The sequence below is a fragment of the Primulina huaijiensis genome, chromosome 1 (genome assembly GCF_012295235.1).
Source record: "Primulina huaijiensis isolate GDHJ02 chromosome 1, ASM1229523v2, whole genome shotgun sequence".
NCBI lineage: Eukaryota > Viridiplantae > Streptophyta > Magnoliopsida > Lamiales > Gesneriaceae > Primulina > Primulina huaijiensis.
In genome coordinates, this window is record NC_133306.1 from 3837193 (window position 1) to 3906262 (window position 69070).

General features: G+C 34.4%; 10 protein-coding genes across 16 annotated transcripts in view; 8 read left to right on the forward strand and 2 right to left on the reverse strand.

The window, feature by feature from the left end:
- Nucleotides 1-2766: 2766 nt before the first annotated feature.
- On the reverse strand, nt 2767-4838 carry LOC140983358 (clathrin light chain 2-like). Its single transcript, XM_073450421.1, has 3 exons — nt 4449-4838; nt 3394-3547; nt 2767-3303 (listed from the first exon to the last, which is right to left on the reverse strand). The coding sequence occupies exons 1-3, from the start codon at nt 4739-4741 to the stop codon at nt 2767-2769; spliced, it is 984 nt and encodes a 327-aa protein (XP_073306522.1). The 5' UTR covers nt 4742-4838.
- Nucleotides 4839-11729: 6891 nt separating this feature from the next.
- LOC140983439 (cytochrome P450 CYP72A219-like) lies at nt 11730-13775 on the forward strand. The gene is made up of 5 exons (XM_073450526.1): nt 11730-12006; nt 12088-12308; nt 12426-12670; nt 12749-13133; nt 13294-13775. Exons 1-5 carry the CDS (start codon nt 11730-11732, stop codon nt 13717-13719), a joined length of 1554 nt encoding a protein of 517 aa, XP_073306627.1. The 3' UTR covers nt 13720-13775.
- Nucleotides 13776-15257: 1482 nt separating this feature from the next.
- LOC140983518 (cytochrome P450 CYP72A219-like) lies at nt 15258-18533 on the forward strand. Its single transcript, XM_073450638.1, has 5 exons — nt 15258-15534; nt 15909-16129; nt 17196-17440; nt 17525-17909; nt 18015-18533. Exons 1-5 carry the CDS (start codon nt 15258-15260, stop codon nt 18438-18440), a joined length of 1554 nt encoding a protein of 517 aa, XP_073306739.1. The 3' UTR covers nt 18441-18533.
- A 4489-nt stretch (nt 18534-23022) lies between these two features.
- LOC140978209 (cytochrome P450 CYP72A219-like) lies at nt 23023-25476 on the forward strand. Its single transcript, XM_073443071.1, has 5 exons — nt 23023-23341; nt 23421-23641; nt 23991-24235; nt 24336-24720; nt 24889-25476. Exons 1-5 carry the CDS (start codon nt 23068-23070, stop codon nt 25312-25314), a joined length of 1551 nt encoding a protein of 516 aa, XP_073299172.1. The 5' UTR covers nt 23023-23067; the 3' UTR covers nt 25315-25476.
- A 1510-nt stretch (nt 25477-26986) lies between these two features.
- LOC140978217 (uncharacterized) lies at nt 26987-29721 on the reverse strand. The gene is made up of 6 exons (XM_073443084.1): nt 28948-29721; nt 28613-28833; nt 28235-28460; nt 27929-28014; nt 27726-27817; nt 26987-27638 (listed from the first exon to the last, which is right to left on the reverse strand). The coding sequence occupies exons 1-6, from the start codon at nt 29041-29043 to the stop codon at nt 27394-27396; spliced, it is 966 nt and encodes a 321-aa protein (XP_073299185.1). The 5' UTR covers nt 29044-29721; the 3' UTR covers nt 26987-27393.
- An 11799-nt stretch (nt 29722-41520) lies between these two features.
- Nucleotides 41521-45448, forward strand: LOC140983607 (QWRF motif-containing protein 3). Its single transcript, XM_073450753.1, has 6 exons — nt 41521-42708; nt 43217-43336; nt 43433-43549; nt 43722-43811; nt 44171-44278; nt 45247-45448. Exons 1-6 carry the CDS (start codon nt 41521-41523, stop codon nt 45322-45324), a joined length of 1701 nt encoding a protein of 566 aa, XP_073306854.1. The 3' UTR covers nt 45325-45448.
- A 1589-nt stretch (nt 45449-47037) lies between these two features.
- LOC140978224 (external alternative NAD(P)H-ubiquinone oxidoreductase B1, mitochondrial-like) lies at nt 47038-52926 on the forward strand. Of its 3 annotated transcripts, none has more exons than XM_073443095.1 (10): nt 47038-47196; nt 47980-48253; nt 48469-48675; nt 48782-49032; nt 49121-49340; nt 49494-49598; nt 50211-50474; nt 50554-50675; nt 52483-52602; nt 52692-52926. In XM_073443095.1, exons 1-10 carry the CDS (start codon nt 47117-47119, stop codon nt 52777-52779), a joined length of 1731 nt encoding a protein of 576 aa, XP_073299196.1. In that variant the 5' UTR covers nt 47038-47116; the 3' UTR covers nt 52780-52926. The 3 variants fall into 3 exon arrangements, 2 of the variants coding, with proteins under 2 accessions (XP_073299196.1, XP_073299204.1); XM_073443103.1 differs by lacking the exon at nt 47038-47196 and having other exon boundaries at nt 47980-48095; nt 48190-48253; XR_012175540.1 differs by lacking the exon at nt 52692-52926 and having other exon boundaries at nt 50586-50675; nt 52483-52510.
- An 843-nt stretch (nt 52927-53769) lies between these two features.
- Nucleotides 53770-57285, forward strand: LOC140978242 (uncharacterized). Its single transcript, XM_073443114.1, has 8 exons — nt 53770-54351; nt 55445-55490; nt 55782-55831; nt 55961-56002; nt 56213-56326; nt 56695-56773; nt 56863-56934; nt 57016-57285. Exons 1-8 carry the CDS (start codon nt 53849-53851, stop codon nt 57061-57063), a joined length of 954 nt encoding a protein of 317 aa, XP_073299215.1. The 5' UTR covers nt 53770-53848; the 3' UTR covers nt 57064-57285.
- Nucleotides 57286-58262: 977 nt separating this feature from the next.
- LOC140978248 (protein STRUBBELIG-RECEPTOR FAMILY 3-like) lies at nt 58263-66740 on the forward strand. Of its 5 annotated transcripts, none has more exons than XM_073443144.1 (17): nt 58263-58411; nt 58831-59023; nt 59756-59891; nt 59975-60046; nt 60367-60432; nt 60589-60660; nt 60750-60821; nt 60905-60976; nt 61071-61136; nt 61220-61285; nt 61907-62337; nt 62668-63068; nt 64282-64553; nt 64862-65000; nt 65656-65792; nt 65872-66028; nt 66351-66740. In XM_073443144.1, the coding sequence occupies exons 2-17, from the start codon at nt 58915-58917 to the stop codon at nt 66447-66449; spliced, it is 2367 nt and encodes a 788-aa protein (XP_073299245.1). In that variant the 5' UTR covers nt 58263-58411; nt 58831-58914; the 3' UTR covers nt 66450-66740. The 5 variants fall into 5 exon arrangements, with proteins under 5 accessions (XP_073299245.1, XP_073299227.1, XP_073299236.1 ...); XM_073443126.1 differs by having other exon boundaries at nt 58264-58411; nt 62656-63068; XM_073443135.1 differs by lacking the exon at nt 58263-58411 and adding an exon at nt 58467-58605 and having other exon boundaries at nt 62656-63068.
- Nucleotides 66741-67480: 740 nt separating this feature from the next.
- Nucleotides 67481-69070, forward strand: part of LOC140971145 (choline transporter protein 1-like) — a gene marked incomplete at its 3' end in the record, with an annotated part of 1624 nt that continues 34 nt past the window's right edge. Inside the window, exons 1-3 of the mRNA XM_073433285.1 lie at nt 67481-67942; nt 68549-68915; nt 69057-69070. The exon at nt 69057-69070 is cut by the window's right edge and continues 34 nt beyond it. Of these exons, the coding sequence (XP_073289386.1) occupies nt 67791-67942; nt 68549-68915; nt 69057-69070 (533 nt within the window). The remainder of the gene's footprint in view (nt 67943-68548; nt 68916-69056) is intronic.

A 69070-nucleotide genomic window follows, 5' to 3' on the forward strand; every position in this document is an offset into this window, starting at 1 on the left:
TTACGGATGAATTCAACACAAATAAAGATTGTAACGATTATCTGGGAACAGTTGTAAATTCAAAATGTGAAGATAACTAAAATAAGAGTAATTGGTTGTTCCACGGTCTCTGTCGGCAGATGTGGATGCATAAAAAGCTGCTGAAGTTAAACTGAACCTGAGCCTACCAGCACATGAAATGGTTGATCAGTTCGAAACGGGCAAATTCTTTTTCTTCCTTTTTTGATTATCGAGAGAAATATTTGTTGTAATTGGATTTAAGAAATTATAATAAATTGCAAAAGACGCGGAAAATTGTATTATATTCACACTTGATCTTGTGTATAGTGTCATCCAACCAAATATCTACAGGTGTATTGAAGATACTATGGGCCGAGTCTACTGCACTAAGTGTTGAACCATACATTTATTTGACTTCCCCCTCAGACGATTGAACGAGAGAGCAGACAAGCTTGGTGAGAGCATATCTGCTATTTGATCAAAATTAAAGAGAGGGAACATATTTGTTAAGATTGGAACTTAGACCTAACTCAACCTCAAAAGCTGGCTCAAGTGGGGAGGATTGTCCAAGTTCATATATACAACTCCCAGGTAATTTATCCAACCGATGTAGGACAACTAACACACCCCCTCACTCCCAGGAATGAACATCTGGAGCGTGAAGTTTACAAATAACCCAACTATGGGCAGAACGGGTGGTCCAACACATAACGGTGGAACCTGAGTTCTGATACCATGTTAAGATTGAAACTTGGACCTAACTCAACCTCAAAAGCTAGCTCAAGGGGGGAGGATTGTCCAAGCCCATATATACAACTCTCAGGTATTTTATCCAACTGACGCCCAAGAATGAACATCTGGAGCATGAAGTTTACAAATGACCCAACTATGGACAGAACGGGTGGTCCAACACATAACGGTGGAACCTGAGTTCTGATACCATGTTAAGATTGAAACTTGGACCTAACTCAACCTCAAAAGCTAGCTCAAGGGGGGAGGATTGTTCAAGTCCATATATGCAACTTCCAGTTTATTTATCCAATCGATGTGGGATAACTAACACACCCCCTCACGCCCAGGAATGAACATCTGGAGCGTGAAGTTTATAAATGACCCAACTATGGGCAGAACGGGTGGCCTTATTATAAGCAGTCCAACACATAACAGTGGAACCTGAGCTCTGATATCATGTTAAGATTGAAACTTCCACCTAACTCAACCCCAAAAGCTAGCTCAAATGGGGAAGATTGTCCAAGTCCATATATGCAACTTCCAGGTTATTTATCCAACCGATGTGGGACAACTAACAATATTGATCGGCAACAGATTTGGAAATGACTTTTTCACTGACAAAGTGTAGATCAAACACGTGTGTGGTGCGTGGATGAAAACCCGGATCAGCACTTCCTGCAATTATGCTAAGATTGTCACACCATACAACTGGAACACCAGAGAGTTGAATGCATGTGAAGTTCCGGAAGAAGAGATTGAACCCAAATAAGCTACTCAGCTTCCATGCTTGAAACCACAGCTTCTTTCTTAGAGCTCCGTGAAATAGGAGAACCACCAAAAAACCAACAGAAACCAGCATCGGAATAATTTTATTTCGAGAACATGTTAAATTTTGAGAACTTATTTTAGTTACGTCTATTTTCATTTTATTTAAGTTATAAAACGCTTCCATAATTTTATTTCGTTTTCAGAATTTTTATTTTAAAGACAAGATTATTTTGAGTTAATTTTGAAATAGAACTACGTACGGAACTTGTTGTTTGACGATTATGTTATTTTTAAACAACGTCGGAGTTGACGCACCTGGATCACGAGGCGTGACACCTTGAGGAGGGAATTATTTGTAGTGAGATTATGTAACTTGGTAAGGTAAACAACAGTATGGAATGCGTCTTCAGAGAAGGATAAACGCAATGAGGCTTGCCAAAAGAGATACGTCGATGCTTTCGTTCCACAACACTATTTTAAATTTCTCAATGAATTATAAGTACAAAAGATATTATAATTTAGTAGGTTATAGAATTTTGAAATGTAAAATTTTTTGGTTGTGGTTATGTTTACTTAGACGAAATTCTGCAATAAATTAAATAAATCATCAAACTAACAAAATATATTACATAATTTATTATATCAATAACGATTGATTTGATTTATTTTTATCAAAAATTTGAACTAAATAAGTTTTTTCGATTAACTTAAAATTGATGCAAATCATACGATTTGTTTTGATTTTACGGCTAGATTTATTGACAAAAACTTGTGTGATACGGTCTCACGGGTCGTATTTGTGAGACGGATCTCTTATTTGGATCATCCATGAAAAAGTATTACTTTTTATGCTAAGAGTATTACTATTTATTGTGAATATGAGTAGGATTGACCCACTCAGATTTATTTTGGTCCTGCCTGAACTGTTGGGATTGTATTTTCTGATTTGATTTATCATAATCAAGTAACTGAACTGCTGGCTTGCTTTCTTCTATCAAGCATTCATCCTTACATTGAGAGGGCACCAAAACAAAATTCCAAGAAATTTTGCAATGTCAGTGAGGACAAGGAACTGGGAGAATGACCAAGTGATACTCATTTTATTACAGAAAAAAGAAACACAAAACAAGTTAGGACAATGCCCGTTCGCAGCCCCAACAAATTTGTCAAAACAGATTATTACTTCATAATGGTAACAACAAATAACATGAAATAAAGACTCAACCACAAAATCTTCTTATATATTGATATAAGATTCAATACTCATCAGGCATTAGCAAGGGTTTCTGTCTTCACGGACGTTGCATCAGGGGTCGTTATTTTAGGAGCAGCATCGGCTTTAGTGTCCAAATCAGGCTTGTCCGCTTCAGCAGGGGATGCAGTTTGTGTAGCGTCCTTTCCATCCTTAGAAGGGTTTGGCGTGGCAGAATTCCCGTCCTTTCCATCCTTAGACGGATTTGGCGTGGCAGAATTCCCATCCTTTCCATCCTTAGATGGATTTGGCGTGGCAGGATTCCCATCTTTCGCATCCTTACCTTCTTTGGCTTCGTCTTTTTTGGGTGGAATCATATGGGGTGGAGGAGTTTGCTTCAGCTTCTGGAGGACTTGTCGCATTCTCGACATGTCGGTAGGTTTCCCGGGCTTCGGCCCTTGAATAACCTCAACCGAAACTTTCTTTTCGTCTTCTTTTTTGCCTCTCCTCTTCTCGATTTTGGAAATTTCACGGGGTATGATCTCCGCTATCGCTTTCCAGTATTGCTTGTCAGCTTCTTTATGAAACTTCTCTTGGTTGGCTAGATAAAGCTGCATCAAAAAATTGCAAAAAAGGAATTCCTCATTCGTATGTCATAAATTTCTAAAAACTATATGTATCTAACATGAATTTGAATTTACTTTCTCTCTTTCCCTATTCTGGGCCATATTAGTCTCGCAATTCTGAGTCCTTTTCTCGTAAAATTGCCGCTTGTACTCCTCAGCTTCAGCAATTATCTGATCCCTCATCTCCTTCTCTTTCTTCTCTTTCTCCTCAAGATAAATGGCATTTTGGCTGCAAAGAAAATAAAAGAGGTGTTAGATTCATGCGTAGACTGACATGAAAACAAGAGAGATGTTAAATTCATGCCATAGAAATGTTTGTATTTTATACTCTTTTTCTGAAGAGGATCATACTACAACTGAAAAGAAGGATTAGACCAAATTTCAGATGCCAATTGCAAAAGCACAAATTGCCATTATAACACATTTAACCAATGTGTTAGCAATGCCTTTTCACTTAATTTCTTCAAAGTAATGATAAAAGCTGCGTAAAATCTCCTGAAGAGAAATGATCCTTAGATCCAACCACGACTCTCGATCATGAAACCTGTGCATCACCAGTTTGGTGTCAAGACACGTCGAGTTAGTTATAAATATTCAATATTCAGAGTAGTCACTCCAAATATCTAATGATCCAGGGCTGGAACCAATCTTTATAAGAAATAACCTGATCATTATTTATGCAACTTTTTGAAATGGGAAGACATTGAAGTGAGCTTCGAATCGCGTAGTGGTTCATGCCACCCTGGGCGAACAACCAAAATTGCTATGGGTGACATATGGATTGAGTTGGAAATATGCCCCCACCTAGAAAAACTCACTTCACTCAAATTTTGAACAAATATGAAAATTTACATGTAAGTTTCCCAAAATTATGTCTTTGGAGTGCTCCACGTAAATATGTTTCTGTGGAAGAGAATTGGCAAGCTTAAATGAAACCAGCTCGATGAAAATTCACGAATTTGATACCAAATAAAAAGCTGATTTAAAGCATTAATTAATACAATTCACAATCATCGAAGATTCATGCACCTCACGCACGTAGACTCGTCGGAATCTGTGCAATCATATGATCGAACAATAATAATGTTATTCGATGATAAGAGTATTCCAGGAAAAGGGTAATTAATTACCGACGCCATTCTCGAAAAGCGGAGCATTCCTCACGCATCTGACTGGGTTCCGGAAGCAGAGGTCCTCCGCCTCCTCCTTCAGGCGATGTGAAAATCCCTTCATTATCGTCATCCGCCACGCCGTACGGCTTCCCGTTCTCATAACCGCCATAGCCATAATCATCTGTTGAGTAATGCATGTTATTTTCGGGGCCCATTGGCGGTGGTTCGGCATCGTTGCCACCTTCGAAACCGTACTGCATGTCATCTTGGATCCCCTCAACGGCGAACCCTCCATCATCAAAAGAATCCATTTTCCTAAAACCAGATCTTCTTCGATGTGTATGTATTATAATGGAATGTATTTAACTAACAGTGTATGTGTGATGCCATCGGAAAGATTTAGGATCGATGGAGAAGAAAGCGGTGCATTTCTTTAAAAAATTATTTATTAATATTATAGTTGGAGAGGAATAATCAGGATTTGCGTAATTAGTTATAAGCATTGTTTTGACCCGTGATCGAACCCAACCGGTCAATTTTTAAAAAATGATTCAATTGATCNATATATAAAACCAAATTGAACTAAAAAAAATTGTGAACCGGTCCAACAAATTTTTGATCGATTTGATCGGTTCTGACCAATTTAATATTGATCTGATCAGTTTGACAAATAAAATGATTTTTTGTCGATGTCCAAACCGAACCCGTGACTGGTTTCCGATATGGTCCGATCCAATTATATAAACACTTGTTATAAGTACTTTGAGAAGTGGGATATACGATAAATGTTGCGCTCGATTTTTTATTTTATCAAAATGTTAGAGGAGACAAAAATTTTAGTAGTTCGGTTCCTTGTACGAACTCGAAGCTCTAGGATTGTCTGAAAACAGTCTTTCAGGGCCTATCCCTCCATCTGTTAGAAATCTATCGTCACTGATGTGATCTCACTGTAACGAATGAGCCGGGATAGGGGCTTCAACGAATCAAATCAGTAATTTTTTTAGTGTTTAGGAATTTGAGTGAAGATAATGGCTTCAATACTATCTGCAAACAAGAAAGGAACTCATGAATGGATGCCGGATGGGTATCCGGTGTAGTCACTCGGATGCTAAAGTCAGCAAGTTTGTCAAAGAAAATCACAAGCAATATATGTGGCAGTGTAACATGGCCATGTTTTCAAACCTGGCCAGGTGCTCCTCGGGGTCCGCAGTGCCATCATAATCTTTTACTTTGGCGGACTTGAAGTTCCTGGCAAGAGATTCCTAGACAATGATATCAGCAAATGGGCAACCCTTAGCAATTGCCCGAGAAATACTACGGCTTTCCAACTGCCCTTCTAGAATCTTCATTTTCTGCCTAAGTTCCAACAACTCCTCGGCCACGGTAGATGATTTGGATCCAGCACTAGATTCCTCATCTTATCCTCTCACCCCCTCCTCCATCAACTCTTGCTCTTGCTCTTGCTCATTCTTCTGCCTCCCTCCAGGTGATGTAACTTGATGAGAAGTTTCTCTTCTGGCCAAAGCCTTATCGACTGCTTCAGCTATAAGTCTGGCCAATTCTTCCTCGGTCAAAGTAATAAGATTGGGTCCCCTGGGAGGAACGCCACCTTGTTCGGAAGCATGCGGTGACCCCCAGGAGCCCGGAAATTGTCTTGGTTAGTTCTTCTAGTATGAGTCATATCAACGCCTTAATCTCAGTCACTTAGAGTTCTTTCCATAGTTATTTGTGGCCTGGTAGGAGAGATTCCCGAATCACTTACAAAACTTCGAAACCTGACATTTTTTCCAGGTATCTCCGTATATGTTAACAGTTTTACAGGTACTTTTCCTTCTAGTCTCTTCAACATATCATCCACGTCTTATTTCGATGTTAGCGATAATCAACTTCACGGAACCATAACAACTAGCATCGCCCTCATGCTTCCTAATTTGCAGAGTCTGTATCCGACGAACAACGGTTTTACTCGGGCAGTTCCAGCGTCCATCTCGAATATTTCATCCTCTAAAAAACAGTGATCATATTTCTTTAGAAATCAAAATTTAATTTTTTATTATACAATTGTTATTTAGATGTATCGCATGTGTGTTCATTCTAGTGTATATTATATATATGTGTGTGTGTGTGTGTGTCCCTTTTGTCTCTCGACGCAGATTCTATATAGAGCCAAAGGCTAAAAGCTATCTTGGCCAATTATTTGACAAGGATTATTCACCCCAAGCTCGGTGGCTCTACATGATCGATCATTGAGCGACAAAGGGAATGACATGCACATACGTACTGTGTCAAAATTTATTATAGAACATACATCATATTTTAGTATGACAAAATATATAAGGTGGAAATTATATAAAGTTTTAATAAAAATCATACCAGCCTGTTCTTGCCACGCGTTGTTTCACTATTCCTGTATTTATCACACAATATATATAATTTAATAAATAAATAAAATTCTAAAAACACGAACAAGATTCAAGGCATTCACATTAAATTGGATCGGTCCATAATAAATTTACAACCCATTTAATTCGTTTCAACTTTTGAAACTCGAAAAATATTAAATACATCGAATGACTGCTAATTTTAGGATTGGTCCACTTCACTCACGTGTATGTGGCTTAGAAGTAAATTCTTGATTATTATGATTATTATTTCTCCTAAACGTGTGACCCTTTCAAATGCACAATGGCTAAAAGGGTTAATAGCCTGTGACAATTGTTCCTTTTTCATGTGATCCATTATCACTTCTTTTACTGATTTTTCCTGTCACTTACTTCACTTCAATTTTCTTGTTTATAAATAATATGATATATACAAATTAATTGTTTGCATATTTTCTTTATCTCTTTCAACCTTTTCGTTCTTCAAAGGAAGAGGAAATAGAATACGAGAAGATGGGGAGTTTCAGAAGTGTTGTTATTGTTCTTGTTTTGCTTAGCGTGGTCGACGTACATGCGATGCATATCGATAACCTACGTTCGCGCATGATTCTTTTCCTTATTTTTTGTTACTTGTATTATATATGTTATTTTTAGTTACATGATGAAATTATATGGCTAACTCCAAATTTTTTTATCTTATATAACAGGCTCGTATCAAGCACAATATCATAAAAAGGAATTTATGGCGAAATCCGATCTCTACCGGGTCAAAAAGATGCATAAAAGAGCTGATCCGCTACAGATTGCCGGGTCCAGCTTGCCGGATTGTACTCACGCCTGTGGATCTTGTACGCCGTGTCGGTTGGTTATGGTTAGCTTCGTGTGCTCGTCACTTGAAGAGGCTGAGACGTGCCCAATGGCTTATAAATGCATGTGTAACAATAAATCTTATCCTGTTCCTTAGACAACCATCCATCTTCATTAATTTTACTTCTTTTGTTTTTTTCAATTTGTTATTTGTTCTTCTTTATTTTTGGACCTTGGAAAGGCTTCCGTGTAAGAAAAAGAGTTCATTGGTAGTTACATGTAGTTTTATTACATATAATATATATCGTATGGATATAGTTATTGATGTTTTAGCTCTTTTACAAGTTAATTCAGTTCACTCTTTTGCTCTTGAACCTTGAGGTGTCAAAAGTGAACCCGACCCGAGTCAACTCAAAAAAATTCGGGTTTGGGTTGGTGGTTTTCAGGTTCGGGTTAGATATGTTTTGAATTTTTATAATTTTATCTTATTATTTTGTTGAATAATAAAATAATAAATGACAATATCCATATCGGGTTGATCACGAGTTTGATCGAGCTGGTCCGTGTTCAGGTTGTTTCTGGTTCAAGTTGACGAGTTTGATCGAGCTGGTCCGTGTTCAGGTTGTTTATGGTTCAGGTTGAAGGTTTTTTTGTAGTGTCTTTGCTTGGATCTTATCCGAACCCATCCATGATTGACACACTTACTTAATCTAAATGGCTGCTATCACTTGATTAAATTATTTAAAAATATAACGAGAAGTTATCACCACGTGGATGGGGTGACATAAATATTTTGAATGGAAATATCAAAATTTTCAAGAAAACATATAGTGGTAAATGATGATAAAACAAATTAATTAATAACCAAGTTAATGGAAATATCAAGTCTAATTATTACTAATTAAACTCATACAACAATATTAAAAGAAAATAATCAAACTTAATTACTGATTAAAATCAATCAACATACTGCGTTAAACTGATTTATAATCGATTAAATGAATTATTCAACTTTAAATGTTATTATTAAATTAATCAAAAGAATTGATTTTTATTAGAAAAAGAAAAAAGAACTGATAAAAGCTCGTTTATCATGTTAATCAAGCCTAGCTCGAGCTTGATTCATTAATAGCTCGTTTATTATGTTAATCAAGTCTGGTTCGAGCTTGATTCATTAATAGCTCGTTTATCATGTTTAACAAACCTGAATTGAACTCGGCTCGTTTTCGAGCTCGTAAAACATAGAATGAAGCTCGGATTTGAGCTTGTTAAAAATTAAATATAACATCCAGATAACAAATATTCGTCATATATTGATATCACCATATAAATAACATTGCAATAACTTCACTCCTTTAATACTCAATTCGTTGTGTTTCAAATAAATTTTTATTTTCTAATCAATATAAATTCATTATATTCAATTTAATATAATATTTTAGGATAATAATTTGTAAAGTTACTCAACGTGTATATATTTGATTATGTAAATTTTTTGGGGAAAAAAAAATAAGTTTGTGTATTTCTTTTAATTTATTATATTTTAAAGAACATTTTAGTATAATGATATGGAAGATAAAAAAAATGTAATTGTGACTATGTGGTGTAAATTCATATTTTTTCAACTATGTTTTGTGTTCAATTCCTTCTATTGATATTAGTACTAATATTTTTATTTGTCATCTCAACAAATGAGCCAAATTCGAGCTGACGAGCCACCTAAACGAGTCGAGCTCGAGCTCGCGAGCCTATTATCGAACATATTTGCGAGTTTATTATCGAACATGTTTGCAAGCTCACACGCCTAATATCTTTAGGCTTGAACTTGGTTTGATTAAGCCTAAACAGATGGAGAAATTGTTGAGGCAGCAAGGCCTCAAAGGAAACTCCTATCGCTTCGTCTATGGAGACTTGAAAGAATTGGGGAAGGTGATTCAAGAAGCCAAATCCAATCCCATCAATCCTCGTGATGACATCAAGACCAGAGTCATAGCCTTCTACATCGAAACCATCTAGAAATAATGTACCAAATTTTGTGTGATATTTCTTGTTTCATCTAAAACAAGAAATTTCAAATCGTTTTGAGTGATTTTTATTAACACTCATGTTCTCATGATGTTTTTTCTGTGGGTGATTAGTGACTTTTTTTTAGATGAGTTATAGAAGTAACTATTTCGATTATTTTCAAAACCACGACCGCGACCACGACCACGTCCACGACCAAGACCTCGATTTCGACCTCGACCAAAATCTTGTCTTTGACTTTGATTTTGGTTTTGATGTTTAAATTCATTTTTACTTACAAAATTTACTTTTGCAAATGCTGTTGATCTATTGGATTGGGACTGATGATTTCTCATTAACAGCTTGTTGTTCTTTTTCGCCACAAGAAGACATGCGATAAGCACAGAATATCTAGCAAATCAACGTACTCTAAATTTTTGTTGTAGAGTTATATCTGATGCGTGAAAAGTGGAAAATATTTTTTCAAGCCTTTCCGATTTCTTAACCTCATGTCCACAAAAATGTAATTGTGATATTATTGGATACATCGATGAATTGTAATCCCTGACTTTCTTAAAATCTTGGAATCTTAACGTATTCCATTCATCACGGACGGTCGGAAATATAACTTTCCTTATATTTTCAAATCTTTCTTTTAATACTTTTCAAAAAGTCATGAGATCCTTTTCGATGAGATATTCACATTTTAATCCTTCATCAAGATGTCGACGCAAAAATATTATAGCTTTTCTTTTTTCTTGTGATGATGAGATATCATTTTCTTTAATGGTCTCACTTAGAACCAATAACTCAAGATGCATTTCTACATCGAAAGTCCATGCCATATAATTTTTTCTCGTAATGTCGAGCTCAACAAATTCGAGCTTTGTCAAATTTGACATGGTGGTACTAGAAAAATAACAATCCATTTTATTAGTTAAGTTCTAAATCTATTAATATGGCAATAAAAAATAACGGATAAATTATAGATACAAACATTCTTTAAAAAAAACGTGAGACGAATATTCTCCGATAAATATAAGACTAGTGAGTAGAATAACAAAAATAATTATACAAAATAACCTTGAAAAACATCTTTTTCTTCTTCTAAAATTTTGATTAAGAAAATTTTTAAGGAGGAAGAGTAAGTTTGGAGTGATTGAATATGTTTGTAAAATTATATTTATAGGGTAAAAACTAACANACAGTAAAATAAATATTCTTACTTTTGAATATTGTTACCTTTTTCTAGTGTTTTAGAGCTTAGAAAAATATAGAGAACCGAACCTTCGAGTATCGTGCTGATAACATGTTAAAAGTAAAAATTTCAAACTCACAAAATATATCAAACTACACACTTTTATAAAAAATTTTCCACTTAATTGTGTTTTTCTTCACAAATTTAGATGTCTATTTATAGAATTTCTTTGAAAATAATCCAAAAATAAATACATCATTACATACATCATCACACACTAATTTTCAATATTTACAACTTTTGTTTTCAACACTCAATCATTTATTTTCAACAGAATGGAAATATAAAATTTTCAAGAAAACATAGTGGTAAATGATGATAAAACAAATTAATTAATAACCAAGTTAAATGGAAACATCAAGTCTAATTATTACTAATTAAACTCATACAACCATATTAAAAGAAAATAATCAAAGTTCATTATTGATTAAAATCAGTCAACATACTGCGTTAAACTGATTTACAATCGATTAGATGAATCATTCAAATTTAAACATTATTATTAAATTAATCAAAAGATTTGGTTGAACTGATTTTTATAATTAAAATTCATGATTGATATTTCCATTGAAAAGGACTTAAGGCAAATGGTCCAGCAATTTAAGGAGTTGATTAATATAGAGGAAGCGGCCCAATTACAAATAGAATTCGAGCCCATTTCAAATACAGCTACCAAAAAAAGCAAGACCTTCTAGAATATGCAGCACACATTCACACAATCAATATATAATGTGTAATCTGATTCACCAAATTTACCCATGTGTAAATCGAACACATTCACACCGCGTGTTAAATTATGCTATAAAACGAGAAAGAGCACCGTTCAATCGATGAACACTACAAGACTAGATGGAGATTCTGCACTTGAACATTTCTGTTTGTTGTGCCTTACTGCTGCTTCTATTCTATGCATGGAGAATGGTGAAGGCAGCTTTGATTAGGCCTAAACGGCTGGAGAAATTGTTGAGGCAGCAAGGCCTCAAAGGAAACTCCTATCGCTTCGTCTATGGAGACTTGAAAGAATTGGGGAAGGTGATTCAAGAAGCCAAATCCAATCCCATCAATCCCCGTGATGACATCAAGCCCAGAGTCATAGCCTTCTACATCGAAACCATCAAGAAATACGGTACTAAATTTTGTGTGATTTGATTTTTTAATGTTTCGATACATAAATAATCATGTCCTGAATATAAATGGTAAACTGTAGGAAAAGGTTCATTCTTTTGGGATGGTCAAGTCCCCACAGTAATCGTCACAGAGCCTGAGCTCATAAAGGAGGTGATGACCAAGTATCATATCTACCAGAAGCAGAAAAGGCCGAATCCACTCACCAAACTGCTTACTCGGGGAGTGGTGAACTATGAAACAGATAAATGGGCTAAACACAGAAAAATCATCAACCCCGCTTTCCACCTCGACAAATTAAAGGTCATATTTCTTGCCATTATATATAGCTCCGACCAATCCATGAATTTGCGTTTTTGGTTATGTAAATTGTGATCCACTTGAAAATGTACAATAAAAATTCTAATATGGTTTGTGCAGATCATGATACCTGCTTTCATTTCAAGTTGTGAAGAAGTTATGGAAATATGGGAGAGCCGTGTCTCCCCAGAGCAGCCATGTGAGCTCGATGTGTGGCCTCATCTACAAAATTTATCAAGTGATGCAATATCGAAAACTGCATTTGGCAGCAACTATGAAGAAGGAAGAAGAGTATTCGAACTTCAGAGGGAGCTAGCAAAGCTTGTTGTCGAGGCTTCACAGTCAATATACATACCAGGATGGAGGTAATGAGAGCTATTGTACGGTGATACGATTTTTGGTTCTTTAGCAGCATTTTTTAGTTATGACTTGTTAATGTGCAGATTCGTGCCAACCAAAAGGAACAAAAGAATGAAGGAAATAGATAGAGAAGTTCAATCCTCAATAAAGGCTTTGATCAATAGAAGGGTTCATGCCATGAAATCCGGGGAAGTACATAGCGACGATTTATTAGGACTATTGTTGGAATCGAATCACCAAGAAATTGTACTTCAAGGGAACAAGAGTTGTGGTATGAACATAGACGAAGTCGTGGAAGAGTGCAAGCTGTTTTACTTTGCTGGACAAGAGACCACTTCTGTGTTGCTTGTGTGGACATTGTTTTTGTTGAGTATACATCCAGATTGGCAGAAAAAAGCCCGCGATGAGGTTTTGCAAGTTTTTGGGAGACGAGTACCAGATTTTGATGGGTTAAATCACCTAAAAACCGTAAGTAAATTGCTTGATTTATTAATCAATTGTCCAATCTTTCAAGTTTGATCGGTAACTAAAACTATTAATTATTAGCTTTTGACGAGTCTGTGTGTTTGAATTCAAAAAAAGAAATGATAAAAAAAAAATTGACTATATATATGAAATCCTTGCACAGGTGACTATGATTTTGCACGAGGTTTTGAGGCTGTATCCACCAGTAGTCGTTCTTAATCGTAAAGTGACTGAGGAAACCAAACTGGGAACACTAACATTGCCAAAAGGGACTCAAGTTTCACTTCCAACGGTTATATTACATCACAGTCGTGAAATCTGGGGGGACGACGCGATGGAGTTCAAGCCCGATAGGTTTAGTGAAGGCGTGTCAAAAGCCCAGAAAGGCCGAGGTTTATTTTTCCCATTTGGCTGGGGACCTCGAATATGCGTCGGACAAACATTTGCGATGATAGAAGCAAAAGTGGCACTCTCCATGATTCTGCAACGCTTCTCCTTCGAGCTTTCACCGTCTTATACGCATGCGCCTCATACTGTTCTAATTCTTCAACCTCAGCATGGTGCTCACTTGATATTAAGCAAAATTTAGTTGCATGATCATCTTTAGCGAGGCTCGGATCGGAGGGTTGTTTGTGTTCATCGATACTACTTTAATTTAATGTTGTATGTTCAATCGCTTTTAATACATAAATTAATGTTTGTCCATTTTTTGATTAAACTCGTGATCAAATACAATTAATTTATATCTATAAATTGAAATATCCAAATTTACATATTATTATTAAATCAAATCAAAATTATATATGCGTTATTCTGATTTTTGTAATAAAATTAAATCAATATCTTGTGTTAATCTGATTTGATTATGATTACGATTATAATATGTGCTGCGTCCCAGTGCATTATAGATATATATATCAAACAAGATTGTAAATGGATATATTGAACACGTGCAATATTACCAATATTTGTTCTCAATTCTTGTTGGTTTCTTTGTGTCATTTGTTAAAATACATAATAATAACAACAACATTTTGTGGACACTCTTTCAAAACGTTGAAAAACGTAATAATATATAAAAACTTTTATATTTTATTTAGTATGATAGAGAGCAGTAAATATAAAATATATAAGAGTAACAAACAATTTAAAACCATAATTGGAATTTAATAGAATGATATAATCAATGTGAATACTTCAATATAGTTCATATTTTCAATGAACGTTAATTTTTAATTTGAATTTTAAAAAAAGAATTGAAAAGAATTCACATTTAATTACAATATTTATTTCTTATGCAGGAATCAACGAACTAATCAGAGTTAAAACGTCAAATGTATTTTGAATGATTTACCTCAAAGGGATACTGAACATATATTGTACTCATGTTTTCATTTTTATTATGATTTAAAATTGATTGTCTGAACGTGATGCAGAAATCAGACTGAATTATCTATAGAGTTTATAATAACAACTAAATATATCATAATAATACAAGGTTATATCTCAAATTAAATGAATTGATATAATAAATGTAAAATTTTAAAAATAGTTTATGTTTTCGATGGAATTTTGTTTCAATTTGAATTAAAAAAACAAAAAAAACTTATAATTTATAATTACATTTGAATTGATATAAAAAATGGATTGAATTCAAATTTCAACAAATTGATATAATCAATACAAATAATAATCGAATTTTATGTTTTCACACGTCTTCAATTCACATTTGAATTTTTTTAAGGAAATAGAGAAATCTTTATTAAAAAAATATCAATAAAAATTGCATAAAATTAAATTTTTTTCAATCATTTATTACAATACACTTATTGCAATATTCATAATATATCTTTTTTTTTTTAAATTAATATCATTTTGACGGGAATTTATTATTTTACTAAATCAGATTACAAATTGTACTGATGATATGTGTATTACTAAAATGAAAATATCAATACATTTTTATAATCTGATTTAGTCAAATCAATATAATATCTTATTTAGTCATTCAATGTAATTATTATTATAATATCAAATCAATATATTGTGTGTACTTGAATATTAAAGAATGCTATAAAACGAGGAAGAGAACCCTTCCATTGATGATTAAGTCACTACACTGATTAAATGGCGGTTCTGTACTTGATCCTTTCTGTCTGTTGCGCCTTAGTATTGCTGTTATTCTATGTATGGAGAGTGGTGAATATAACTTGGATCAGACCTAAACGGCAAGAGAAATTGTTGAGGGAGCAAGGCCTCAAAGGAAACTCCTATCGCTTCATCTATGGAGACTTGAAAGCAATGGTGAAGGTCATTCAAGAAGCCAAATCCAAGCCTATCAATCTCCATGATGACATCAAACCCAGAGTCATAGCCTTCTACATCGAAACCATCAAGAAATATGGTACCAAATTTTGTGTGATTTGATTTTATTGTTTCATAGATATGGATTTTTGGTTCGTTCAATTTTGTGTTTTGGTCTATCAAAGGTAATTTTTAACTTTCGGTTAATTTGATCCAACTACTAATGTGGCATCGGAAAATAATGAAATGACACATGAAAATACTGACGTGATATTGAAAATACTTACGTGACATTGAAAAATATTAAGTTGTCGGATACCATATAAAAAATTAAATCAAAATAGCCGAAAATTAAAAGTTTGTATTTCAAAACCGAACTTTGAAAACTAAATAGACTAAAACTACAAGTTAATAGGAAAAACAAATCATTTTTCTTACATAAATCAGGTCCTGAATATATATGGTAAACTGTAGGAAAAAGTTCGTTCTTTTGGGCTGGTCCGATCCCCACAGTTATCGTCACTGAGCCTGAGCTCGCAAAGGAGGTGATGACCAAGTATCATATCTTCCAGAAGCAACAAAGCCCGAATCCACTCACCAAACTGCTTGCTCGGGGCTTGTTGAGCTATGAAACTGATAAATGGGCCAAACACAGAAAAATCATCAACCCGGCTTTCCATCTCGACAAATTAAAGGTTATATTTCTTGCCTTATATATAACTCCGACCGATCGAAAATCGAGTTGAGCCTAACATAATTCCATGCAGAGTTGAATTCATCTGTCATTTTTAATCGAATTCAATATGAATGGACCTTGAATTCGGACTAAATGGTTTAATTTCTCTACTTATATCGTGATGCTGTGTTATTGCTCGAGATAAAAGAGTAATAAAATAATAACAATGAGTAATATATACGACACGTACGTGTATTCGATGATTTCATTCTCATAGTTAAAGCGTCCTCTTTTGTCAAACATGCATGCATGCATGCATGCAGTCTCCTTAGCTTATCATATATTGAAATGGGGTAATTCAAAATTATCCAAATTAAGTAGTGAGAAGGGTTTGTCCAAATAATTAAAATATAGATTTTTATTTCACAACTTCAAATTAATCATTCCAAATTTATTGATCTTGAAATTAATTATATTGTCATGTATTGTTTTCATTATTGGTAAATTTGGATTTTGATCTCAAATATTTTTCTCTGTCATTTTGATAATATGGCCGACGTGACTTTTTTATTCGCAGCGTCACATCAACACTATCAATAAAAGATAATAAAATTGTCGAAAAGTAAAATATATATATGTGAGACTAAAAACCAATGTTAACAACACAAAAACTAAAATTACAAATAGACATGTCCTAATACCCTTTGCACTGTGTTTTTCCTAAGATCCCACCAAGAATATTTAAATATGATCTACGGGTGATCTCGAGCATGAGTCCCACGGTCCACTTGGAGGAGGGTCCATCCCAAGGTGCACAAGGTGACCTACAGACAATGCAGTGTGGAAAATCCTTCTCAATTGTTTGCTTGGGCAGTCCAAGAAGAAATTTTCTCTTGATATTAATTACAGTTAAAGCTTATAATTAAGTTGCTTAAATTTATTTCAAATTTCGATGTAGGAGAGGGTAAAGGTGCTTAAGTACCGCTAATACACATGTTTCACCATAAACATTCATCACATAATAAAGCTGCTAAAAGCACAGCTTTGAAAAAGTAGTATAAAAATTCGGGTTTGGTTTTGTGCAGATCATGATACCTGCTTTCATTTCAAGTTGTGAAGAAGTTATGGAAATATGGGAGAGCCATGTCTCCTTAGAGCAGCCATATGAGCTCGATGTGTGGCCTCATCTACAAAATTTATCTAGTGATGCAATCTCGAGAACTGCATTTGGCAGCAACTATGAAGAAGGAAGAAAAATATTCGAACTTCAGAGGGAGCTGGCACAGCTCGTTATCAAGGCTTCACAGTCAATATACATACCAGGATGGAGGTAATATGTAATACATCATACAGTGAAAGGATTTTTGGATCTTTAATTTGCAGCGTTTTTGAGTTGTGACTTTCTAATGTGCAGATTTGTGCCAACCCAAAGGAACAAGACAATGAAGGAAATAGATAGCGAAATTCGATCCTCGATAAAGGGTTTGATCAATAGAAGGGTTAATGCCATGAAATCTGGGGAAGCAAATAACGACGATCTATTAGGACTATTGTTGGAATCGAATTACCAAGAAATGATACTCAAAGGAAACAAGAGTTACGGTATGAACATAGACGAAGTCGTGGAAGAGTGCAAGCTGTTTTACTTTGCTGGACAGGAGACCACTTCTGCGTTGCTTGCGTGGACATTGTTTTTGTTGAGTATACATCCGGACTGGCAGAAAAAAGCCCGACATGAGGTTTTGCAAGTGTTTGGGAGTCGACTACCAGATTTTGATGGGTTAAATCATCTGAAAATCGTAAGTAGATAGTTTGAATATTTATTAATCAATAGTGTCAATCTTTCAAATTTGATTTCAAAACAAGAAATGATAAGAAAAGGACTATATGAAAACCTTGCACAGGTGACTATGATTTTTCACGAGGTTTTGAGGCTATATCCACCGTTACCCGTTCTTACTCGTAGAGCAATCGAGGATACCAAACTTGGAACAATAACATTGCCAAAAGGGACCCATGTCTCCCTTCCAACGGTTATATTACATCAAAGTCTTGAAATTTGGGGGGACGACGCAATGGAGTTCAAGCCGGATAGATTTATTGAAGGCGTATCGAAAGCTCAGAAATGCCAAGGTATATTTTTCCCATTTAGCTGGGGACCTCGAATATGTGTGGGACAAACATTTGCGATGATAGAAGCAAAAGTGGCACTCTCCATGATTCTGCAACGATTCTCCTTCGAGCTTTCACCATCTTATACGCATGCTCCTCATAAGGTTATAACACTTCAACCTCAACATGGTGCTCACTTGATTTTAAGCAAAATTTAGTGTATGATGGTTAGCGAGGCAGACCCGATCGATCAAGATTGTATGTGCAAGCTTTGAAAAATACACATGAATTTTTTGACCATTTAAACAGAATCATAAGTCTGTCCCTATAATGTATATATATATTAGCAAAAATCTTCTACTTGGAAAATGATACGTGGTGCAATTAATGAACGTAAATATACACAGGGATTCGTTTCTTCTTCTTCTTCTTTTTTTTTTAATTGGACAAATTATAATTTTGGCATGTATGTTTTTTGGGGTAATTAGTTTTGGTCCATTAATCTACACTTTTTCCATTTTTGGTTCTGTTAATGACGGTTTTGTATTTTTAATTATGTAACTTGTATGTTTTTTCATTTTTAGTATTATTAACGACGAAATTGCATTTTTACTTATTTAACTTGTATTTTTTTATTTTTTTGTCTTGTTAACATTGTATTTGTTTTTTAATCATGTAATTTGTATTTTTTTTTTCATTTTTGTTCTTTTTTCGAAAGTGAATGATGACATGGAATTTTTTGAAAGAAACTTGCATGTATATTATGATTTTAAAAAAATATTATTTGGAAAAAGATACGATAGACTTTAGTTAAAAAAATACTAAAAATGAAAAAAAAAACATGTAAAATATTGGACTACAATTTAAAATTGACTGTTAATATGATCAAAAATAAAATAAAAATGCAAGTTATAAGACTAAAAATCCAAATTTATTCTTAACATAATAAAAAAATATATGCAAGTTAGAAGAATACAAATATAAATTTATTGTAAAGTACTAAAAGAAAAAAAATATGTAAATTACAAGATAAAAATATATAAAAAAAAATTCCATTTTGATTCTCGTGCACACCTTCTACATCGATACTATTATATACTATATATAATAAAAAGAGTGAGTGCCTGATGGAAATTTTTTGATGTGTCAGTGGACAAATTTTTCAAATTTTATCCTCTTATCCCTTCACGTTTCAGAGAGGAAACCACCAACTTCAATTATTAATTAAATGCACGTGTAGCAATAATAATTATAAAATATTTATGTATTACATTAATAAATCAGAATAAATATATATTATATAATAATACATAAGATTCATATATTTATATTACACATGCGACGTATGAGCAGTGTCCTTTATTTTAAAATCGAGGGAAAAAATGGTTGTCATAATGATAGAAAAAATGGTGAAAACTCGGGATAAATTATTGGATTATACATTCACTACAATTATTTCTATTAATTTTTCCTAATTTTCTTATTTATTCAAAAACAATATTACTCATTAAACTTTTTAAAGTAAAAATCTATAATATACATATAATATATTTCCCCAAACTCTCTCTAAATCAATAATCGAGCATACATATAATAAACCAACCACTGAGCCATAGTTCTCCGGTTCTCCCGAAGACAAATTATCGATTATGGGCCTCACAAATTTTATCTTAACCATATAAGGTGATGCTGACATTTACTATTTCGAAATTTTTATTCATTTTTCGACCATTCACGTTCATGTTTGACATCCTGACTACGTGACTCTAACTAAGGATGGTATATCATGTCGTATCGTACCGAAAATCTTATATTATATATTGTATCGAAAATCACGGTATAATAAAATTCATGTCGATACCGTTGCGAAAATTTCAGTATATCGAAAATTTCGATACATATAACTAGCATACCGATTATACCAAATTTTTTTAAATTTTTGTATATTTTTTCGGTATTTCGGTATTCCGATATATACTGAAATTTTCAAATTGCATACCGTTATCATACCGAAAAATTCGGTATTGTTACCGTACCGTACCGAAAAAATTTCAAATTTACTTAATTTTTGGTATACAGAGATTACCGTACCAAAAAAATACCGAATTTACCGAATGCTCGGTATATCTCAGTACGGTAATCTCGGTGTCACATGATCATCATTTCTGATAAAATATTTAAAATTATAAAAAAAAATTGAAAAGTACGTTATTAAGATTGAAATTGGACAACATAGATGACAAAAGCGCAAAAAAAAACGTAGATGACCAAAATTGCATGTTTTCCTAATTGAAACTTTAATTTTTTATCATTATTATTATTTCAAAATGGGGAAATATTTTCCAACTATGGGTTTGTCCACTAAATTTTCAATGTTTGTTTTTTGCACAAACATTTTTTTTTGTTTCCACTCTTATTTCGTCGAAGTATTGATATGATACCGAAAAATATTGATGAGGTATCAGAAAATTGGTGACTTGTAAGTGGTTTCCAATAACACGTCAACAATTTGACCAAAATAGCTAAAAAGTAAAAATTAGTGTACCAAAACCAAACTTTGAAAAATTAATGAAGTAAAAATTAAAATATGACAAATTAGTGTTTAAAAAAAATTATTTTCCCTTTCACAACATATATAAAAGATATCTCATATAGGGGTGGGAAAAAATACCGGATTGTACATTATATCGAGATTACCGTACCGAAAAGATGTCAAATTTTCGGTATACCAAAGATTTAGGTACGGTACAGTAATAATATCGAATTTTTCGATACGGTACCGGTATGCAATTTGAAAATTTCAGTGTATACCGAAATACCGAAAAAATATACAAAAATTTTAAAATATATAATATTTTAAAACAATAAATTTATAAAAATTTAAAGTATAAGAATTTTTCATTATAAAACGGTATATACCGATACCGTACCGAAATCTCGGTATACCGTACAATTTTGGTATAATCGATATGCTAATTATATATACCGAAAATCGGTATATCGAAATTTTCGGTACGGTATCGATAAGAATTTTGTTATACCGTAATTTTGATACGGTATACGGTATAGGATTTTCGGTGCGGTTTACCACTTCTCACATACAACTATGATATAGTAGTATAAATTACATATGTGTGGGTGTGTAATGTTTTTACAATTAATTAAACACACAGTAAATGGTCGAACAATGATATCACAACAATTGTTATTTTTTCCGGACAAACTCGTGTTCTTGAACCTCAATTGCTGTTATCGAAGAGTTCGTCTATATTTCATTGGGTTTATTCTTCTCATATCTCAATAATATCATTGGATTATGTGATTTTTTAACTAAAATTTAACCACATAACAAGAAGAAAATTAGCCCAAGTGTAGCATATAAAAATCTTTCTGGATTATACATTATGGACGGCAAATCATAGAGGAATTTTATCGATCTTATAAACCTATTTTGTTCTTAGTTCTTGTCTTTCTTTCTTCTTTTTTTGTTTCACCAAATTCGCCTTATATTTGCTGACAGAGAGACATGTCGCCAATTAAGGTACGTTCCGGTAGTATGTCTTATTGTTGTAATTTTACGAGGTTGTCAAATTTAATTTTATGCACTCCGTTTACTTCAAGATACAATTATGTACTGATTAGACCATCTCCAACCCAAAACTCTATTTTAAAGCAACTCTACTCTAAAATAGTGCAGTTTATGCACCAAATATAATATTCATCTCCAACTCATCTACTTCAAATCTTACTCTAAAAAAGAATATTATCGGAATATTCTTTTTTATTTTATATAATATCTGATTATTAAATTAATATAATAATATCATATTTATAATGAAACAAAATATATCTAATTCTTTTATGCTATTATTTAAATATATCTAATTATTAAATTAATATAATAATATCATATTATTATATAAATAATATTTATAATTCTTAATATAAATATTTACTTTTATATTTTTGCAAATAGCGCAGTTCTATTGGAAAATAATAAATAATTTATATATAGGTTAGGATGTAAAATAGCATTGGATAAATAATAATAATAATAATAATAATATAAAAAAAATTATACATTTGGTTTGATTGAATAACATTAGAATTAAAAAAATCTATATGTTAACGTGTCAAATTTGATTTTCATTATTAACTTGAATCAATATATCATGTTAAATCAAATTAACCCACACGTAAAATAATAAGACCATAAGGCTGCGTTTGGTTGTAGGATAAAATAAACTAATGATTAGTACGTAAATGATAAAAAAAAATGATTGTCGTAGAAATATAATGTATGATAGTATGTTTGGTAAGATTTTTAAGTATAGGATAATTTTGAAATTTTTGATGAAAATAAAAAATTGCCCTTCCTCTTTTATTTTTCTTCTTCCACTCCGATGGCGGCGGTCCGACGGCGACGGCTGTGCGGTGGTCCGGCAGCGGCTGTGCGGTGGCGTCCGGCAAATTTCCGGCGAGGGCGACGGCAGCGAATTCCGGCGACGGCGACGGTCCGGCAAGGTTCGGCGAGGTCGGCGGTGGCGATCCGGCAACCGAGGTGGTTCAATAACGGTGAAGGAAGAAGGGTAAAATTGGAAAAAGAGTAGGGATAGAGGAGGGATTAATAATCCTTCGGAGGAATCGGAGGAAGGAGGTATTATTTAATCACACATAATATCACCTATTAACTTGTAGGAAGAATTGAGCTGGATAAATAAAAATCGTACCAAACACAAAATAAAATATGATAAATTAATCAATCCTACCATATCCTATCTACCAAAAGCAGCCAAGACTATAAAACGACGGAGAGCACCCTCCAATCGGTGGACGCAATCAACCATGGCGGCTATCTACTTCATCTTTTCTGTTTGCTGTGCCGTAGTGGTGCTATTCTACGCATGGAGGGTGGCGAATATAACTCTGATTAGGCCTAAACGGCTGGAGAAATTGTTGAGGCAGCAAGGTCTTAAAGGAAACTCCTATCGCTTCATCTATGGAGACTTGAAAGAATTGGTGAAGATGATTCGAGAGGCCAAATCCAAGCCCATCAATCTCCACGATGACATCAAGCCCAGGATCATAGCCTTCTTCATCGAAACCATCAAGAAATATGGTACCAAATTTTGTGTGATTTGATTTTAATGTTACAATACATAAATGATCATGTCCTGGATGTATATGGTAAACTGTAGGAAAAAGTTCATTCTTTTGGGTCGGTCCAATCCCCATAGTTATGATCACTGAGCCTGAACTCATAAAGGAGGTGATGACAAAGTATCATATCTACCAGAAGCCGCAAAGCCCGAATCCACTCACCAAACTGCTTGCTCAGGGAGTGGTGAGCTATGAAACAGAAAAATGGGCTAAACACAGAAAAATCATCAACCCGGCTTTCCATCTCGACAAATTAAAGGTTATATTTCTTGCCTTATATATAGCTCCGACCGATCGAAAATCGAGTTGAGCCGAACGTATTGTGATCTGAGTTAGATTTATGACTTGTGGTTGTTAATCGGATTCAATGTGAAAGGAGCTTGACATACAGTCTTACACATGTTTAGAGTCCTACTCCGATAAATAATAAATTCATTTTATGTGGGTTGAATTTTGTTGACCAAGTTATGACAGCATATAGTACACGTGAACCTTCTAGTCTGAATTCGGACTAAATGGTTTAATTTCTCAACTACGTATATCATGTAATACCAGGGCTTTACTTTCAAAAAAATACAGCTGGCCTATTCTGTTTTGGTTTTGTGCAGATGATGGTACCTGCTTTCATTTCAAGTTGTGAAGAAGTTATGGAAAAATGGGAGAGTCGTGTCCCTCCAGAACAGTCATGCGAGCTCGATGTGTGGCCTTATCTACAAAATTTATCAAGTGATGCAATATCGAGAACTGCATTTGGCAGCAACTATGAAGAAGGAAGAAGAGTATTCGAACTTCAGAAGGAGATGGCAGAGCTCATTATCAAGGCTTCACAGTCGATATATATTCCAGGATGGAGGTAGCATAATATGTGTGTGTGTGTGTGTGCGCGCGTTATACAAGAAATTTTTTTTTTTTGTTCTTTTGCAACATTTTTGAGTTATGACGTTTATGTGCAGATTTATGCCAACCAAAAGGAACAGGAGAATGATGGAAATAGATAGAGAAGTTCAATCCTCAATAAAAGGTTTGATCAATAGAAGGGTTAATGCAATGAAAGCCGGGGAAGCATGTAACGACGACTTATTAGGACTATTGTTGGAATCGAATCACCAAGAAATGGTACTCAAAGGTAACAAAAGTTACGGTATGAACATAGACGAAGTGGTGGAAGAGTGCAAGTTGTTTTACTTTGCTGGACAGGAGACCACTTCAGTATTGCTTGTGTGGACATTGTTTTTACTGAGTATACATCCAGACTGGCAGAAAAAAGCCCGAGATGAGGTGTTGCAAGTGTTTGGGAGTCGATTGCCAGATTTTGAAAGGTTAAATCACCTGAAAACCGTAAGTTCACTGCTTGCTTTATTCTAGAAAAAGTAGTCCAATCTTTCAAAACCGATTTAGTAAAACTGTTAGTTTTTTATGACACAAGAATATATAACATAGAGTGTGAGAGTTTATTTTCAAAAGAAGTAATAACAATAACTAGGACTATATGAAATCCTTGCACAGGTGACTATGATTTTGCATGAGGTTTTGAGGCTATATCCACCAGTAGTTGTTCTTACTCGTAAAGTGACTGAGGAAACCAAACTGGGAACACTAACATTGCCAAAAGGGACTCAAGTTTCACTTCCAATGATTATATTACATCACAGTCTTGAAATTTGGGGGGACGACGCGATGGAGTTCAAGCCCGGTAGATTTAGTGAAGGCGTGTTAAAAGCCCAGAAATGCGAAGGTATATTTTTCCCATTTGGCTGGGGACCTCGAATATGTGTCGGGCAAACATTTTCCATGATAGAAGCAAAAGTTGCACTCGCCATGATTCTGCAACGATTCTCCTTCGAGCTTTCGCCGTCTTATACGCATGCGCCTCATACGATTATAACTCTTCAGCCTCAACATGGTGCTCACATGATGTTAAGCAAAATTTAATACACCATCTTTAGCGAGGCTCAGAGGAGTTTGTGTTCGATAATTTAATGTTGTATGTGCAGTCTTTTTTGAATACATAAATTAAATGTTTGTCCGCTTGAACAAAATCACGGGTCTGCCTCTGAAAGATCATCTACTAATTAGAGAGAGATTCCGTTAATTGTGCATTGAATTTCTACCATTTGAACAAAATCACATATGAAGCATTTACTAAGTACTAACTACGATTGATTTGCATCAAGAGTGATAGCTAGCGATTGAGTCCTCGGCTTCTGTGAAATGAATCATTAAATATTCATATGTAATTTTTCTTACAGAAACAATATTTTACCACCCAAGAAGTTAAAGCATTGAGCCCTTCCTGATGAAGCATGCAGCATCCTTCGGAAATTTTATTTTTAATAATCTTCATAAACGAAACACTAATTTTTTGCAGTTTTTGTTCTTTACGCGGTCAAATTTCATTCTTAGTCGGTATATTTATTTTTATTTTTTTTCAATTTTAGTTTTTTTTTCAGCGTGACATTAGATGAGATGGTGTCAATATTGTGTTGATATGTGCAGTAGTGACACATGAATCTTTCATATTAAAATTGACTAAAAATTGCCCAAAATTGAAATTTACAGGATTAAAACTGAAATTTGACAAAATAGATAACCAAAATATATTGAACCGAAAATACAATTTTCTCATAGTATTAAAATGAATTCAAATCATCTAATTTATAACTTCCTGATGAATTTCAAATTTATTTTCAATTGAAATATTAATTCATTCAGCATAAAATATACCATTGGTGAAGTTTGGATTAATACCATCATAATTTCGCTATGGAATATGGTAAGTGGTTGCACTTCTATGATCCAAATCAAATTAATAGCTGGACCAATTCTATAATGGGATTTCATTTCGAAGTAAAAAGTCAACTTTTGTCAAAGTCAAACGTGGAAATCCATTGTCTTACGGTGGACACACATTTTCAATTTTCCTACTATTGAAAGATTTTGTTCAGATTTGGGAATATAATTGCTGTCGGGCATAAAAATATATAGCCTAGCCGATTGTATTTCTGAGTCAGTCTACGCTACATCATAAGTATAACTTCGATATATTTTAATATATAATGATTAATTGATCATCCGAATTCAAAATAAAAAATATATACGATCCAATTGTACAACTTTTATTAAAAATACTGAGTATTTTTGCTTTTACTAAATTTTCACCAGGAAAGGATGTTATTTTAAATAAATATTTCAAATAAGAATACAACTTAATTCAATTTTAACCTCTATATGACGACTCAAAGACGTCTTATTTGAAATGCCAAGAGTCTCGGGACTTTTTTCATAGTATTGGTTTTCTCCCAAAAAGTTTTTGACTTAAAACTTGACATTAGGCGAGGCATAAGATTATTTATATAATTCACCCGTCTCACGAATCTATCACCCAAAAAAACTACTAATACTTTATAGGCAATGTCATGACTTTAACTTTGACTTTATATGAATGAAAATTTAATGTGATTCTGCAGCGGCTGCCATCACGGACACTGAGAATGGGCACCAAAAGTCTACATGATGGGCCGAACGCCGTTTGACAATGCTTCCAAAATCAATCCATGACTATATTTCTATCCCTTTTCTTTTCCCCCTCTAATAAAAGAATATTGATGACATTTTCTCAATAACTCAACCAGCTAATCTCAGGGTGAATTCAATAGTACGAGGGAGATTTTTTAGGATTATGTGGAACTAGTCCAAAATATTGACGAAGAGTACCATTTTGCTTCTTTCTACTTTCTTTTGAACAAACAACAGAGAAGTTTTTGATAATTTTCCAAACCTGTAAACACTGTAAATATGTAACCTGTACTAGTACCTCCTTCTCTTGAAAACTCGAAATCAAAAGGTCCATCAATCATCAATGCATGATTCATCTCTTGCGACTAAAAACTTCAACAAGAGAGTGAATTTCGACCTCTACCACTTAAATAACTCATTCTTCACGCCAACATTTGATGGCCGACAAACCAAAGGGAAGTTCATACGGGATATACTCAATAGATTTTCATTCCGTCAGCCATGCTGAAACCCCATGAAGTAGTTGAAGTCATGGTGTTGAACCCGCAATTGCTTTAACCAAGAATCTGCAACGCTCAAAAGAACCGCTAGCCTCTCTCCATCTCCCTCATTTTTGTCTGAAATCCACACATCAGCTTGCATTTTGTAGGTGGCTAATCCAAATGGCCGGAGAGAGATGCTTTCTCCTCCTGATTTTCTGCTCCCATCAAAGTTCTCAATATTATCTTCCGACTCCATATCTGTGCAATTATATATTGACGAGACAATGTAAGTGTTGAAATAATGCACAGAGAAAGCGGGAAAATGTATTACAATGGAGTTCAAACCTTGAAAAGAAGAAGAAAGGGTGTGGTACGTGAGAAAGCATGTTTGAAAGTCTTTGATGGTTCGTCCCTTAGGAATGTGATAAATCGGGTACCTGCATCCATATAGCAATTTACAGATACGTCAAATCAATTCAATCCCATTTCTGCTTGTCAGCACCAAATATAGTGATGCAAAAGGGGAAGAAGACTAGAGAGAAACTAACCATGCGACAGCCATCCAACTAGCGGGTGAAAGATCAACGCTTCTATAAGTCGTTAATCCGGGGTATCTTCGAGAGAAGCTATTAACCTGACAAGTAAATACTTAGATTTTTCAAAATATGTGTTGAATCTCCTAGTCAAATGACTAGACAATACATGAATGTTCACGATTCTCACTGGAAACACAATTTCAGTGCAACGAGAAATGTTGGTTGTCAAAAGCTAGAATATGTTCTCGAGTGCAAGTGTAGAAAAATTAGTTCACACATATGGAAGAATCGTTTAACATCAAATCAGAGATAAACCACCTTGTCCACCAGAGGAACTCTTTCATAAGGAGAAGATGTCTCGAAGTGCTGAAAGTAAAGATTACCCAATCGTTCATCGGAATTCCAAAGGCTATCTTGGTCGAACAATCCATCCTCGGATGAACAACCATCCCATCTTGACAGCTTCTCACTCTCACTCTCGTCACTGAATGAATCACTAGAAGAATTCCTCGTCTCACTTATTGAGTCCATATCCTCCCTATCCCTAATATAAATCATCAATTCAATGCATCATTATAAACTATCTTCGAAACATAACATAAGCAAAGAATCAAAGATGGCCCATTTGTCAAACTAGAAATCACACCGACAAAGATTACTTGTTCAATCTATAGAAGAAATGGGAAATGCTGTTACCTCGAGTAGTTTAAAGATGAACTGCTGGTGAAAATTTGAACAGCAGAGAGATAAGGCACAAAATACTGGGTTAAATTATGGCGACCATCTGAAATAATTGGTACTCCAAGCCCACACGCACTCCATTCATCAAAACTATCCCAAAGATCACCTAATGTAAAGTATTCAAGTTTCTCCCTTTCAGAATGGTACCATAGCCTATTAAGCTTCCTCATCCCACTCTGAATAAATAAAATAAACCCGGAAGAAGAAAAAGATGAATCAGTCTGTAACAACAAAAAAATAGAACGAAAATACAAAAAAAATGCCAAAAAATCTTTAAAAACGAAACAAACCTTGGACAAGAATTGAGATGGGGCAACGGGTGCTGAGCAATTCAAGAAGCTGTCAAGGTTCGATTGTTTCGAAACCTCCTTGTCAAAAAACAACATTATTTTCTTCAAACACAGAAACCAGAGACGTGGAGAGAGGGATTGACAGAGAGAGAGCTCGCTCTGATTCTTTGTTTTTGGAGAAAAGAGAAAATGGTAAACCTTGCTTACAAAACAAAGATTACTAGGCTTGGACGTTTGTAGAAATAATGGAAAAACGACCTCGAGTCCTTTTCAGCTGCATCAATTTTCCTCCTCATTATAGGGAAAAACGTGGAACGAAATTCCTCTCCTATCTGATCACAAGATTTTCTCCACAAAGGTCAAAACCGAATTTGTATTCTGTTTCTCGAAAAGCCGCAACTTTTTTTCTCAGCAAGAAAACCCACAACGGAAACTTTCAAGATTCTACAACAAACTCCAAAACAGTACATTCGAAACATTATCTCTTATTTGACCCTTTGTAAGTTGCGGTCGTGTGTGCAGAAGGTGTACATACAGAAGCTCTGGGCTCTGAAGCTTGGAAAAATCATGAAAATGATGGCTTATTTACACTAAATTCTCAACAGATATCCATGATCTCCGACAAAAGCGAATCAACTTTTCTCCACAAAATCAAAAGCCAGCACCTTTATTCACCCAACTAACCGACACACAAATTTTGGTCCTCTCCCCGAAAATTTATAGGAAGAAAGCCAAAGGTAGAAAATAAAAGCCAAAACAGTAGAAATTGGGCTTTCTCATTTACGGGGATTCCTTACATGAGAGAGGGTGTGGCCGGGGAAATGAGAAAACAGGTAGCGATGTACATGTTTATTCAATAAAAGGGAGCGGAAAAAAATTTACTTTTTTATCCTCTACTTAAAATCTAATTTTTTTAATTAGTAGTGGGTCGAGACTTGATATTTTGGGTTGAGTCTCGACCTAATTTTGTATTGTAACACAAAACAAATTTTTTTTTTACAGACTTATCCCTCCCTTCTTCGCGACCCACTCTTTCTCATCTCAACCCAATATTTTGTTTTCCTCATCTGCTGCTGCTGCACACTCAAACCATCTTCCATCTTGCATCATTGTTCTGGTTTTTTGCTAAGAATTAACGATGAGTCTAGAAAATATTCATCTGCAAGAACGATATCAAGAATCAAATGAAAAATATGCAGAACGATATCTCGAGTTTGAAGGATATGTTTGAGAAATTTTCTTCAATGAGTGCCAATGTTGGTAAGTTTTATTGATATTTATATGATTTTTAATTGTTAGTATGAAAAATAAAAAAATTGTATGTATTATTTTTTCAGATCAAGGCCAAACATCAAGGCATAGATTTGAAGATATTCCATTCATGAGAGCAGATGAGGTGGATCGAAATATTCGACTCGTGAATGATCCGTCTTGGACTCGTGCTTTTGAAAAAACTACGGGTCATAAGTTAAGATTGTTTACAGTGGAGGAAGAGCCTATTACGGATGAAGAACTGCATCATCATTTTGAGAATGATATGATGTCATTGAGTTTTGAGAAAAGAGTTAGAGTGTTCGACAATAGATCGTGGCCACGAGTAAGTGTTGAGATTAATTCTTGTATGGCAGATATGAGGATATCTGGGATGTGCTCGTCCTACGATAGCTCGTGGTTTCGTGACTTGGGGACACCTGGTTGTTGGTTGACTGAGATAGTAAGTTTTTTCTTATTTCTTTTGTTTATTACGTTGAGTTAATAATTAACATATTTCACTTTATCATTTTCAGCATGTTCAAGAATGTTGTCGAGGGTTGCTCCAATTACAAACGGCGTACTCACATATAATGTCAAAGGATGTGTCATTGATGGACGTCGATTTTCATCAGCTGGTTTCGAATGCTTTCAATGAGGGCGGTCAGAGTAATATTGAATGTTTGATGTCCTATATGAGAGCAGAAATTGATGAGTGGCCGTCTATTCCATGGAACAAAGCCAACATAATTTTGATACCCTTTCATCTTCCTGGGAATTGGGTTTTGTTAAAGGTTTTGCCTAACCATAAGAGTATCACAATCATGGATTCTGACCACAGCGTAGATAGGTCGGGCATGATATTGCTTAAACTTATTAGCCCTTTGTCACTTATGCTTCCACATATGTTTGGTGTTGATCCTTCGGAAAGATGGAGAATAGATAGGCCAAATAATTTTCCTACTCAAAAAATCAGGTTAATTTTTTTTAAAAATTATTATTTCATTATTGTTTAATGTATATCAATGTATAATTTATGTTTGTTTTTTCATTGCAGCGGTGAATGTGGAGTTTACTGTTTAGCGACAGCAGGTTATACCATGTTCAGGGAAAATGCCTATCAATTGAACGATCAGAAGATTGAAGAATTTAGGCATTATTGTTGTTGTTGTATTTGGGATAAATTATGGTCGTTGGATTAAAACATTTATATGATAGTTGGATTAAAACATTTATATGATACTTTATATTGATTTTTAGTTAATTTATGTGATATTTTTTTACTACATTTGATCTAATAACGATCTCATACAAAAAATATATTTAGAGAATGATTCATCAATTGATCAATTATATAACACCATAAAAAATGAAAGCAAATTGTGATTTGAATTGTATTAGGATTATTATTTCTAGTCACACAAATTGTAGCTCTTTGGCTCGACCCACTCTACCCAATTTGGGTTGAGTGGGTCGCGCCACACATATATTGTGTGGCGCCACCCACTCAACCCAATATTTGTGTGGCGCGACCCACTCAACCCAAAATTGGGTTGAGTGGGTCGCGCCACACAATATACTCAATTTTTTGGTAGAGTAGTTTAATTTGAGTCGAGTCTTACATGTTATGAGTTTTTTAGGTTCTATTATTATGAAATTTGTTAAATATTTTATTGGAATTAAAAAATTTGTTAAGAATTTTAGTCTAGCATAAATTCAACCCGATAAGAGATACATTCGTCTAATATTATTATGATTTTTTTAACCAACACACTTAAATTATAATACATAACTCATATTAAAATGTTTACACAATTAAAATTTTTTATATATATTTACGTTCTAATCATGTATAGAATGACTTATGTATTATGAAATGATCAAAATTCAAAATCTCTCTACCACTCGACCCAAACTCGACCCAAACCCTAAACCCTAAACAAAACCCTAAATCAAACCCCAAACACCACCACTCGGCCCTACAATTTACCACCCACTCGACCCAAACTTAAAATTTAAAGCACAATCTTGTCCACTCCACCCACTCACCACCCCCTCGACCCAAAATTAAAAATTCAACTCAAACACATTACATATTAATAAAATCAAATCGATAGCCTTTAAATTCAAACAAATTACATTTAATTCAATCTTATCTTCTGCCAAATTCTCCAATGTCTTTAAATTAAAACAAATTACATATCATTCAATCCTATCTTCTACCAAATTCTCCAACCGATGGAAATCTGTTTTGTTTTTTTCTTCCACGTCTTCTTTTGATCACAGGTGGCAGTACTAACAAATCATCGAGTGGCCACTCGTTCTGATTCAGAACAGGATAAATTGGCTCAGCATAAGCTAAAGACCATATCATAACAGAATAATACTCTGAGCACAAGGAATAAAAATTGACATCACAAAAGTAACTCGCTGCAATTGCATGAGAACATGAAATCTTAACAATATCAAATTCTCTACAGGTACATCTTTTGGATTCCAAATCCACAATTTCACTGTTTGTAGCACTTCAAACATCGAACTCAAGACGGCCTAGCTCATAAACTTGATATCCCCGACCAATATTAAACTTTTCGCGCACAATCGATTCAACGGTTGGAGTGAAATTTGTTGTTGATGCGACGGATGCATTTCGATACCTTGAAAACCAAGATGTAGTCAATGTCTGCAAAGAATTTAGTAGTGCAATGATTGGAAGTTGTCTTTCTTCACGCAAGCTTGCATTTATTGATTCAACACCATTCGTTGTCATAATGTTATACCGAGATCTTGGGCTATATGCTCGAGTCCACCGATCAAATGAATCACTTTAATCCAAAAACTTTGCAGCATCAGGATATATTTTCTTAAACTTTTCGTACTCTAATTCAAAGTCGGTTTGCTTTTAAATTTTTGCTAATCGCATAAACATTTCGGTACAACCCTTCTTTTTGCAACGAATTTTCATATTTTGTGACAAGTGCCATATACAATGACCATGATGTGCATTTTTGTAAACTTCCGCAACTGCAGCAATGATGCCCGGATGTCTGTCTGAGATAATCACCAACTCTTCCTCATCAACCACTACTTCCAAGAGCTTCGTCAAAAACCAACTCCATGAAGCAATGGATTCTACATCAACAACGGCCCAAGCCAAAGGATATTGATGAAAATCTCCATCTTATGCTGAGGCCACAAGTAAAGTACCGTCGTACTTTCCTTTCAACCATGTACCATCAATAGATACGACTTTTCTCATGCATCTATATCCTCTTGCACATGCGCCATATGCTAAAAACAAATATTTGAATCTATTATGCTCATCTACTACTAAATCTATGATACTACCAGGGTTCATTCTCTCAACCATTTTCAAATATGAAGGTAGAAAACCAAAACTTCTTTCAGGATCACCTCTAAAGATATCATGAGCAAGTTGTTTGCCTTTCAAGGCTTTGTAATAGGTAATCTCAACCCCCTTGTTCCGCATCATTGTCATGATAGATTTTGGTTGAGGTGTTTTCTGTTGTCCTCCAAAGTTCTCTACCAACATATCACAAACAACAGATGAGCTGGCTTGTCGATGTCTTCTACGCATTCCAGTCAAGTCACAATTGTGTGTGTTACAGTATGTACGAATCACAAAATCTGTTGAGTTCTCGTGTTTTGAAGTCCAAATTCTCCAGCTGCAACCTTTATTCACACAACGAACCAAATAGATATTTCGAGAAGATTTGACACTTTCAAACTCAAAAGACGAGCCCAAAGCAATTTTGGATAGCACTTTCTTTATTTCGGTCTTGCTTGAAAATCTTTGACCAATAAATAAGCTTGAACCATCGGTAAATGAATATGTATCATTGTTAGCTTGAACATGAGTGTCAGTATCATGAGCTACACTGATGTGGTGGATGTTGACATCATTATCATCCACATGCACTACATCTATATCCTCCCCATCATTTTCTGTGTTTCTCACATCATTCTCTTCCATATTTTCAGTTGAAGTATTTATATCTTCTAATACATCATTATTGATACAATCGTCATTTGAGACAAAAGTTCTATCAAAATAATGATCATACAGATTTATTTCATCATCGACACGCTCATCATCCAAATGAGTCATATTTAAATCCGGTGACATGATATTTTCACTTTCAACGATATCAAGAGAAACAACATTGAGTTCAAATTCGACATGAAGAACCGGTCTTTCTTTTGCACATCCAAAATATAAGTATGCTTTCAAATCATTATCATCTTCGATATAAATTGGACGAATATTGCAATGCTTCACATCAGGAAGATAACTTAATTTCAATTTTTGTGTGTCAACTAGATTCATAATTCTGTATATCTCACTTTCTATATATTCCAGAGAACAAATATCAGAATCCAAAGGAATCGCTGCCCACTTACCACTCGGCCATGAACACCATTTAAATATATCTTCTTTAATTTCCCATTCGCCATTGTACTCAACGAAAATAACGGTTGGCATAACCTACAAAATATAGATGAGAATATTATATTATAGACAATATTATTTATTTAAAAAAATATGCTATATGAAAATGATGAGTGTTTAGGTGCTACAAATCACTCTACCCATCAATTGCAACATATACACATTACTCGACCCATGAATTTATACACATTACTCGACCCATGAATTGCTCGACCCACACATCACTCAACCAACACATAACTCCACCCACACACGAGTGTGTGCACCTCGACCCACTCTTCACTTTCCACACCACATGTGGGTCGAGGTGCACAAAACTCGACCCACTGTGGGTTGAGTGGGTCGAGGTGTGTGCACCTCGCGACCCACACTGCATGATCTCGACCCACACCCACATGTGGGTCGAGAGATGACGCTCACCAACACACACCCGATCATCGTGCTCGACCCACACTATCACACTCCATCCATCTGCTCGACCCACACAACGTAGTACTCACATTAACATGTGTGCACCTCGACCCACATAATACAATATTAATATTAATAGTATGTATATAATATAGCATGCACACCTCGACTCACAGCAACGACCTGTGAGCACACCTCGACCCACAGCTGCACCTCGACCCACAGTGGGTCGAGGCACCTCGACCCACTCGAGACAATAGCCAGAACTAGAACTCTCTACTCACACTCCACTATCCAGACCTAACACATACGATCATACTCGACTCACACTCCATCCACCTTCTCGACCCACACAATAATAAATATGTTCCTCGACTGTAAATACTCACACTAACTCCACTCACAAAAATTCAAAAAAAACAAATCAGAACTAAACTGAAACAAATATAGCAATACAGAGCATTCGAGTATATACTAACTTCTCTACAAATCTTCAAATTTTCAAATGATTTTTGATTATTTTGTCGTGAAGAACACAGAAATAACGGGAATAAATGAAAACTCAAATCGGGGAGGGATATATCAATTAAAAAAAATATTTTTAAAAAAAGTAAAATCTAACTAACTAATTAATGACCTAATAAATTAACTCACCTAACTAACAGCAGTCAACTCCCTTTTTTCGATTTAAAAAAGTCAAAATCCCTTTTATTTAATTAAATTTAAAATGAGTCGTATATTTTTTATTGTCCCGGGTGTGGCCCTGTGTCAGTTTTTTTTTTTTAAAAAAAAAAATTCGATAATTTGCGACGGTTTGTGATAAACTGTCGCTATTTGCGACGGATTTTCAAACACCGTCGCTATTTGCGACAGATTTTGAAAAATCGGCGCTAAACGCGGGCCCCACACACGTGATGAATAATATAACGGCTAGTTTAATAAAAAAAAAATAATATATTCATCTATAAATATTCACATACTACACAAAGTGAATATATTTAATTTAAAGTAAGAGTAAGATGAATGAGTGACAGCGAGACCTACAAATAATGAGTGTGAATGTTAAAATGAATGTGGGATAATAGATGTGTTAATGTAATGTGTATGTGACATGTGGACCCTACAATTTTTTATGGCACCCACCAATGCGGATGCTCTAATACTATATCCAAACTTTACCTCAAACTTCACCTCAAATGTATAAAACTCGACCAAAATAAGAAAACATCGACTCAAAGGTGAAAACTCAACCTTAATATAGAAAAATCACTCAAAAAAAAAAAGCTCGACCCAAATGTAAAAACTTCGACTCAAGTATTAAAAACTCAACTCAAATATAATATTAATATAATTATTTATGTAAATATTCAATCAAATATAACATAGTGTAGTGGTATAGTGTTCTGTTGGGTTTAGAAACTTTAGTAATCTTGATTTTGATTTTGATGATAACAAAACTTGTTATTGAGTTTATAAGAAATTTACTCAAAGTTGCTAACTCAAAATGAAAGCTGAAACTCGAATTTAGCCAAACTGAAAATCTGACGAGCTGCAGTGTTTCGATGATATTACACAACTCAGTGATGCAAATGATTGGCCGTGAAAATCATAACAAAAAACTCAATTTGGGACAAGTTTTATTTCACGTCAGTTTAGCTAAATCGAATGTCATCTAGGCAAACTGATGGTAGAAAATCTAATTACCATCATTTTGGCGATCAGTTGTGGTGTTTTGGTCAGTCTAATCAGCTCGGTTATCCAAATGAAACGATTCAATATGCTTTACAAAGCTAAGACGATGATCCACAAATCATTTTCACAAATCAAAGTTTGAATCGGAGTTTAAAATGCTTATAAATGACGATGAAACTACTAGTTCTGCACAGGCTGAAATCAAGAAGATTGATTTCAACAGACCTCATCAATTAGGTTCAGTCTAGCTAACGAGTCCAACTGAATGATCAGTCTAGCTGCCGAACCCAACTGACAGCGGACCTCAAAATTAGTTAGGCTCGAGAAAAATGACCAGCAAGACATAAATGAATGTTTCAATATTAGAAACAGTATATAAATTTTCTCAACGGTCGTATTCTTGCTTCAAACGTTCATATCATTGTTGTAGACAATAATAAAATATCTTGAATATCAAAAACAAGCTTTTGAAGGGATTCAAAGCATGACCAGACTGTATAAGGAAATTAGCTAAAATAAGAGCAAGCTCGAGTGTGAGGATACATATTGTAATGAATTAATTCCTCACACACAATCACTCACACATATATGTGAGGGTTGAGCTTCAAAGTTTAGTTGAGTGAGTCTTCACACAAAGAAATCAAAAATTATGTTTGTAGTCTTTGCATAAGAGACATGAAACTTACATATCTTTTAAATGTTTTACTAAAATGTTTAATCGATTTCTATAAAAGATTATTTCGAGCGTCTTTCGCTTAGTTTGAAAATCAAACTCGATTTAATTAATCGTTGTTCAATATTTTAAGAACCGAACTATTGTAATGATTATCTCTCAACGGATCCTATCATGTTATGTTGTGGAAAAAGCACTTAGGTTTGAATTTGATCAAAATATTATGTTATTTTTTTATTTTATTTTGACAAATATGTATAAAGATCATCTTATCATTTTAAGTCATAACTTAAAATAAAAAATGTTACTCCCACTAATCGAATATTTTAATGACCCGTGCCGATACTGTTTATATGTTTAATAGTTCTAGTTTAATATAATTGTTTTCCAGTTCATAAATAATATAATAAAATAAAAATAATGCTTCGAAATAAAATATTTGGACACCCAAATTTCCCTATCAATAAGTGCAAGTTTTTTGTTAATATTTTAGCAGGTAGCTGTATTTCTTAAAATTGCCAAAGCGGTACTCAACTAATAAATTTTAATTATCAATATATGTCAATATTTTGATTAAACCATTATATATTTAATTAATAAGAACCACTAAATTTTGACAAGAAGTTGGTGGAAATATTAATATGTTCATTTATATATTTTAAAAGCTTAATTTTGGTCTATTATTAATCTTTTTTCTAGCTTAATTTTAAAATTTTAATACTTATAAGTTCATTGGCAATATAATTTGTTAAATGCTATAATTATAACATGATTTTTTTAATTAAATTTTGGACTCGTTGCCTCCAAACTCAGAATCATTTGTTCAATAATAAACTTTTATGCGAAAATATTTAATTACACTAAAAGTATTTTTCTTAAGTAGTAAGTGTTCAATTTCATTGGTCTTTATTATATGCGGAAAATTAATAAACAAATCAATTACACACGCTAATAAGTGAAAAACACTACGGGTTTCATTTTCTTATAGAGTTTGTTTTCTCATAAATTAACAATTTACTCATTAATTTATTTGTAAAAATGAAAACACGACAGGGAAAATGCGAAGGTACCACATACAATCGAGCTAGGGATGCAGATTCAAAATGTCTTGTATTATTATCAGGTGCAATTTTCCGTGGGAATTTGGTGTAAATATTTATAAATGAACCACTTAAATAAAGAAAATATAATACAGCGGGGTCGATTTCAAGATAAAGATAAATTTATCATTTGACTTCTACTTTATTTGCCTTTAATTTGTATTTTTTCCCGTATATTTATGCCGTGCTCTTATGGTCGATAGGTTATGGACTGATATTATATTAAAAATGAGATTGAACCTTAATTCAACCCCAAAACTAGCTCAAGATGGAAAGATTATTCGAGTTCATGTATACAATTCTTAAAAACTAATGTTAGTTGTCTGACATCGGTTGAATGAAATCTCTTTGAGTTGCATATATGGACGTAGACAATTCCCCCTAGAGATAGTTTTTTAGGTTGAGTTAAGTTGGATAAAATCTATGAGAGATGTATATATGGATTTGGACAATCATCTCCCCTGCGCTAGCTTTTGAGGTTGAGTTAGCTCCGAATCTCAATCTTAACATGGTATCAGATGACAGGTTACACTATTATGTGTTGGACAGTCAATAGTTGGGTCACATGTGGTCTTGTAAACTTGATCCTCCAGATTTTCATTCTTGGGCGTGAAAGTTGTGTGTTAGTTATAGGTTGGATAAATATTATGTGAGTTGTACACATGAACTTAAACTGCAATCTTCTCTTGAGCTAGTTATTGGGGTTGAGTTAGGTTCAAGTCTCAATTTTAATATGATTTTAATGAACATATTATATTGTTATGTATTAGACTGCCCATAATTGGGTCATCCATGATGTTGTAAATTTCAGGTTTTAGATATTCATTCTTGGACGTGACATAGGTTGGATAAAATACATGTGAGTTGCATATATGAACTTAAATAATTTCCCATTGATCTAATTTTTTATGTTGAGTTAATTAGTCTCAATCTTTAACACATATTAAGATAAAGCAAAATACCCTATTAAGATATACACATAATACGGGTAATCTTAATTATTAGGGTGACCGCGGTCTTGAACCCACAAACCCGAATTCCCACTGATTCACACGTCTTTTTACATTTTTTATTTACTATAATCTATATTTATAATTTTCATTTACATACTATCATAAATACTAAATATTATAAAAAAAATTAATTGAAATATTAAATACTAATTATTCAAAAAAAAATTTACTATCATCATTATTTATTATTATAAATATATTTGTTATTAAATAATAATAATTATTAATATTTATAAAACTATTATTCTTTTATAAATAATCTTAATAATAAGTATTGTTATTTTATTTATTTATTTATTATTTACTATTGATTTATATTATTGTTGTTTGAATTACTAATATTCTATTTATTTGCATTGTTGTTGTTACTTTGTTATTATGAATGTTATAATTACCATCCAATAACACTCATAATAATAACTAACAAAAGATGCGCACGCGTTGCATGTGTTATTATTATTTTAATTTGATTAAATAATACTAAATAATTAAAATGAAATTATTTTCAATTTAGAAGAGTTATTTGATTTAAAAGAGAAGTTTTGTTTAGATTTTTTTATATGTAAAATATAGATTGACTTGAGGAGGTTTTTATTAGGGTAAAAAGGGTAATTATGAAATTAAATATTTTGGTGTCTTCTAAGATAGTTACTCTATGGGTATCACACTTAATAATATATATATATATATATATATATATATATAACAGTAACAACAACACAAATAAGGCAAAAACTTGTGTAAGACGGTCTCACGAGTCGTATTTGTGAGACGAATATCTTATTTGAGTCATCCATGAAAAAGAATTACTTTTTATACTAAGAGTATTACTTTTTATTGTGAATATGGGTAGGGTCGACTCGTCTCACAGATTAAGATCCGTGAGACGGTCTCACATGAGACATACTCTACAAATAAACATAATATTAGGAATTTGGTCGTTAGTCATTTGAACTATTGGTTTGTGAGATATTATCGAAATACTTGATCACACCAGATTTTCTTTTTGACTTCATTAAATTTCTACTTGTCAAATATCCCAAGTTGGTATCTTGCAGCTATACACTCGAGTAAATATGTTAGAAACATAATAATAAGTTTTATTATCATTAAAATCAAGATTAATATCGTTTCTGGTCCCAACAATTGGGATAATTTGAATGGGTAAACTCAACCAATATGATGAGAATAATTTCCATGTCTATTGGAATAAGCATTCACATTGGAATGAATGCTCTCATTCCAAAATCTATACCAAGTAAAATACTATAATGTGGTTTAGAATATCCTTTGAACTCCCACACTATCCTACTAAACATACTCTAAGATCACAATTGCTACATTTATAAGATAGGAATAAAATCAACTTTTGAATGAAATCAAAATAAAAATAAAATGATAGGTCTATTTCATTTTAATGATTGATAACATAAGAAATAATAGCTACTCGTTGATAATAATAATAATGGAAAATTATGATCCGGCAAAATCTAAATAACTACATGATCCTTTGACTCGTGGCAGATTAGGATTAACCTAAATTTAAATGTTAAACCCCAACCTAAAATGCCGGCTAAGCTTAACAAACAGTCTCCAATCACTTCATATATATTATCTTATTATATTATATTATATTATATTTACAATTTATAAAATTATTTTATTGCTGCGACCTACTCCCCATTGTTTCCATCAATATCCATTGACTCGTTCCAATCAAATTCAACCATCTGAAATCCCAAAACCACCACCAAGTCCAACCATCAAAAACCGGATAAAATGACCTCTTTAAGAAGGCTATTTTCGTGATTTCACGCATGGAGAGAGTGGTATCTACATTGCCGCCACTTTTCATGCAATATTTGTTTCACCCCTCGCCTATTTCCTCCACACAAGATAACAATAAAATCAAGTTTCCTCCAATCCTCATCGGGAGTGTGTGTGTGTGCTTGGTGTTTTCCGATGAAGAGTCACGGCGGAGTGACCACCATCTCCGATCATTTGCTAAAACCCAAGAATCCAAAATCTCGAGAAGTGAGTTCGAAATTCCTCTCACCAAACTCCTTTACTACAACATCAACATCATCAGCTGAATATGGGATCCAATCTCCAAACATCATCCTTTCTCCGATAAAGGAAAAGCCCAGGTCATCCATCGACTCGAAAAGGCATAAGAGCCTCGAAAACTCGGGCTTTTTTCGCGGGCTTTGGCCCTCATCGTCGACCCTATCACCATCTGTGCCTCTGAAGCCGGATACTCTCGCGGACCACCTTGGAAATGAGAGACTCATAGATATCTCTGAGACCAAACAAAATCAAAATCTAGAGTTTCTCAGTAGACAAAGAAGCTGCACGGGATTGAGCAGGTTTGAGAGTGGGAAAAAAGGTGCAGCAAAAGAAAACCATAGGCCTATTTTTGGCAGGTCGATGGGTATTACTGGGAAGTTTAAATTCCATGGAAAATCATTGAAATCTTCTGATTTACTTGATGATCAAAATGGGGGTCACATTGAACCTGGACGATTTTCCGTTGATGGGATTGCATTGCGTAATAAATCATTTGGTAGAGGAGTAGCATCAGACTCGGAATCGGAACACAGTGATTTATGTTCCGGTTCCAGTTTTGATACTCAGGCAACCGGAAAAAGATCTCAGGCATCATATATGGCTCCTACCATGAGTTCAAGAAAGCATGGGGTGGAAGATTCACCGAAATTGACGCATGATTTATCGTTAAGATCTAGAAGATGGAGTGCCGATTCTAGCAATTGTAATCCGAAGCCATTTTCACCAGATACCAACTCTCCGAAGATATTCACTCTAAAGAACTCGATGAAGAAGACTAGTTCTAAGTGCGCTGTGTCTCCAGGCCGATCGGGCTCTCCCACTGCAGCGAACATAACGAGTACAAAGCATCCCTCAAGTCCTTCTAGGGGAAAGGGATCAGGAGTCGGAAATATTCTAAGCATGGGGATTGAATTATTGAAAGGGAAGAAATCTAGTTCCAGTACACCGTTGTCACCTCTGGGGCCAGGCAGCTCGGCTGATATTTCTCATGAATTAAGGTTGTTGCATAATAGGTTAGTTCAATGGAGGTACACTAATGCCAAAGCTGAGTCCGTCACTGGAAATCTCATTAAATACGCCGAGGTATTCTCAAAATTTCATATAAAGTTTTGTGAGTAATTTTTAATAATGTAAGGTGAAAATGATAATTTTGTTTGCATTGTTTTATTTTTATGTGATTTTGATTTTCTATTTTTTTATAAAATTTCAATCTCAATATGTTTTTTTTCCCCAATTTTAGTCATATCTCCGATGTGAACTGATGTACAGTTAACCGAAAATTATGTAATAAAAAATCGAAAAATACATTACTAAACTTGAAATTTAACAACATAAAATTTTGAAATAAAAAATTACAAAGAAATAAACATACAGTCCAATTTTTTTTCCTTCAATTTAACTCATCTATAACACAAAAGGTAAATAACATGGCTCCTGATGTCTTTAATGATAAATTTCTAAATTAAATAATGAATGCTCTAATCTCTATATTTAGCGGCAATTAAATTTTGTAACAAAAGAGTAACAAAACCAAAGTCAAGCCAAGCCCAAAGAGCATGAAATTATTTATTTATTTATTTTTTGGGTGCAGAGAGACTTCCTATGCGCAAGGAATAGTATTGTTAAACTCCAACATTCTGTGGTACAAAAGAAACAGCAGCTGCAATCGGAGAAGCTGGAAATCAAATTGAATTCTATACTCTCCTCTCATGTAAAACTATTACATATATCATTATGCGAACGAAAGTTTAGGTACGTATGATTTGGAAAATTATATGTTTAATATTGTTTCGTATCTTGTAAGAAGATGAAGGAGCTGGAGACGTGGGGAAATATGGAAAGACAGCACTTGTGTGCAGTTACTAGGACCAAGGACTATTTGCACGGTGTTGTCTGTAGGATACCCCTTGTAGACGGAGCAAAGGTAATAACCGTTCGTTCGATCACGCATGTTATCTGTATCAAAATTTACAAAAAATTAAAGTTATAAATCATTATATTATCATGTTATCCATATACATGGACATTCTTCTTCGTCTTGTCGAACAGCTAGTCGATAAGTGTGCTTACTGACTTGAAAATTTCAATTTTTGCAGGGTGAGAAACCATCAGTTTCCTTTGCCGTTCGACATGCGGATGATGTGGCAGCAGCTATCGACTTAAAGCTGACTACTTGCTCACCAATGGTATATTGTTCTAACCAGCAGTGGCGGAGTCAGGAATCCGATTCTACCTGAGCTAGAATTTTAAAATCTAAAATCTTTTAATATTTTAAATTAATCTACCTGGATTAATATCAAATTTATCTAAAATTATACAAAAATTTGTATATAAATTTTTTAAAAAAATTAAGACCACCCGGGCTAAATCCCTGATGACAAGGACTGTGGCTCCGCTCGTGGTTCTTATAACTATAACTTTGATTTTAAGGATGATCTTGGATTTTATTATATTTTTCGCAAGTATTGAAATTTAAATAAATCTTGATGTTTCACATAAAATATAAATTGTACTAAATGACTAATGATTTCATGTCCTCCCCTAGATGGAGAAGACTGCAGGATTACTCGCTGAATTAGCAACGGTAGTCACACGAGAGAAGCTACTGTTAGAAGAATGCTTGGAGCTTTTCAGAATGATTTCTTCAATAGAGGTTAGAAATATATGTATGTCTTTCATCTTTTCATGGTTATATTGGGGGGTGTGTGTGTGTGTATATATATATTAAAGAAAAGAAAGACAAATGCATCACCAAAATCGGAAAAACTACAAATTTGGTCTTTTGTGTTTATCTCTTTGCGATCTTGTTTATTTGTCTTGTCAAGTTTTAGTTTTAGCATATTATTTATTTTTTTTGCAATTTTAACAATTTTTTTTATGTATCATCTTCTATAGAAAAAATTATTAAAATTATAGAAATAACTATATCAGATTATTCTTAATTTTGATAGTATAGAAAACTAAAATTGCAAAAAACCAAACATCAAACACCGAAAAAAAAAAAACAATTTTCCCACAAAAATGTGAACTCGAATTAATAAGTTATTATCGAAAAAATACATCAGCAATGGCATATGATCACACAATGAGAAAAGTTTAATGAAATGGAAAACAGAACTAGTTTTTTGACATTCTTTAACATGCATAATCGCATGTACTGTTTATTTTTTTACTGGTTTAATTAATTAAATGTATGGTAATAATTTTTTTAAAAAAGTAATTGTTTGGTAATATTAATGGAATCAAACCGTCAAATCTTCTAAGTTCTCGGCCTTTTTCTTTCGAAGCACATGTTTTGAAGAAAAGTAGCTATTGACTATACAGCTTCTTCCACAAGTCCTACGTAGCCCATAACTGGACAAAAGTGTAATTTAAAAATGTGGTGATAAATTAAAGATTCTCGATCTTTGCCTTTGCTCAATATTTTATTTTTGGGTGTATTTAAAATTTATCACAGTTATTATTGAAATTGAATAACTTGATATATAATGAATTTGAAATTCAGTTATTTTTTTTCATCGAAACAGTCTGGTAAAATTGAAATTCACCGTAGGATCTAGCATACTGATTGCGACTCAATTTTTCTTCACTTCTACGTTTAAATTGAATTTTTTGGTTCAGATGCAAGAAAGGAGTTTGAAGAGCTGTATTATGCAATCTAAATCGATGGTCCAGCGCCATACCTTGTTGCCCACGTAGTTCTATCAGCCACACGCGGAACATATTGGTTCATTGAATATTTGGGAGAATAAATTGGGCAAATTTTATTTTTTAAAAAACGACTTTCTCCAGATGTATCATTTTCTAAAAAAACATATCTGACCAAAGTTATTTTACTATTTATCTCATTATTTCATTAATTTTACTTTCAGAATGAGTCTAAATCTTTTGCCATGCTTATTTTATATATTTTATTATATTAGTCGAGTATAATTCTTTTGTTGTCGTTTATCTTATATATATATATATATATATGATAAGCTATATTGATTGAATATTTATCATATTTAAAAATTTTCAGTGCCCAATAGATGAGACACAATATAGAGAAATTATTATAAAATAATGTAAGAATCTATGAAATGTTTGTAAGTGTTCAAAAGGTTTTTTTTTTTTTTTTCAAAATTAAAAGTATTAGAATATTTGGAAGCTCTGAGATTTATAAAATATTTATGGAAATTGAAATGATAATCCTGTAAGATGTCATATTTTGGAGTTTAATTATGTAATTTGATCATGTTTGGTTTGTATATAATAACTTGGATTTTTTTCTTTTTTGTGTCATAAGCCAATAAATAATCCATATTGCTTATTTGACACTGATGTTCTTCGACATAAGTTTTGTAGCGAGAATAAACATTTATTACATGCATTAAAATAAATCTAAACAAAAATAAAAATAAAATATGTCAAAACAGTAATTGATATTTGAAATTAGGAGGAAAAACTTGTCGCTTCTATATATTTTTGTCTAGATAGATTTTAATATGTATAATATAATATTTATTCTCGTCACCTGAATCATGTAGGAGAACATCAGTATCAAATAAAAAATATTTGACGAATTTAATAATTTCATGTGGAAAATGACTAAAACAAAAAAAAGCTATTGATGAAAATAAAAAAATTGATAAGTTATACGATAAAACAAAAAACATGTCAACTTTATATAACAAAAATGCAATTTTGGCAAATATTTATTTATAATTGAGTCTTGGACGGACAATAATACGCTAAATAATAAACTAGGAATCCGACTTGTCAAATCACAATTTCATTTATTTATCTTTTAGGACAAATCATAATTTTCTTTTATTGATTAAAACCAATGGCATTCCCAAATTCTGCCACCACACCTGCTTTAATTATTAGACATACGTAACATCCAATTACACTTTGCCCCTTTTTTTTTTTTTGTTATTATTTTTAAATTATAATCAAACAACTCATCATCTACTAACCTTTTTCTCGATAATTATTGTATTGTAAAGTTAGTATGCCAACGATCCAAACNTAGTAAGATTTTTTTTATGATTATAAAATATGAAAAGTTATCGAACGATATTTTATAATATAAAAAATGTAAATAAATAATAATTTAATAAATAAAACATGATCATTTTTCTTTTTTGAATTGAAAAACGAAATTATACATTATAATCAATTATGTGAGAGGTAATTTTGGAATTTAAAAAAAGTTTCACTAAAAGTTAGTTAAATATTGAGTTTTTTTTAATTAATAATATAATTATTTATAATTTGAATTTTATTTCAAACCTGAAATATATAGACATGTTATATTATGATTGTTTATTTTATTATTTTAATATTATTCGATCATGTAAATTATTTATATCATTTATTAAATTTCATTTACCTTGTTATTTTTTAAAAATTAGCATAAATTAAAATGAATGTTTGACCGATCATAAAACAAATTGTTTTCTTCTTCCACGATCATCGAACAGCACTGAAGTGTGCCTTCGAAGGGATGAAATATCTCGCAAATTTTAGCAGGATTCTCCGCGACAACTCTGCTCCTACCAAGCTGTTGGTGCTATGCTCTCTCAGGTTTCGTTTCTTCTGTGGCATTTCTTCCCACATGGACGTGGGTTTACAACGATTCTTCGTAAATATGTAACCGTTTTTTGTTTCCGGGAGGACTCATTGTTTTGTTTCTCTTCAGATGATTTTGGAATTATGTATGAAAGGGGGGGGGGTGCCTTCGCTTTTCTTGTTTTTCCAGATCCCGCTTTTCACTGTGTACTTTTTTCCACTGCCTAGTTAAAAATCAGATTGCTTTTGTTCTGCTTAACGATGGGATGCTGTATTAGGTTGGCTTATTGTTTGGAAATTCATGGACCCCATTCAAAATGAATCCTGCTGCTTTAAGATAATTTGATGAGTCATCTTTCCATTACCAGGACTCTACTTTAGGATACTTCAAGTTTTGGTTGACTTCGAGTTCTCGGATGTTTTAGATTTTGACTGGTGATATATTTACTTAACTTGAGACATGTGCTTGATGGAAAATCTTTTATTCAAAAAAAGGTGCTTAATTTTTTACACAAAGTTCAAGTATTACGAAGGGCCTCTCCTAATTTAATGGTCTAAAGATATGCAGAAGTAGCAAAAAAAAATAGCTGAAGTCTTGTCCATGGTGAATCTAACTTTGATGATTAGCATTCGATCTGTTTCATGAAAGTTCTATTTATTCGAGAACTTATATGGCAGTTCAATAACATACGTCTTCTTATTACGTGATTTACATTAAAAGTACATCAGCTTAATCATTCTCTTCATTTTTCAGCATATTGAAATAGAATATCTGCCTTTTTTTCTGCCTGTTCACAGTAGTGGAGGCCTAATTGCATATGCAGAATCACCTTCAGATGGTGATAGATCAGTGACAAAAAATCCCAAGGAAACACAAAAGAAAAGAGTGGTAGTGCTTGGAACAGGCTGGGCTGGTATTAGCTTCCTGAAAAATTTGGATATTTCATCTTATGATGTTCAAGTGGTTTCACCCAGAAATTACTTTGCATTTACCCCATTGTTACCTAGTGTCACATGTGGAACAGTTGAGGCACGAAGCATTGTAGAACCTGTTCGGAACATGATAAAAAAGGTAATTATGTTTGAAGATATTTGTTTTATGTCTCGTTGTTCTAACTTTTCTTGGCCTAATTGTTTTGTTCTCGGGGTATGTTTACAATTAATTTTGGCCGTCCTTCCAATTATTGGTGAATGATTTTACATGTTTTTAATAAGAATGTGCTTAGGTTATTTTTTTATTAATTGTAGAATTTTTACTTGTTTGTTTTTACCATTTTTTATTGACAGAGAAATGGAGAAGTTAGTTACTGGGAGGCAGAATGCCTTAAGATCGATCCTGTGAGCAAACAAATTTTCTGCAGGTCCAGTGTTGATGAAAATTTAGTTGGGAATAACGACTTTTCTTTAGAATATGATTTCTTGGTTATAGCATGTGGAGCACAAGTAAACACCTTTAATACTCCTGGTGTATTGGAAAACTGCCACTTTCTCAAGGTATTGTCCATATTCACAGATTGAAACTAAGATATTCTTTAATTGATAAATTCTGCTGCCATGTGCTTTTATATCTTTTACCAAAAAGTAATTATATTTCATGCAGGAAGTAGAGGATGCTCAAAGAATTCGTAGGACAGTGATAGATTGTTTCGAAAAAGCCATACTTCCAGGGCTGACTGACGACGAGCGACGGACTAACCTCCACTTTGTAATAGTTGGAGGGGGTCCAACTGGTGTTGAATTTGCAGCAGAGCTGCATGATTTTGTATATGATGATTTGGTAAAAATTTATCCCTCGGTTAAAGATTTTGTAAACATAACTGTGATCCAATCTGGCGATCACATCTTGAACACGTAAGTAATTTCAGCCATATTTTCTCAGTGTTTCTTCATGGAAAGCCTGAAAATGACTCAGCAACTATGGTATCTCACGTGCCTGCAGGTTTGATGAAAGGATTAGCTCATTTGCTGAGCAGAAATTCCAAAGAGATGGTATGGAAGTTTTAACAGGACATAGAGTCATGAGTGTCTCAGACCGAACAATTAACATGAAGAAAAAGATTTCGGGGGAGGATGTTTCTATACCACATGGAATGGTTGTATGGTCAACTGGTGTTGGGACTCGGCCAGTTGTGAAGGACTTTATGGAACAAATTGACCAGGTATGTTTTGAATTGCGATTTATTCTTTTTACCCATCATATATCTGCACACATTGTTATTGACTGATTGGTTCCGGGCTGTCATGTACTTGCTTTTATTAACTGTGATCCAGATGGGTACATACACATAATGACTGGTACGTTCTATTTTCAGGGCACCAGGCGTATCCTTGCGATTGATGAATGGTTGCGAGTGAAGGGATGTGAGGATGTATTTGCCCTTGGTGATTGTGCCACTGTAGATCAACGTAAAGTCATGGTAAAGTTCGATTTTCACATTATTTTCTCTATCTATAGGTAACATTTGTTAGATATGAATCACCATGATGCCTTCCATCTTATAAATTCGTTCTCTGATAATTTTAAAATAAAACAGTATATTTATGCCTTCGTAGTAAGTCATTCCTTATCCACGTCACTTCCGATTTATCTTTGCAAAGTTTGAGAAACAACTATCAAATTAAGCAGTTTCTTCCTAAATTTTATTGACCGACATATTAAAGCAGCAGGAACATGTACAAAAGTGCTTCAAATTAAGTGGAATTTATTTATGAGACAAGTTTTCATTCTCCAACAACGGTAAATAAAATGATAATATATGATCTTGAAGTTAAGATAACAGAAAAGAGTACGAAAAAATTGAAATATAGTAATATATGTGCAGAAATGGTTGTGACCTTTTCCTTTTCTTTATGAGCAGCCAGTGCACAGTGTAACAATCTTATTGTAATTGCATAAAACGACTTCATGTCCCCATTAGATTTGTTAAGGTAGAATATAAATCTCCAGTTTTCATACTTTAATCTTCTAGGTGGCAGGAGTAGATTTTTCCATAGTACTGCATGGTCATCATCATTTGTTGTTTTTTCAGGAAGATATCTCATCCATATTTAAAGCTGCAGACAAAGACAATTCTGGTACCTTAACTATGGAAGAATTTCAAGATGTGATTGAAGATATCATGATCCGATACCCTCAGGTGGAACTGTATTTGAAGAGCAAACATCTGTTTGAAGTTACTGACTTCCTAAAGGATGTATATGGAAACGATAAAAAAGAGGTAAATATTGAGGAGTTCAAGTCAGCACTCTCACTCTGTGATAAACAGATGAAGAGCCTTCCTGCTACTGCACAAGTAAGTTTGCTTGGCCGTCAATTTTTCTGTCCTTTTGTTTCTTAAATACCGAGTTTCAATTTGATATCTGATGTACAAGGTTGCTGCTCAACAAGGAATGTACCTTTCTAGGTGTTTTAATATGAGGAAGCAATGTGAACAGCATCCAGAAGGTCCTCGCAAGTTCAGAAGTGGAGGCCGACATGAATTTCTCCCCTTCCAGTAAGTTTTTCTTGTCATTTTTTTTATCGTCGACATCTCTCTATTTTTATTTCGAAAACCATCACTCTGATTTCTTTGATTTCTATAGTTAATATTAGTCAACCATTTTATCTTTTTATCCTGAAACGAAACCATAGGCCACTCAACTGAAAGCAGAGGAGGTTAAACATTTTTCACTAAGTATTAGTATATGTGATGTAAACTATTTACGGATCATTGGGATGTTTATTAGACACACAGTCCAATGGAGATGAGATGACCTTGCCGATTACAAACAGAAAGTTGGAATCTAATTATTTAGAACTGCTCCATATGAGATAAATATAGTTTGGCCTCTTGTTTATGGTGTATGCAGTCCTGCCTTGTGCCCTTGCTAGCATTCTTACCATTTTCTTTCCTAAAAGTTCGAAAATGCTGCATTCTTTTTTCAGTTTATGATCGAGCACTATCTATTCTTTTTTTGAAAAGGTATAGATTTCATTGAAGCATAATAAATCCTTCGATACAAAGACTAAGTATTTTAGTTTGATCGACTCCATTAGTAAAATCTTTATGAAGCATAAGAGAGGGACATAAATCGACTCCGGTCAGGGGTTAAATCCACGAGCTTTCTGATAGTCCTATTGAGCTTTAAGAAAGCATCTTAAATTGATGGAAGTACAGATGGACTGGCCGACTTAAATTTGCAGCGCAGGGATTGTGAGTTAAAAGTGTGTTTCCAAGATGAAACTTCAGCCTATTCATGTTAGACTCATTCTCAACGAGAAAATTTTTTTTGAGGTGTTTGTTGACCAGGTTTTGGGAAAATTATGCTTCATTTCATTGTCAGTGTGCTTTTTGATCTTCCTTCTCATATTTATTTATGAATACGTGTCATGCCCTATAAGTTACCTAAATATAATGTGCTTGGTTATGCGATTAAAAAAATAATTATTTGTGAAACCAGCAAGTTTGATAAAGATGGATTGACTGTTTAGGTAAGTTTAGATTTGGAAAGTAGTTTACTGTGTCATTTAAGGTACAAAGATGTGCCGGTGGCTACCATAACCAAACTCACCTAGGCGCAGAGGGTTTTGATGGAAAAATCTACATTGATCAACCTAAGTAAGAGAGGTTCAAGAAGCGGGATAAGAGTTCGAAGTGTCTCTCTTAAGACATTATGTTACGGCTTGGGTACCTTTTTTTTTTAGGTACGTTGATAGATTTTATGTCAAGTGGAAGAAATTTTTTATGCTGTCAATATCCATGGAAAATGTCTTGTTTGTATGTCTATTTATCTAAGTGGTTCTAGGAAACAATTGACTTAATGACTCACAACCTGGAAGATGTTCATATTTTAGTTAGATTAACATTCTTATTTTGATTAGAACTCAGAATAGTATACTAGGACCAACGCTTCCAAGTTTTATCCATTTGGAAGTTCTTTGTAGACAACCTGTATCAACTCCGAGGATTTTAGAAATGTGTATGTGTGGAATCTCCGGTAGATTTCCACTGATTAAGAAAGAGGGATTGTAACAAATTTTAATCAAGAATGAAATTTAATCAGGTGTATAAACCTATAGTTTATTATCTGTTTCTTGTCAAGATTAATTTTCTGGCAAGATAATACCAAATTTAGAGAATCCGTGGTCTTGAGGTGAGGTTCACGACCTCTTTTTAAATATTTTATGCATTTCCATCTGAAATATCTGCCTCATAAAGTCGATGTTGTTGAGCCAAATGATGTCGCACTCTTATTTTCTTTTCATATATGATGTGGTTTTGTAACATTAGTTCCAAAAGCTTCAAATATTCTGAATGTCAGGTACCGGCATCTTGGTCAGTTCGCACCACTTGGTGGGGAACAAACAGCTGCGGAGCTGCCTGGAGACTGGGTTTCCATGGGTCGTAGTACGCAATGGCTTTGGTATTCTGTGTATGCAAGGTCAGTAATTAGCTTTGTGTTCAATGAAGCTAATAATCTTAAATTTTCCAGTTGAATTTGTCGATTTACGGCGAATTATTTGCCTGCAGTAAGCAAGTTAGCTGGCGTACAAGGTTTCTTGTAGTTGGCGACTGGACAAGACGATTCGTGTTTGGGAGAGATTCGAGTCGTATCTGAGTGCTTAGAAAAACACTGGTTTTTATTACTTTTGGTTACTGGAGTCCCCACTTATTTTGTTGTACATGCCTGTTTTTATATCGTTCTCTTTCTGCATCAAATATAATTTTCAAGGTTTACCACTTGCGAACAAAAACTGTTGTTATTCTTCATACTATTTGCCTTCTGATTTTTTCAAACCGATTTCTTGTTTCGACCAAATCAAAAAGATTCTAGTACGTTTTGCATGCTAAACGTGCAATGATATCTAATTAGAGTCATCCTCTGTAATTTTATAAAATAAATAGGTCGCTGGTTTATTCTTTGTTCAACTATTCTATATTGGTTTCATCATTGTTATTATGAGGATGGTGATTTTTTAAAAGAAACGAAAACAAAACGAGTCCTATCAAAGATATAAAAAAAAATTCTTGACGGAATTTCCAAAAATTATTTAAATGAAAACAAGAATGGATATATTGATGCATTGGCTGTTTTATAAAAGGGTAAGTCTCATGTGAGACGGTCTCACGAATTTTTATCTGTGAGACGGGTCAATCCTACCGATATTCACAATAAAAAGTAATACTATTAGCATAAAAAGTAACATTTTTTCATGGATGATCTAAATAAGATATTCGACCCACGAAATTGATCTGTGATCGTATCACAAGGGTTTTTGTGTTATAAAAGTGTTAATGGTATTGTTCTTAAAAAGGCAGAAAACAAATCATTACAATTTCTAATTTAGCTTTTAGAAAAATATTTTTAAAAAATCATCATTTTCAAAATAATTTTCACTAATAAAAAACCAATCTTCTTCTAATAAAAATAATAATTATCAGGACAGTTAAGAAAGTAACTCTGGTTAAACTTTTTTAAAAAGTTATCCATCTATAATTACTGAGATTTTTTTTTAAAAAAAAAGTTTGAGAAATGTTTTTTTTTCTAATTTGGTGATAAAATGTGGTTATGCCAAAAAACGTCAATCTCTTTCCATTTAAAACGTAGAGTCGCACTCACGCCATTAGCTGTGTCATACAAGGGGCTGAGCTCTTTCCTCTCGATTTCCCCCACCGTCGAGTGAAAAATGGGCAGGGACAGGAACTCAACCGCCGAAGCGGCCAACGGAGCCGCTCCGTCTAAACACAGGCACCGTGTGTCCAAATCCAATCATGAATCCGAGTCAGAACCCGACCCGGACTCCGACTCAGACTCCGACCTCGAAGAGGGATCCAGAAAATCAGAAGCTAGGAGAAAACGAAGCAAGAGCAGTAAGAGAAAAACCCGAACCTCCACTTCGAGGAGAAAACGGTCGAGAGACTCTGATTCTTGTACGTCATTCTCAGATTACGATTCAGAGTCGGAATCCGAGTCTGACTACTCATCGGATTCGGAGGAGAAGAGGAGGCGCCGGAGGAAGGAGAGGAAGAAGGAGGAGAGAAAGGAGAAGAAGAGGAAGAGAAGAGAAGAAGAGAAGAAGAGGAAGGATAAGAGAAGGCGTGATAAGAAGAAAGAGAAAGATAAAGGGAAGAAAGGTGCAGTCACCAACTCTTGGGGAAAGTATGGAATTATCAAAGAAACTGATATGTGGTGCGTTTACTCATTCTTTTACTCTTCTTCTGAGTAATATTAACATTAGCGTTTTTTTTAAAATTTGAGAATAGGTCGTGTATGGAGTGTTTTGGTGTGATTTTTTGTTTCTTGGTTGGGAATTGGTACCGGTGATAATTTGAAATTCAAATTGGCGCTCGGAAGTAAGGAGTAGCTGAATATGGTTGTCTATTTCTGCTTTGTTAAATGAATTTGCAGATGTGCTGTTTAAATGGTAAGATCATATGCTACTTTGGCAGGGGAACCCTTATGGCAGGGTTCATCCAATTGTTGGTATTTGTTCTTGTATGTCGGGTTACTGAAAAACTTATGGACCTTACATGTAAGAACAAATGCCCACCTTTGGATGTAGCATCAAATTATCCCTTTGGCAGGATTGCGAGGTCGTAATGTCCTGTTATAAAACGTTAGCCCCAGATTATCGTAAATATTTTGGGGTCACATGTTTGTAGTTTACCGTTCCTTTACTTCAACACATGGCAGTTCCTTCTCTGTATCTGAATTCTGAACGAATGTGCCTCTAGAGTTTGTGATTCTTTGTGGAAAGTGATAATGATAATATAATGAAACTAGCAGTGGAAGCTGCTGCATGATAGAAGGCGGTGAATGTTTCAGTGGAATTTAGTGTGAAGCTTGCATCCCTATAAATATTTTAAGGTGTGAAACATGCCGCTGAATTTATTTCTGGAAAAGGACTTAGTAGTGGTTAGCAATTTCTAGCAATTTCTCAGACTGTGTTTTTCACCAGTTAACTATTTGGTTGAATTGGATTATTGGATAATGGTGACTCATGACGTCTCATATGTGGCTCTCAACCTAGCTGCCATGTTGGTAGAGCTAGTACAACTTGGTCATTGTCAAGTTGAAAGTCTGAAACTGCTATTTTATGACTGTTAGATCTTTTGTTCTTCCAATTTCCTGGTGCATGCAAGACATGCGGTTTGTTAATCCTGCATTGATGTGGTCCAAGTCCTTGCAGATTATTTTATCTTATTGCCTTCATTTTGAGATCTCATGTTGCACAGTTGGGCCACTTTTGAGACAATTGTGTGACAAAATTGTTTTGTTTTAGGAATAAAAGACCGGAATTTACTGCATGGTTAGCAGAAGTAAAGGAGGTAACCCTTTTTGGCTAATCCTGAGTTTTTTCCCTGAACCTGTAACATGTTTCCATGTGGTCTATGTTCACATGTTCAGTTGAAATTCTAATGCACTTGCATCCCTTACACATTTCGTGGCATTATTGTGGAAAAATTGCTTAATGATTTGCTGTGAATTTTTCTTGCACGGTGCCTTTTCATCTGCTCCATCGGATATGTGAGATATATAAGCCTTATGCATCAGTTTTTAAAGTACTTTTGAGCTTTTACCCTGATTAAAAATCCAGAACTTTTTATATGTTCGAACAGGTGAATCTGGAAAGTCTGCCTAATTGGGAAGAGAAGCAGCTGTTCAAAGAGTAATTTTCGATATTTTAGTTAGTATCGTGTACAAATACTGTTCTTTGATAGATGAATAAGGACGGGTTTAATGTTGTGTTGGGTACCTTCACTATTATCTAATAATTGATACATGTATGTATTTGCAGTTTCATGGAAGATCATAACACGGCTACATTTCCATCAAAAAAGTGAGTCTTCCTAAATAATAACTTGTTGGTTTTTCAAGTCTATTATTTTTCTCTTCTTTTCTCCTCTCCCTTACAATTGTTGGCTTTTCTTCTTGCTTGGGTTGTGATACATGTGTGTTACACGCCCAAGAAGTGAGGAGTGTTATCTTTTTTTTAGAGCATTCCTTGCTATCTGGACACTGATTTTCCCTCTATTATTCATGGTTGCAGATATTATGATCTTGATGCTTACTATCATGCTAAAATGATAAAGCAACAGAAAAAGGGATATTCAAAGGTTCAGGACTCGGAACGAACTGTGTTCAATGATGAAGAACAGCGGAGGTTAGTTTTAAATTTTAGCAAATGTTCATTAACTTCCACATTCAGAGACACCAACCAAGTGGGTCTATCTGTGAAGACTAACCAACAAATTATTCATCATTGAATTTATATTTTATATAGTAGAAAAATAGATTTTGGCCGTCTCTTCGAACTCGTGCAATTAAAGTAATAAGATGCTTTCTCGTCAACGTTCTGACAAAATACTGCATTTTCCATATCTAATACTCTGTGGTTGCTATGGAGTATAATGCTAAATCTCTAGTGGTGATTATATTCTTATCGTTGTCTTAAATAGTTTCAATTAACCGAGATTGTTTTCAACAAATGGTGTCTTATTCACTTCTTTCTTTTCTCTGCCCAATTTTCAGGCAAGAACTTCGGATAGAGCGTGAAAGACAGAAGGAAGAACAAGTGGTAGCATTAAAGCATTCCATGCAAAGTGGAATGGTATCATTTTGTTTGAAGATTCTTATTTCTCTCCATCTAACTTCATATTTGAAAAACATGAGTCAATTGTTTCACTGTCTAAATTCTAGGCTCAAGCAATGAAAGAGCAAGCTCAGCTGAGGGAAGAGATGGCATACCAATACAAACTTGGTAACTTCGAGGTGAGAATAACATTGATGTAGTTTTAAAGGAGTCTTTACTTGTACTTGTCCACTAACCATTGTCCGAACTTCGAATTCTAGGCAGCAGCTGCTATCCAGAGAAGGCTGGACCCAGATATTGCTATGTGAAAGGTTTAGCAGGACTATAGTCACTAAGCCTGATTGTATGTATAACTATCAAAGGATTATGTTTCTTGATAACTTGTTCCTTGTGTTTCTGAGTACTTATCTAGACGTGGAAGCCACTTATGTTTAACGGCCCATTACACTTTTGTGGGGACATTTTTCATCTTCTAGTACACATTAAAGTGTTGTTGGCTTATCAAAAGCAGTAGAAGATCCATGTAAGAACTGTGTAATAATCATCTGAAAAATCTGTCTAAATCACAGAAACACTCTCCAGCAGTGTGGTGGATCGAACCGGAGATAAAATTAGGAAAATGAAACTGGTTGTGCTTAAAAAATTTAATAGAATAATATATGCCTATTAAGTATTTACTGAATCTCCCGTCTCTTTCATCGAGGCGAATATTCAATTGTAAAATGTGTGATTACTGGAAAGCCTTTTTGTCTTATCCATTTTGACTGTCTTAAGACCACCCTTGAGACAATGACAGATAAATAATTTAAAAAAATTAGATCCATCTTACCGAAGTCTGAATAAAAAAATATTCACCTAGTATTTGTTTTTTATACGTCAAATCAAACCAGAGCAAACAAATATCTGAGTAGTAATGAAATTTAAACCCAAAACTATTAGTTTTTTGAGTACTCGATAACGTTTTTAACGTCAAATATTATTATTAACAAATTGGAATATCATCTTCGGAATTTTAATTACACACACCAACCTCCCACGTTCCCTCTCCATCATTGAATTCTATCCATTCCCCAACCAAAATTTGGAATAAATTTTGTTCAAAAGGTCTAAAATCTCAATTATTAGATTATTTAGTTATTCACGAATAAAATCTATTGTACTCGGATATTATTATTATTATTATTATTATTATTACATTTAGCTCGTAGTGGTTTAAATCGACGTGAAAATAAAATGGTAGATAATGCATAATGAAATAAAAATAATTGATCTAAAAAACAAAATTATCAGTTAGTTTTAGTTTGAATAACTGAAAGCTAACAAAATTATAAGGTCAATTGATTAGGGAGGAGACCGTTTACTGACATGCAGCCTGCATCCCACGCGCCACTCGTGTCAACCGACCGTTGTCGGAAGAAACCGAACAAGTTTGTGGGCCGGGGACTGGGCCTCACGCGTTGGGAGTGGCGTGTGGTATCTGGAAATTTAACCGCTGTACAAAGCAGATAGGTGCGTCTGACTTTTCACTCACTTTCATCTCATTCATTCAGCATTTGCTTGCTTTTCAGGAGAGAGAAACTCCTCTGGAAGTGAAAGAGTTTCCAAATCTCTTCAACTTTATTGAAGCTTTTTGCCCGTTTCCAGCTAAATCTAAAGGTGCTGTTGCCTTTCCTCTTGTCCTTCTTTCTTTAGTTCAATCTTGTGTGTGTGTGTGTTTTTTTTGCTTAATTAATGCTATCTGAGGAGTTAGTTCAACCCTTTTTTGTGGGTAATAATTTGTTATAAATGTTTTTATTTTTGGTTTTTTTCTGGGAGTTGATGGATCATTAAGGCTAGGTTCCATCAATGAGGTGTCGTCATTTGGTGATGATATCCTTTAAATTTTGATTTCAAGGGTCAGTTCAGTTTTGCTCATTTATTGTAGTTCCACCTTTTTTTGTTTGGCGATGACTGGCGGTAATTGTAATAATTTTGTAAAGTGCAGTTTACTTGTTTTGCTCAAGAATGTGGGGAGTTGGAGAGATTCTTGCATCTGGATTTCTTTTTTGCTTTTCTTTACGGTGTACTTTTTGCAGATTGGATGGACGTGGTATGTATTGGCTTTGCGGAGTGCTTTTCCGGAAGGTAGATTGAAGATAACCGTGTCATAATTTGGATCAATGGGTGTGAACAAATCTGGTGTGAGTTGCCTCGGTTTGGAGATCTTGCTTGGGTTTACTTTGGTTTGCGCTATCCGAATGTGCTTTGGGTATACCAATCCTAATGATGGTGAGTCCAACTACAGCTAAGGAGATTTGTTGTATGCTGGTTTTTTCTTACTCGTGAAGCTCAAATGTTAGTTCTCAGCATGAACAACTTTGGTGAAGATTGATTTTGTAATTTATCTTGGATTGTTCGGATAATTCGATAACTAATAACCTAATTTATTAGCGTACTTTGGTGGTAAGCAAGAATTTATACCTATATTTTGAGCATAGAGATAAGGCTCTTTTTTTTTTTTTTTGAGTTTGGAGAAGGGTTTGTTATAATGGACTGTTCAACCCGAGCTTCGTCCCAAACATGAGACTTTTGTGCCAAATGGACTATAAGCCATTGGAGGATAATGTTGTTATGAGACTGCATTCATCACTGTTTTGGTGAAAGGTAGCGGTTTGTTCTTAGATGGAACATTGGATCTAAACTAGCCCAAGGTGGGCCAGAACCAGAAAATGAGATAGTGGGGGCAATTTAGGAATCAAAATATCAATTTTATCCTATATCCATATAGTCATCTTCATGCTGCATGCTATTGTTAGCATACATTAGAATGTTTAATTTCATTTTATGACTTTTTGGTTGAGCTTTTTATAGGATGAGAAATAGTCGAATGTTTGTTTCTTTATCTGTTCGATGCTTTCTATGTCGACATTCTTGTTTGAACATGCATGTTCTATTCTTAACCCAACCGATTATACTAATTACCGTAATTTTGCTTTTGGTTTTATGTTATTTTTGGATTAGTTGCTGCTATCAATAGCTTATATGTTTCATTGGGATCTCCCTCTGTTCCGGGGTGGGTTGCCACTGGTGGAGACCCATGTGCCCAACCTTGGCAAGGTGTTGGCTGTGATATTACTAACTCATTCATAATTTCAATGTAAGGATCTCTTCATTCTAACTCGCCTTTTATGGTAGTTAAGGAGAATTTAAGAGCTTATAGCATTGCATCTCATTTTGTAGAAAGCTTATTGGAGCGAATTTAGGTGGAGAGTTGGGTGACAATCTTGGAGCATTTTCTTCCATTCAAGATATGTGAGTGCCACTCTAACAATCACATTTGCATTTTTCTTCTGAAAGTAAATATGTGCAGGAATTGTTACTGTGTGGGGCAATATATTCTTGGTGCACTAGTAACCATTGGATTATGCTTCTTGATTTGATTCTATATGAATCATATCTTGGTCTCACTTGATCCCACAATGTCAGTCCCATCCTCCCTCAGTATTTTGCTTGGTGTTATAGGAAGAACCCCGTTTTGGTGTTATAGAAAGAACCCTGTTTTTATGTCTCGGTCAAATAATTTATGTTGTGTTGCCTATCTTGCTGTTAACAGCTTCTTGGTTTTATCGCAGAGAACTGAGCAACAACCTTATTGGGGGCAGCATTCCTAATAGTTTACCTGATACATTGGTAACCTTGTATGTTCTGGCACATTCTGGATAAAAGTGATAGTAAATTGAGGAAAAATGGAAGCAGAGTTCATATTCTACATTACCAATATTTTTGTGTGTTGCAAGTTATTTTATGTTCCTATCCAAACGAGAAATGTGATCAATTTTCTTTACGTTCGGCAGTTTTCTTTCAGATAACAAGCTGACTGGCAATATACCTAGTTCTGTATCGTCTTTGAGCAAACTATCAGCGATGTAAGTATTGATAACCACTAATTTGTGCATCGGTTAACTCTCAACTATTTTGCTGTCATCTTTCCTTCACAATTTATGGTTTCCTTCAGGTCTCTTAACAACAATGAATTAACTGGAGAAATTCCAGATGCTTTTGAAGGCCTGACACTGTTGGTTAATCTGTGCGTACCAAATACCGAAGCATGTATTATTGGGACAATGATGTTATGATGTATGTAATGGATCCCAAAATTTTCTTTCACAGAGATTTTTCGAGTAATAACTTGAGTGGGGAGTTGCCACCATCAATGGGAAATTTGTCAGCTCTTACTACCCTGTGAGTATATTGCCTTCTTCTGTCAAGTCATTATTTCTGTTTTTTTTTTTGGGGTGGGGGGGAATATAATGGCTATTAATTTCATAATTGGCAGTCATTTGCAGAATAATCAGCTTTCTGGAACTCTTGATGTCTTACAAGATCCTCCCCTTAGAGATTTGTATAACTCTTACCATGTAATATTCTGTCATCCTTAACGAATTCCGGTAACAAGCCCATTGAATGTCTCTTTCAATCTGACAGAGATATAAGGAATAATCTATTTTCTGGACCAATACCTGAAAAGGTGTCGAGCATTCCCAATTTTCGGTAGGTCTGAAATACTCAATTTTGTTTCAGCGCGTTTTTCTGACAAATTGATAGTGAAATTGATAGGATTCCCTTTTGTTGAATTTATGTCAGTCTTATGTGATATTTGTGCATCCTCGTATTCATTTATCTCGTCATGTGACAGAAAATGACAAGATTTCTTAATCCGTAAAAATTTTATCTGAGCACAGGACTGAAGTCTTACATCCAAATTTATATTTTAGCATTATGTAAAATCTTACTTGCAAATTGCATTTTTAATTTATTGCCTTCGCTTGTACAAGAAAAAGGTCTCCTATGATCCGTTCTCAAACAATGAAATGTTTTATATGAAATGAGTTGCAGAAGCACTTTCATTTGTTATACCTTTTGATATATCAGAAAACATAGATAATTTTGTCTTTGCCCCTCCCTCGTGGATAAGTATATTGTTGGAACCGGGAGTAACTATAGCTCGAATTCTGTAATTGCAGCAGCTTCCTTCTGCACAAAACTTGTTTGCTGCAATGCTAGTTTAAAATATAAAAAAAATCCACAATACCATCCTGTAGAAACTACCAGAAATATCTTAGTATTGGTGATTTTCTTATCTAATTCCAAATTTTCTTTTCTGAACTGCAGAAAAGATGGGAATCTGTTCAATATTAACATTGCACCACTATCCCCACCAATATCCTCAGGACCACCAGCGCCACCATTTTTTCCTGGACCAACTTCTGATAAAACACCACCAACGTCCAACAGATCGCCTCCAGCTTCCGGACAAAGACCTGGAAATCAGGCCGATGGGCCGTCTAATTCAAAGGAATCAAATTTTCAAAATTCAAAAAAATCTTTGGGCACAAAAAGAATTGTATGGATCTCCATTGCATCCGTGTTATCATTCATAATACTCCTACTAGCAGCCCTACTTTTTGTGCCAAGATGCCTTCGTGAAAGAAGAGAAACATATAGAACCCCAAAACAGCGCGAAGTAACTCCATATAATGGAGCTAGAGAAACTCCTCAAGGTGGTGGTTTAGTCATCCAACCAAGAAATGATGAAGAGAAGGGTAATGAAAAGTTCTTTTCGTATATTTGCATGTACTAAAACACACTTTTCCTGTTTTCCATGAGCTTGGGATTGAAGCTTCAGTTCCTAAATATATTTAAAGTAGTTCAATATTGAATTTTCCGGCACCTTTCAGAGTCATTTATAAATTTGTGAAGTTTGTAAAAATGGTTAGTTTTATGAGCAACTTTTTTTTAAGAAAATGCTCGTGTTAGTAATTTATATACATGAAAACAGAAGTGCTTTGGACTATTGAACGGAAACATATATTCCGTGCCAAGACCCCATTATAATGACACGTTTTTTATTTTGTGAACAGCTTCCCCTGTAGTTCTTGTGAGGCCAAAGGAAGAGAATCAACCTAGAGCATTTGGTTCAATTCCCAAACCACGTAGTGATGAAGAGGAGGTGAATAAGAAACAGATGGGTGGAGTACCTAGGAAGAATTATCATGAGATAGACTTGAGTGGCTTTGACTTGGATGTAATGCCACCACCACCTCCGCCTCCACCTCCACCCCCACCCCCACCTTTCCCCCCACAGAAGGTTATTGTAAACCCTATTGCAGCAGTTGAAGCCTTGGCAGAAAAGCCTTTGCGTCTTCCTGCCACTTCTGTGAAAGCTTACACAATAGCATCTCTTCAGCAGTATACTAATAGCTTTTCACAAGAACATCTTATTGGGAGTGGAATGCTAGGAAATGTTTACAGAGCAGATCTACCTGATGGAAAGGTAATACTTTCAACCATTTATACAGGCTAAATCGTTTATAACTATTTTTTCTTTCCGGGTGTCAGATTTAGTTTTCCTGTAGTTTTCATATATATTTAGGCATCTAGATCTCATAGTGACTAGGTGATATGTATTTAATTACTTATTACTCCCGAGACTGTGGATTTATAAGGCTGGTGCATCCTGATGCCTTCCACCTCAACTAATGTAGCCCAATGTTTGCTAATCTCCTTTATGGGTTTTTTTTTAAATAGTATATATCCTTAACTTGGGTGAATTTCTAAGAGCGAAAACATGATGTCATCAGATATTCATATTCACCTCAAATATGTACATGATATCGCATAAAATACAGAATCTTTATATCTTGGAGACAATCCCTCTATTATGCACACAATGTATCAAAGTACTATTGAACTCGACCAGTTTCACTATTTCCACCATTCACATCACATTTACTCCTCAAATGGTAAATCGTAGTAATCACCTAAAAAATGGTCTTGCACTGGCTGAGCTATACCTGGTGTAACACCAATAATTGTGCACATTACAACTTCCATTTCGTGTGCTAGGAGCTCACTATCTTACACCTTCCTTCATGAGGTATCTCCCTTCACAGTGTATTCGTGTCAAATGATATACCAACCAACCGGTAAGACTAGAGCATGTTATCTCATCTCACGAGGAAGGCACTCCTCGTTATGCCCTTCAATTGTTCCCTAACATCAAGCATCGAGGTTGGAAGATAGAAGAAAGATGAGACACGGAAAGAAAATGGAAATGGAAAATTATTAATGATATGAAGCAGTCAAGAAAGCATGAGCCTGTTAACAGATGGAAATATGCTGTAAACATCAGGCAGCATAGGACTTCACCTCTTAGTTTGTGTGCTCCCAATTGAAGAATGATGTTCAAATAATCATACTTTCGAACTGAGAATAATTTTGCTAAAAGGGATTTGATGGGACCATCCGCCCAAAACACTCTCTCTCTCTCTCTCTCTCTCTCTCTCTCTCTCTCTCTCTCTCTCTCTCTCTCTCTCTCTCAGATTGTTTCTTTTCCTGATGGAATCAATGATTTATGAATGGTGACAACAGTTGTTTTTGTTCCTGCAAATTTTTATGTTCATATCTCTATCGTTTGGAAGAAACTTTAGCTCTTACTACTTGAAAAGATATTATTTGAAATTTAGTTCTCTCCTATTTTTCTTTAGTTGCTTGCAATCAAGAAATTGGACAAAAGAGTTATCAACCAACAGAAGGATGATCAATTCATTGAGTTGGTTAATAATCTCGATAAAATTCGACATGCTAATGTTGTTGAGTTCATGGGTTATTGCGCTGAGCACGGACAGAGACTGCTCATCTATGAATATTGTACCTTTGGAACACTTCAGGATGCTCTGCACTCTGACGATGAATTTAAGAAAAAACTTTCATGGAACACCCGTATCAGGATGGCACTTGGAACTGCAAGAGCATTAGAGTAAGTGATATTAATTCAATACACATGATTACCATTTTTTGTTTTCTTCTTAAAATTTGAAATATGAAATTTAATATAATCAATTTGTGTCTGATTGATTGAAGATTTGTTTCTTTCCATTGACCATAGTCTACAATATCTATCTGATGGTTTCTTTCTTTCCTTCGGCAGAATTCTTTTAGTTTTTTAATTTCCTCACATGTTTTTCTAGATTTTGAAGTTTACGTTCCGGAGGATATATAGCATTTATGTGCTCTGCTGTTAAATAATTATTAAGTTTCTAATTCTGCCTGAACTGTTTCATGAAGGTATCTTCATGAGGTCTGTGAACCGCCTGTAATTCACAGGAATTTCAAGTCTGCTAATGTTCTACTGGATGATGAACTCTCCGTCCATGTCTCTGATTGTGGTTTGGCTTCATTGATATCCTCTGGAGTTGTAAGTCAGGTAACTTTAATATCAATTCGGTATCCCAACCAAACATGTATATTCAATTCCTTGATGCTGATAATTTAGTAGAAACAATATGACAATGGAAAAAACTTGAACTGTTTAGCTAGGGACTCCAGTGAATTGTTAAACACCAATTGTTTCATCATGTTCAATCCTGTGCGGAACAGTACTTTTTTGAAATTTTGACTTGGTCCTAGTAAAATGAACCCCACTAGATGCATCCTACTGTGCGTAATCCATTAAAACAGTTTGATGCAGTGCAGAAATCTTTGCGCTGCCTGTATTTGAAAGGTGGAATAACATTTCAACCAAACAGGTAAAGACCTGCCCAAGGGCCAGATGCTGTGAACAATTGTACTGAGAATTTCAAGTTGAAGAAAATGAAATTTAATTTATCTGTAAAATTTAAAAGCCAACACATGAACCTCTGTATATGTAATACTTCATTTCAGGTACTTTTCAAGATCGTTATTAACTTCGGAAATCATGCTTGGTGTATTTCACGAAACAGTTAAAATTGACCGAACAGCCATCCTTGACAAATCTTAAACAATGTGTGAAAGCATTAAACTTCGTTTTTCTGCTAATAATATTCACGTGATTTGCCACCGAAAAAGTATGCTAATGACTATTCCACTTTATATGTCAGTTGTCAGGCCAGCTTCTCACAACCTATGGATATGGTGCCCCCGAGTTTGAGTCTGGAATATACACTTCAAAGAGCGATGTTTACAGTTTTGGAGTCGTCATGTTGGAACTGTTAACGGGTAGAATGTCTTACGATCGGTAATACTTCATTCCATAAAGTTGCTTAGTTTTTGGTTTGTCTTTGTATACTACCTTATTTTCTATAAATCTTGACTAGGACACGGACTCGAGGTGAGCAATTTTTGGTAAGATGGGCAATTCCTCAGCTTCATGACATTGACGCCTTGTCCCGGATGGTTGATCCTGCTCTGAGTGGAAATTATCCAGTGAAATCTTTATCACACTTTGCCGACATTATCTCCCGCTGTGTCCAGGTGACAAATTTGATGTTCCTTTTCACCAGGTTTTATAGCTTCTCACGAATGCTCACGATCATACCATGTTTCTAATTCTGCTTCACTGAAGTTTTGATTGTAAAAAGTTCAGTAGTGTGATATTCCAGATGTATTGATTATGTCTAGATTATGGCACATGATCCATTTTAAATAAATTCTCTTTGTAGCAAAAAAGTTGTAAAAGACAGCGACCCAAATCTTTTTTTATTTTTCTCTTTTAGCTATTCATGCTTTTTCCCAATTAGCATCTGACCAGGTTTCCCCTGATTACTTTCTTATACAACTGAGATTGCATGTGCAGACGGAACCTGAATACAGGCCACCAATGTCTGAAGTGGTGCATGACCTTATACAAATGATAAGGAAGGAATCTCCTAGTAGTTCGTCAGTCGGAGATTAACTTGGATTACATGACACTACGTGGTGAAAATTGGTTACACCTGACATGAACCAGCGGTCATCAATCAACGCATAGAACGTGAGGGGAAAAACAAGCTGTGCGATTATTTTGCCTTAATATACTGGAAGTGTTCTCGTGGCGCTGCCAGGCTTTCCTGAGAAGATATTTGTGCAAACGATCCATGAATGGCTTTCCATGATGGTTGGCCGTTATTTAATATGGGATAAAAACAAGTATTTATCATTCTTAATCGTGCAATTTTCCGAAGGTGTATATTTTCCATTCATTCGACGACTTTGTCGTGCCCTGAGGCTAACTGTGTTTTTGGTAGACCTAAATGTCAGGGACACATTAGTATGTTAGGGACACATTCGTGTTTCTTTTATGTGCTAATAAAATCATAAGTTAAAAGAACATATTCGGCAAAAACTGTGATAAGTTATTTTTTTAGGAAAATTTGTAATTTTAGTCTCGTGAGTTGATATGTTTTGAATTTTAGTTCTTTAACTTGTCGAAGTTTAGTTTTCATATAATAATTTGATTTTTTTTGTTTTGTTTTGGTCTAAAATCATTAAATCCATCGAATATGAATTATTTGGCACTGATTTTCTCTTATGTGACGCATGTTGTGAGAATTAATTTTATATGACTTAAATTAAAATTAACCTGCTAAAAATTGAAAAAAAAATAAATTTAATGTGTAATATAAGTTTAATTTTTGTAACATGAGTCAAGGTTTTAGAATAACAAGGTTAAGGGTGGTGTGGGTTTTTGATTGATAGTTTTTTCAATCTCTATCATAAGTTTGATAGATCTGAATTTTGTGTTTCAGAATAAAAAAAAAGATTAAAATATAAAAAATTCAGTTATTGAACGAAAATCAAATTTAATAATTTAAATGATTAAAATCTAAAATATGTTGAGGGTTATTTTCTCTTTTTTTCGAAAATAGTGAAGTGAACAGCTTTTGGGCAATTCTTTCCACGTATTTGATGATTCTTATGACTTGCTCAACGATGGGTTATCTTAAGTGCTTGGTGGCAATCCTTTCCCGCTGCGTTGATGGTTCGACGCCATGCCCGCCTTCCACAATCACCCGCAACGACGTTACTGTGCCCAACCCCAACTACTCGTTTGGATCCGTCAGGACCAACTCTTGCTCAGTGCTCTCATTGGTGCACTCTCTCCTACTCTCATCCCATTTATTGACACATCCTATGAGGCATGGACCACACTTGTCAAGACTTATGCTGAGTGCCCCCAGCCCAGGTCGCGTTATGCAACTCAAGGCACAACTCTCTCAACTGGTGAAAGGTACAATATCCATCACTGAGTTTCTCCATGGGCCATGGCATCAAAGCCAATGTTGATGCCCTGGCTCTCATGAATGTCCCGGTTGATGCCGAAGATCTCACACTCAAAATTCTCAATGGTCTCGATGAGAACTACAAAGAACTTTCTCATGCCATTCAAGCACGTGACCAATCTATCAGGTTTGATGAACTTCATGAAAGCTGCTTAACTTTGAAGCACAACTGCTAGTTGGCCAACCCGCTCCCCTGGCCCAGCTACGACCTTTCCTGTGCCTCTCGCATGAAACACATCGCTCTGGATTATCATTTTTGGTGCAACAATCCAAACTCTGGGTCTCAGATGTCTCCTATGTCGATCAACTAGCTGATGCACTCACCAAACCATTATCTGGTCCCGTCATCGACATATCATTTGCAAGATTGGTGTTTCCTTGGAACCTCCATCTTGAGGGGGCATGTTAGCATATCTAGGAATACAAATAATCGATTCTCAATTATTTGTTTGCCTTGTATATACTTGTATCTATTAAGCAATTATTCTTGTGTATCTTGAGATTATTTAGGAGCTAAACTCTTGAACATGTTGCTAAATTAATCCATTCATTCTCAATCATATATAAGCTTTTCACATTCTGTTGTACTTTTTCTGATTAAATGGTGAGGCTGCAAAATCTATTTGCGGACCAGAGAAGCAAAAAATTAAAGTTCTTGTTGGAATATTTTTACATGAATGTGAGTTCACTTATCCATTATGAGTTCCAGCTTTTACCTTTTTTTGTTTGCCAGGCTAAACTATGGATTGGATTGTAATGGGAACTTGTGTGGTGACAAACATGCTGAACAAGATCTCCGTGAACTGGGACTCAGATACTGGTTAAATCCTAGCCAGGTCTACCAAACCAGTTTGAAGGATAGCAAATTTGAACTATCCAATGCCCGGAGTATTTCCTTATTGGATTGTCCAGTCCCTCCTGTCCCATCTGAAGACTCACTAAATTGGGTCTGCGACTATCCGGTGGGGGATGTCAGTCTATCACTCGACGACTGGATCGACAGAACCTATGATTATTTCGCTGACCTTACTCCTCAACTCAGGAACACATCTCTTCAGCTTCAGGGTCCTTGCTATCCAGTTATATTTCCGAGTGTCAATGTTAATTAGAGTATTACAAGATTCGACCTATTGATTTGATTGATGATCCCGGAACCAAAGAAAAACTCATGGCATATAACGGAGCTGTGAACTGCTGGATTTGAAATGTACTTTGTTTTCTTTTTTATTTTCCCTTGTCAGTATACTGGAGTTGT

Bases quoted from the DNA above. Each gene is read 5' to 3' on its own strand.
- LOC140983358 (XM_073450421.1), bottom strand. From the start codon at position 4,741: ATGGATTCTTTTGATGATGGAGGGTTCGCCGTTGAGGGGATCCAAGAT. The intron at 3,548-4,448 runs GTAATTAATTAC...TTTTCTTTGCAG, and splicing joins GCTTTTCGAGAATGGCGTCG to CCAAAATGCCATTTATCTTG. The intron at 3,304-3,393 runs GTAAATTCAAAT...TTTTTGATGCAG, and splicing joins AGAATAGGGAAAGAGAGAAA to CTTTATCTAGCCAACCAAGA.
- LOC140983439 (XM_073450526.1), top strand. From the start codon at position 11,730: ATGGAGATTCTGCACTTGAACATTTCTGTTTGTTGTGCCTTACTGCTG. The intron at 12,309-12,425 runs GTCATATTTCTT...TGGTTTGTGCAG, and splicing joins TCCACCTCGACAAATTAAAG to ATCATGATACCTGCTTTCAT. The intron at 13,134-13,293 runs GTAAGTAAATTG...ATCCTTGCACAG, and splicing joins GGTTAAATCACCTAAAAACC to GTGACTATGATTTTGCACGA.
- LOC140983518 (XM_073450638.1), top strand. From the start codon at position 15,258: ATGGCGGTTCTGTACTTGATCCTTTCTGTCTGTTGCGCCTTAGTATTG. The intron at 16,130-17,195 runs GTTATATTTCTT...GGTTTTGTGCAG, and splicing joins TCCATCTCGACAAATTAAAG to ATCATGATACCTGCTTTCAT. The intron at 17,441-17,524 runs GTAATATGTAAT...TCTAATGTGCAG, and splicing joins ATATACATACCAGGATGGAG to ATTTGTGCCAACCCAAAGGA.
- LOC140978209 (XM_073443071.1), top strand. From the start codon at position 23,068: ATGGCGGCTATCTACTTCATCTTTTCTGTTTGCTGTGCCGTAGTGGTG. The intron at 24,236-24,335 runs GTAGCATAATAT...GTTTATGTGCAG, and splicing joins ATATATATTCCAGGATGGAG to ATTTATGCCAACCAAAAGGA. The intron at 24,721-24,888 runs GTAAGTTCACTG...ATCCTTGCACAG, and splicing joins GGTTAAATCACCTGAAAACC to GTGACTATGATTTTGCATGA.
- LOC140978217 (XM_073443084.1), bottom strand. From the start codon at position 29,043: ATGTTGTTTTTTGACAAGGAGGTTTCGAAACAATCGAACCTTGACAGC. The intron at 28,834-28,947 runs GTTTGTTTCGTT...TTATTTATTCAG, and splicing joins CATCTCAATTCTTGTCCAAG to AGTGGGATGAGGAAGCTTAA. The intron at 28,015-28,234 runs GTGGTTTATCTC...TTTACTTGTCAG, and splicing joins GAGTTCCTCTGGTGGACAAG to GTTAATAGCTTCTCTCGAAG.
- LOC140983607 (XM_073450753.1), top strand. From the start codon at position 41,521: ATGAAGAGTCACGGCGGAGTGACCACCATCTCCGATCATTTGCTAAAA. The intron at 43,337-43,432 runs GTAAAACTATTA...TCTTGTAAGAAG, and splicing joins ATTCTATACTCTCCTCTCAT to ATGAAGGAGCTGGAGACGTG. The intron at 43,812-44,170 runs GTATATTGTTCT...GTCCTCCCCTAG, and splicing joins TGACTACTTGCTCACCAATG to ATGGAGAAGACTGCAGGATT.
- LOC140978224 (XM_073443095.1), top strand. From the start codon at position 47,117: ATGAAATATCTCGCAAATTTTAGCAGGATTCTCCGCGACAACTCTGCT. The intron at 47,197-47,979 runs GTTTCGTTTCTT...GCCTGTTCACAG, and splicing joins TTGGTGCTATGCTCTCTCAG to TAGTGGAGGCCTAATTGCAT. The intron at 49,033-49,120 runs GTAAGTAATTTC...ACGTGCCTGCAG, and splicing joins GGCGATCACATCTTGAACAC to GTTTGATGAAAGGATTAGCT.
- LOC140978242 (XM_073443114.1), top strand. From the start codon at position 53,849: ATGGGCAGGGACAGGAACTCAACCGCCGAAGCGGCCAACGGAGCCGCT. The intron at 55,832-55,960 runs GTAATTTTCGAT...ATGTATTTGCAG, and splicing joins GAGAAGCAGCTGTTCAAAGA to TTTCATGGAAGATCATAACA. The intron at 56,003-56,212 runs GTGAGTCTTCCT...TCATGGTTGCAG, and splicing joins GCTACATTTCCATCAAAAAA to ATATTATGATCTTGATGCTT.
- LOC140978248 (XM_073443126.1), top strand. From the start codon at position 58,915: ATGGGTGTGAACAAATCTGGTGTGAGTTGCCTCGGTTTGGAGATCTTG. The intron at 60,661-60,749 runs GTAAGTATTGAT...GGTTTCCTTCAG, and splicing joins TTGAGCAAACTATCAGCGAT to GTCTCTTAACAACAATGAAT. The intron at 66,029-66,350 runs GTGACAAATTTG...TTGCATGTGCAG, and splicing joins TTATCTCCCGCTGTGTCCAG to ACGGAACCTGAATACAGGCC.